The sequence below is a fragment of the Lolium rigidum genome, chromosome 7, assembly GCF_022539505.1.
Source record: "Lolium rigidum isolate FL_2022 chromosome 7, APGP_CSIRO_Lrig_0.1, whole genome shotgun sequence".
Taxonomy (NCBI): Eukaryota; Viridiplantae; Streptophyta; class Magnoliopsida; order Poales; family Poaceae; genus Lolium; species Lolium rigidum.
This window is the reverse complement of record NC_061514.1, coordinates 349760999-349832936: the sequence shown is the minus strand read 5'-3', so window position 1 is coordinate 349832936 and position 71938 is coordinate 349760999. Positions and strand designations below refer to the sequence as shown.

The 71938-nt window shown below is 48.2% G+C and overlaps 2 protein-coding genes across 2 annotated transcripts; both read left to right on the top strand.

The window, feature by feature from the left end:
* Positions 1 to 52943: 52943 nt before the first annotated feature.
* LOC124677781 (putative methylesterase 11, chloroplastic) lies at positions 52944 to 56820 on the top strand. The gene is made up of 5 exons (XM_047213740.1): positions 52944 to 53267; positions 54822 to 55058; positions 55761 to 55901; positions 56029 to 56160; positions 56251 to 56820. Exons 1-5 carry the CDS (start codon positions 52944 to 52946, stop codon positions 56536 to 56538), a joined length of 1122 nt encoding a protein of 373 aa, XP_047069696.1. The 3' UTR covers positions 56539 to 56820.
* Positions 56821 to 62073: 5253 nt separating this feature from the next.
* On the top strand, positions 62074 to 65553 carry LOC124674089 (protein SPIRAL1-like 1). The gene is made up of 3 exons (XM_047210123.1): positions 62074 to 62201; positions 64292 to 64524; positions 65245 to 65553. The coding sequence occupies exons 2-3, from the start codon at positions 64297 to 64299 to the stop codon at positions 65317 to 65319; spliced, it is 303 nt and encodes a 100-aa protein (XP_047066079.1). The 5' UTR covers positions 62074 to 62201; positions 64292 to 64296; the 3' UTR covers positions 65320 to 65553.
* Positions 65554 to 71938: the final 6385 nt, after the last annotated feature.

The window sequence follows — 71938 nt, the reverse complement described above, 5'->3', positions numbered from 1 at the left end:
GGCGCGACGGCAATGCCCAGGGAGGAGGACGAGGACGTGGTGGCAACAAGTCGACGTGCCAGATTTGTGGCGACTACGGCCACGATGCTCTGAGGTGCTACTCGCGCTTCAACCATGCCATCCAACCCGAGACCTCCAACCGCGCCGCCAACTACACCAACATCAGTGACGGCTACTCCAGCGACGCGAAATGGTACTTGGACTCCGGCGCCACCGACCACATGACGAACGACATGGAATGCCTGCACGTCCATGAAAACTACAGAGACAACGAGCAGATCCAAGTTACCAATGGTATGCACATACCCATCTTACATATTGGTGAATCTTGTTTATCCGGTTCAACTCGTAATCTTCGTTTATCCAATGTCTTGCACTCTCCTCATATTAGCAAGAACCTGCTTTCTACCCCTAGGCTTTCCAATGATAATGCTTGTTTGTTGAAATTCACCCTGAATCCTTTTTTGTTAAGGACCTCAAAACGAAGGCAACCCTGCTCCGCGGTAGAGCTCACGGCGGTCTGTACCCAGTTCCTCCATGCCATCCTCATCACCATCCACGTCTTCCGCAAGCTCATTCCATCGCCTCATCCAAGGAACTGTGGCACCGCCAGCTTGGACATCCTGCGCCACCCATTGTCCAAGCCATTCTTCAGTCGAATAAGTTAGGTCCTGTAGAGAATAAAGGAGTGCCGCATGTATGTGACGCATGCCAGGAAGCAAAGCTCCATCAGCTGCCGTATGCAGCCTCTAGTCGAATTTCTACTTCCCCATTAGAACTTGTCCATACGGATGTATGGGGTCCGGCAATTAAATCTGCTGGCGGGTTTCGCTATTATGTTAGTTTTTTGGATGATTTTAATAAATTCACATGGGTGTACTTGCTGAAACATAGATCTGATGTTGAGCATGTGTTCTACCAATTCCAAAAATGTGTTGAATTGTCCCTTGGCACCAAAATTCTTTCTGTACAATCAGATTGGGGAGGGGAGTATCAGAAACTTCGCCATTACTTCCAAACCACGGGCATCACTCATCGAATCTCGTGTCCTCAAACCCACCAGCAAAATGGAGCAATCGAACGAAAGCACCGTCATTTGGTCGAGACTGCCTTGGCCCTTCTAGCTCAATCATCCGCACCTCTTCGGTTTTGGGATGATGCAATCCTTACGGCATGCTACTTGATCAACCGCATGCCTAGTCGTGTTATACACAACTCAACCCCAGTAACCAAACTTTTTCGGAAGGATGTTGATTATCACTTTCTTCGCGTTTTCGGATGTGCCTGTTGGCCTAATTTGCGACCATACAACAATCGCAAACTTAGCTTTCGCTCACGCATGTGTGTGTTTTTGGGTTACAGCTCCGATCATCATGGATTTCGGTCCTTAGATCGCTCTACTGGCCGCATATATGTCTCACGTGATGTTGTCTTTGACGAACACGTGTTCCCTTTTGCCAATGACACCAACAAACCCTCCCCACCCACCGAGTCATCCATTCTTCTCCCTGAACCGGAAAAAGATGAACCTGCTTGTACTGATGCGACCAGTGCTACTGATGGTATTGCTATGCCCTCTGTTTCAGGTCCACAACACGACGATCACGCCGCGCCCCTCGACGCTCTCGCCATGCATGCACCACCGGCGGGTGCTCACGTCGATCATGCGGGGGCAGCAGATGGGGGCCATGCTGGGCCGGAAGACGCAGCCCGTGACTCTCCCCCGCACACACCGCTGGTCACGGCTACGGGGTCGGCCCACCAGCCAAGCTCGCCATCCTCCTCGTCTGATGCTCGTCCTGCCTCTGCATCTCCCTCGCCACCGAGTTCAGCGGACGATGCTCCTCTGGTCGACCCTCCATTACCTGCACGGCGTCCTGTCCGATTGTTCGATGGCATTGTTCGGTATGACTTCACCAAGCGTGCATTTGCTGCTGAACCTACTTCGCATATGGATGCTCTCGGTGATCCCAAATGGAATTCTGCTATGGACGATGAATTTCGTGCACTACAGACCAACAACACTTGGCGCCTCGTTGATCCTCCCCCTGGTCGACACATCGTGGGCTGCAAATGGGTGTTTAAGGTGAAGCAAAAGGCTGACGGCTTAGTGGATCGATACAAGGATAGAGTCGTTGCCAAAGGCTTCACTCAGCGCCAAGGCATCGACTACACCGACACGTTCTCCCCTGTTGTCAAATCCACCACTGTGAGACTGATTTTGTCTATCGCCGTGTCCCGTGGCTGGGCTCTCCGACAAGTCGATGTCCAGAATGCTTTTCTCCACGGCGATATTCAGGAGGAGGTGTATATGTGTCAGCCTCCAGGGTATGTTGACAGTAATCACCCACAACGAGTGTGTCGTTTGCAAAAATCACTGTATGGTTTGAAGCAGTCACCACGAGCTTGGTACTCCAAGTTGAGTTTGAAACTTCAGTCTATGGGCTTTGTTCCATCCAAGGCAGACACGTCTTTGTTTGTGTTTACAGATAAGAGAGTGATAATCTATATGCTGATATATGTAGATGACATAATCATCACTGGCTCGTCCAAGCAGGCAGTTGACGTTTTGATGAGCAAACTGCGAGACTCGTTTGCACTCTTGGCAAGCTGTCATATTTTGTGGGTGTAGAAGTGACAGATATAGATGGAGGCATTGCACTGACTCAGGCAAAATATGCAGTAGATCTCCTTCGTCGGGTTAATATGCATAGGTGCAAGGAGATAGCAACTCCAATGTCTGCAACGGAAAAATTCAGCAAAACTACTGGAGTGCTGCTTGATGATAAGTCAGCTTTCAGCTATAGGAGCACAATAGGGCTACTCTGACAGATGTTCATTGGTCAGCAGTAAAGCGGATATTGAGATATGTTAAGGGAACAATTAACTTTGGACTGCATTTTCAGAAATCCTCCTCCACTGAGCTGAGCGTTTACACAGACGCCGACTGGGCAGGTTGTCCAGATGATCGACGTTCAACGTGTGGCTATGCAGTATTTTATGGACTCAATCTGGTGTCATGGAGCTCAAGGAAGCAACCGGCAGTAAGTCGTTCGAGTACGGAGGCAGAATATAAGGCCATTGCAAATGGAACGGCTGAAGTCACTTGGTTGCAATCAGTTCTCAGAGAACTGGGAGTGTTTCTAATGCAAGCACCAACCTTGTGGTGTGATAATCTCGGAGCTACGTTCTTGACAGCAAATCCGATGTTCCATGCTTGAACGAAGCATATAGAAATCGATTTTCACTTTGTGCGAGAAAAGGTGCCAGCAGGGGCACTAAAGGTTCGGTTCATTTCCTCTCGTGATCAGCTAGCAGACATTTTCACAAAGGCTTTAAGTCGAGATGCTTTTGATCGTCTGAAGTATGAGCTGTGCCTGGCTAGCACTCGTTTGGATTGAGAGGGACTGTTAAACGATGAGGTTAGTTCAGGATATGGTGCGATCCTAACGAAAGCTAACCAGCCTTGTGTTACACGAAATAGATGGATAGATAACCATTGAAGGTTGTTGTATACCGTGTAATATTAACCATTGTAACCCTAACCTCACGAGGTACTATAAATATACATTGACAGGCCGATGCAATAGTCACGGCACAAACCAATCTCTCCTCTCTGTATTGTTGTTTTATAGTGATTGTGCTTGGTAACCTTACGAAAAACAGGAGAAGTGGTTACTGTAGCGCCTGCTGTGTTAAGTGGTAACAACTACTCCGTGGACTGCAAACCTTAAAACCAAAACGGTCACAACAGATTTATCCTAAGGACTAGAAAAAAGCTTATTAAACTACCAAACAAAATCCACAACATGGTATAAATCGTGTTTGCAACGGGGCATCCCAAGCCAGCCCCCGGAGCCTGAACATTTCTAAAGCCTGCCAAACATGCTGGAAACATATGATTTGAACATGTATCATGTCAAGACGAGACGTGAAAGTTGAAGCCAAAACATGCACGCTCGATGCTCCTGCCATGCTACACCATCTACCCAGCTCCCTATATAGCTTTTCTTTCTAGGCAGGGCCCTTTCCGATAGACGAGAGAGTGAGTTGAAGGTGGCCCGGCCCCGGCCGCACGCCATGAGTAGGCAGGGTGACCCTGTACGGTACAAATCAGTGGCCTAAACCAGCAAGATCGAATAGCTTACCTAGCACAGCTGGAAAACCATGCATTGAGCTGCTTTCCCTCGAGCCCAACCACAGTACTCATGAGTTCACGATAATGTTCTCCTTTGGTAATTGCGCACCCGCTCGACAATCTACTTCTACATCGTACATCCTACACAAATGCGTATTTTATTGACACTTTTTCTTAATAACACTAGTCACAGTGGAGAGTACTACCTCCATTCTAAAGATTAAGGGTTATACTCCCTCTCTCATAGTTTATTAGACGTGCATGTACCCCTAGTAGTATGTTATAAAAATTATATCATTAGAAAGTTTAGATGTTCTATTTTCTAATGATATAATTTTTGCATTATATAATTTAAATTATATAGGTTAAATTGGTGACCTAGGATACAGGGAAGACTAGTAAACTGAGACGGATGGAGTATTATTTTTAGAAAGTCAAACTATATCAAGTTTGATGGTGGATAATAATTAAATACATGTAAATGTTACTGCTTTCATGGTATATAATACTCAAATAATATGGTGTCATGTAGAGTCATATTTATTAGGTTGTAGATTTATCTTATCTTGAAAAGTGTGATGTTATGATAAGCATCTCTCTCCTATTTAATGACATGCTATGTCACCTAGATGCATATGTGGCATTGCATGAGGTTGTACTACCTATGTTATTTCCACTATAAGAATATATATCATGCATGCTATCTTAACAAAAATCTGATGTGGAACAACAATTAATGAGTAGAGGGGTGGGAGTGGTATCATTAATATGATATTGTATCATACTCCCTCCGTTCTCAAATAAGTTTTTTCGATAAAGGAAATATATTAATATCAACAAGATACCAATTACACCCAGCCTCTGCAACAACGCACCACCCTAATGGCACTACGGATTCACACAGCCAAAAAAAGGAAAGAAAACTAAGAAACAAAAGCCCCGCTACAGTATCTCGGGCCTAACAACAACAATACATCCACCGCCAAGACAACACCTGAAATACAGACTCTCCAAAAACGACGCCTTCAAGAAGGGAACAGTGCTCTAACACCGTCGTCGCCCGATCAACGATCTTAGGTTTTCACCCTGAAGATAGTCCCCGCTCTCAAAACAATGCCTCCAATAAGGTCATTGCCGGGCACAACCAGTTAAGGTCGGACCTTGGGTTTTCACCCCGAAAGGTAGGACTCGAACTTCACCGTGTTATCGCCCCCACTTTCATACCGCTGCTGTGAAGCCCGGAACACCAAGCAAGTCCCTTAACAGTGCAGAGACTTGAACCTCCCTTAGCTAGTCCTCCCCTCCGGCCTTCATGAACTTCTCTTCTTCCGACTTTCATCATGGATCCATAGTCACTTGATGTCAACACAGAAAAAGAGCTTCACGCTGCTCCCTCCAGAACCAATCGGTCAGAATAAAAGCATGGGTGTGCACGACCGAATACCATTGATCCAGCAAACTCCAGGCAAAAAGCATTGTTACATTCGCCGGCGGAGCCTTCCGGAACTCAACACTCCGGCTAGATCACGAGTCCAGGCCTCCGGTAGGTCTTACTCTTCACGCAAGAGAGACCCTAGGACCACCGCCTTTATTCAGGTTGGACCCCCACGTCGGCGACCATCCCGAGCTGGCCACTCCAACCCTCCACCGGCGACTCCGTCGCCGGCTTCCATGCATCTCCATCTCGCCGCCGGAACACGGTAATAGATCGATAGATCCACCACCACCAACTGCAGGTCGACCCTCTCCGACGAAGAAGAGGGCCACCTCCACCGTCGTACCGAAGGCTGCTGCCCCGGGCGACCTCGTGTCGCGGGTGAAGCCCAAGATCGCCTCCACTCACCGGCGAGAGGCGGGGGGGGGGAGGGAATTGGCGCAGGCCATGGGCCTGGCCGCCGCCCACCACCAGCCCCTGCCGCAGTGCTGCGGAGAGCCGACGGGAGGAGGGAGACCGCAGCGCAGGTCGCCGCCGCCCATCCCATCCGCGCCGGCCGATCCACCAGGGGAGAGCTGACGGGAGAAGGGGACGCAGGTGCAGGCCGCCGCCGCCCATCCCATCCGCGCGTCCGCCATGCGTCGAGGAGGATAGATCCGGCCGCCGTCCACCATGCGTCGACGAGGAAGGGCCCCCACCTGCCGCCACGCCCCGTGGGTCTTTGCCCCGGCGGCGCTACCGGCGGTGGTGGCGGCGGCGGTTAGGGCTGGGAGGCTGGGGTGCGGGAGGGTTCTCAAATAAGTGAACATTTATCTTCAAACTTTGTCCACGAAAGAGTGTACTTCTACATTTTCAATCCATTTTAAATTAGCCAGCACATGCTATCTTTATTTTGTACATGCTCTTAGCTTAGTGGAGGTGAAAAAATTAAAGAGGAGAGAGACGCTGGTTTGCATCTTCCCAATGCAATTTTTCTTCACTTGATAACTTTGCTTGAAAAATCGGCACGTCCACTTATTTGTGGATGGAGGAAGTAGCATGTAAAACTATAAAATTTATGAAAATATATTATGTACACAAATTTGCATTTAGATTCAACGAAATATAAAATCGGATGGAACTATGATACTATACATTCTAGGGGTGATACCATAAACTAATATCTTATGCATAGTGCTACTGTATGACTACTTCCCATGGTGACCAATCTTACTTATGGTTTTTTTTTTTCATTGTGATCATTACTAGATTAGACGACCCGGGGTTACCTAAGGATACATCATTTTCGAAAAAAATAGCGAAAATCCTCTGAATTTATTGATAATCATCAACATCACTACAAAAAGTTCCTAAAAGTAACAAATTATGAATATGCCATTGTACCACCTAGCGACAACTACAAGCACCTGAGCGAGCCGAAGGCGTGCCGCTATCCTCACCCCTCCATCACTGGAGACAGGCAAAGCTTGTCATTATAAAGTTATCGTGCTAATCACCAAAGGTCCAATGTACGAGAGCACCATCCATCATCAATGATGAAAACTGTAGATTGGAAGAGACATATCTGCAACCATACCAACGAAAACAAAACAAAAAAAAGGTCGGAAGCTAGGAGATTCGGACACACACGCCCCACCACACAACCTTTGCCGGTTCTAGGCACACCATCAGAGCGAGGATATGGCAGGTAGGACATTATTATGAATTCAGGAAGTCGCCGCCGCTTCACCATCCCAAAGAAGAAACTAAAACTTCCTAAATGAAGGACGGAAATCCTCTCGTCGGCGAGGGGCCATGGGTCTGCCGCACCTTCAAGGTCCTAAGGGCCGCCTGAGGCAGAACGAACCAGCATCATCGCCAGCGAGGAAACGGAAACCCTAGAGAGGTTGTTTATCGCTTTGTTAATTAACATTCTAAAAAGACCAATCTAGTCGGACAAATGCCAATGTAGTTTTTGTTTGCATCAATCTCCAAATTCCATTTAAATCACACTAGCTAGAAATATTGGCAATAGTCGAAGTCAAGCAATGTTAGCTATAGCACTTTTCCATGTTACTACCCTAGTCTCTTTTTTCACGTGGAGTATGAGGTATAGGAAGCTTGCTTCGGTTGGGGATTCGGAGATATGTGTACGACGCGCTAGGGAATTGGGATAAGCAACCGACTTCAAAGTCAAGATCCACATGATTCTTCACATCTACGTGTCCGTACATCGGAAAGGTTCCAACGTTTAAATACACAGAGAACATGCACGGCCTACAAGTTGTTAAATTTTGAACGTGCCGCTCACATGCGAATTAACGATGCAATGTAGTCAGCAGTCTAACGAACACAAGAACCCGCCGGCCATGACCAAATCACAGGTTGACCTTGTTGTGATTTGCACGGTTAATTCACATTTTGAAAGCTAATAATTCACCATATCGACAACACAAGAACCCATTTTCTATCAGTCACTTCGAATCCCTAAAGAAATATAATGAGATTCCCGCGTTGCAAACACGGCATTTAGGGTCCACGAAGCCGTTGAAGTAGTGGAGCTAGACTACGGATGAGTAGATCTCACTAGATTGAGGTTGAAATACTCGTTAGCTAACGAAACTAACTAACAAATCCCCCTTGTGTCCACTGATTGTATTGACCAGCTAGAACACCTACCTGTATTCAGCAGCTCAAGGGATCACATGCCTGTCATGTGTGGTACAGGTACTCTTGAGAAGGCCAGCCCTGCATTGCATGTGTAGGCTAGCTAGAGTACATGGCCCCAAATTGACAAAGCTTAATTGCGTGCTAAGCTGGAAACATTTAATTTGCTTGGAGATTAACTAAGCAACGACTTAACTGGGTCTGAACGCTGAATATTAACAACATGTTGAAGGGGCACGTGGCTTTCCGTTTAGGCAGAGCAAAGCAAAGAAGGAAAGGATCAACGACTCTAGCTATCAGCAAGTTGGTTTCAGTAACTGGGTATGAACTCTGAATATTCCAGGACGAGTCTACTAACCAGACTCTGCAAGAATGGAGCAGAGAAATTCAGAAAGATAAGTGCCATTTGTGAGTATGTTCTTCTGCGCCTGTTTATTAGATTTTTTTTACAGAAGTGAGTGATGTTTTGGCACCCGGGAGCATATGCTCCCGGTTTTTAAACTTCGTTTTAAATACACTTTTAAAATGTCAAAAAAATTGAACACAAAGTTTAGTGTGTACATCTCAAAATTCTACACGTTCACAAAGTGGTTCCATAGAAAACCGATATTTTGAGTGTCATCTGCAAAAAAGATAAATTTTGATGTAGAAAAAGTCTGTTCACGAGACGTTTTATTTGTCTTTTTCATACAAGTCACAAAAAATATCATTTTTTTGCAAAACTTGATGTGCGCACATAAAATGTCGATACCTAAGTGAGAAATTTTTTGTTCGATTTTTTTGACATTCTAAAATGTTTTTTTCGATGGCAGGAGCATATGCTCCCATGTGCCAAATTGAATTTCTGGGGTGAATTGCATTTTTTTCCTTAAAGAATTAGCGGAGAACGCTTTTCGTCTGTCTTCTTTTGTCTTGAAATCGGCGTTCCCCTGTCAGCTTAGTCGAGCCTGCAGCTCCGAGGGCATCTCCGTTTTCGTCCGCCGTGACTGGAAATGCGTCTGGGGCCTGTTCCAGCGGGGCAACGCAAAGTGACCGGGCCGTCCGCGTGCGCCAGGTTTGCGTCTCCGCGGACGCTCGGCGGTCACGGAAAATGTCCACGTTGGGTACATCCGGGCCCGGTCGGCAGTGACTAGATAAGCAAAATATGTTGTCATTACTATTGATTGGCCAAAAGGACCATCTTTACAGAGATGGTTAGTCGAGTTAACTTAAAACTATAACGGCCGTACCTACTCGCCGTCGCTGTCGTGGTATCGTCACGGCATATGCCATAGGGTGGCTAATCGAAGGTGGTTCCTAGTGGTCTCACGGCGGTATCCGGATGCGGGTATGGGCACGAGCGACACGGCGACGTACCCAGGTTCGAGGCCCTCCGATGGAGGTAACACCTCTACTCTGCGTGGGTGTATATGGTAATCACACAGTACAATGGTGCTCCTTGAGCTGTATCCGGCTGCTCGGGGAGGCTAAGGTAGACGAAGGTCTCTCTCCACGAGCAGCGCTAAGACTAGAATGAAGTGAGAATGATCCATCCCCTACACGAGAGGGGGTAGTGCGGCTTATATAGGCACCGGCACTTTACATATAAGACCCTATAGTTTACTGGCCGGCTTGGCCGGCTCCGGCTTCCGCTCCTTCCCGAGGCAGTGACGTCGAGAGCCGTTGAGGCCTCATGGCCTATCCCATCCGGCTGCCGAGGTCAGCGGTATGGAGAGGAGGTGTCCCTGTCGCCATCAGCCACTGTAGCCAGTACGGATCGTCGTAGGCCATGATGGCCTGCCCGGCGCATGGCACTATTGCTCCACAGTGCCCCGCGCTTTACGGAAGATGAAGTCAGCGTGGACTTTGGGAATCCGGATCACCAACCCGGTTCCTTCCAGTGCAAGACTCGCCAGCCTCGAGTCGGTCTGAGGTACAAACCCCTAGTCGGATATGGCTTGTAGAAGCCGGCCCGGCTACGACATTGGCGGCCGTAGCCGGGCCGGCTAGGACCTAGAGCCGGCCGGCTTCCGGACCAGCCCGGCCACGGCGCCGCCCGGCTGCTCCTCGGCCCGGCCTTGCCGCGAGCCGGCCGATGGCCAGCCGGCTGCTCTGCGTCCATTGCCCTACCCGGGTCTTCCCCCGACATTAGCCCCCGAAGCTGGCAAGGTTCTGCGTTTAGAAAGACCTAGGCAGGTTTTCCTGGCTTCTCGAATATACTTGGCGGCACTTGGAGGGGCCGACTGAGAATTTCCATTCAGCCGGCTGCGCCCTCATCCGGCTTGTTCTGGCCGGCTACTTCTAGCCAGCCGCTATTTACACTTACGCAGATTTTGCTCTCTCGCAAGTCTTGATGGCGTCTCCGCCTTGCTGATGACTTTTGGTCCGAGTTGAACTTATTGTCCGGCTCCGGCTTGCGGCGCGCCGGATTCTCCGCCGCCTCGGGTCCTGCACCCGACTTGACTGGTCTGACGCCTGGGCTCTGCCGCCGGTTCGTCTGGTCACATCAATGTCCCCTCCGGATTCGATGCGGTCGTGGGAGACGTGGTGTGACGGTTTCCGATAACGGCGGCGGTCGTGGGGGAAGTTAATGCGCGAGAGGATCCGGGCGACGTGGCCACGATCGCCACTTGGAGGCTAACCGCCCGCCGCGGTCGGCTATAAATGCCGCGGGGAGGGTACCGAGGCGGCCACTTGCTTCACTTCGTCTTCCTCGCGCTCCTGCTCTTCTCGCTCTCTTCTTCGCGCTCGAGCCCGTTGCTCGCTCCGGCGAACGCCTCCCGGCCGGCGAACTCCGGCGAGCGAATCTCCGCCGATCCGCCGCCGCTACTCCGTCGAGCCGGCGCCACGGGGCCCCGCGTTTCAACGGAGCGTCCTCAGCCACCGTCGTCGCCGCCGCCGTCGCAAGGCTCTTCTTCGCCCTTTCGCCTCTCGTGGTCATCATCTTCTTCTTCCTCGACGATGGCCTCCGCCAGCGGATCGTGGAGGGGCTCGTACATGCGGGAGGACGACATCGAGCGGCTGGTGCGCCTCCGCCGGATCCCGTCGTCGGTGGTCACGCGGGCGCCCGGCGAGGAGATGGAGCCCGTGCCGCAGCCCGGCGAGCGCGTCGTCTTCGGCGCGCACCTCGATCGCGGGCTGGGCCTCGCCGGCTTCCACCTTCTTCCGCCGGTTCCTTGACAACTTCGGCCTGCAGCCGCACCATCCGCCGGCCAACGCCCGCATCCTCCTCGCCTGCTATGTGGCATTCATGGAGGCCTACGCCGGCTTGTGGCCGGACATCGACTTCCGGAGCCGGCTGTTCTACCCGAAGGCGCAAACTACCGAGGGCCGCTCGTGGGCCCGCGGCGCCGCCTCGATCTACACTCGGCCCGGTACGCCTTTCCCCAAGATTCCAACCGTTGACTCGGTGAAGAATTGGCGGATGTCGTTCTTCTACGTGCGCAACGAGGGCCGGCTCGTCGACCGGATCAACCTTCCGGAGTTCAACCCGGTTCCTCCGGTCGGTCGGATCAACCGGAGCTACAACGCCCGCACGACGGATCCGGATGCCGAGGTGAATCAGCTCGGGACTTCCCGGGGGCGGCCGTCGCGAACGGGCTGACCGCCGAGGACCTCCTCTGCACCATCGCCGAGCGCCGGGTGCTGCCGCTCCAGATGCGCACCCACAAAATCGGGCACATGTCCGGCCGGTTCGATCCGAACCGGACGTCCAAGGCGCTGCTCTCTAAGGCCCAGGTCGCCGACCGGGTGAACAACGTCACCAAGGCGAACATGCCTGAGGAGTGGAACTACGGGCTGGCGCCCCATGACAGGGACCACCCACCCGAGCTGGTAAGTTTTGTGTCTCCGCCGACTTCCGGCTTGCGGCTGCGAGGCCGACTTCCTTTTCTTCCGCCGACTTCCGGCTTGCTCGTTTGCTCATGTTCCGTTTTTTCTAGCTCTTCGACCGCCAAAACGCCGAGGATGGCGACCCGGCGACGAGGAGATGGGCGTCGGATCACGCCGATCCGGCTGACCAAGCCGGCGACCGGGGCCGGCGACGACGACTCGCTGCAGGCGCCTGACCTAGGCGGCCAGGGGGAGCACAATCCGCCCCCTTCACCGGAGCAGCAGGAGGACGAGGAGCCGGCGACGTCCGCCACGGGGCCACTCCCCGCCGTGCCCCTGCGCGCGAGGCCGCCAAGCACCACGGCGACTTCGGCGCCCAAGGGGAAGAAGCGAGCCGGCGACCTCCGCTCTAATCGCCGCCCTGCGAGGCGAAGGCGAAGAAGCTCCGCCGGCCGCGGCCGAAGAAGGTTCCGGAGCAGGCCGGGTGAGTTCTCTTTTCTCTTTTGTTTGATTCCTTTTCTTTCCTTACTTTTTATGCTTATCTTTTCCTTATCTGTTCGGCTAGGGCTCCCATCAAGTTTGCCCAGGGCGGCGGCTCCCGGCAAACTCCGCGCGTCGTGTCGCCACTTCCTCGACAAAGGAGGGAGTCGGCGCCGCAGCCTCCATCGCGCGCACCTACGCCGCCGCCGCCTGCGGGTACTCCGCCTCCCGCAGGGGCGCCTTCCTTCGCCGTGCCGCTGGCCTCAGCGCCTGATCGCGGCACGCGGGTCGAGCCGACGCGCCAACCGACGCTGGACGACATGTTCCCGCGCCGGACTCGTCCTCTGGACCCAGCCGCTGGGGCCGGCTGGGGCATGCCGCCTTCGACCGGAGCCGGAGCCGGCAGTGCCGCACCGCCCGCGACCGGAGCCGGAGCCGGCAGGGCTGCGCCGCCCACGACCGGAGCCGGAGCCAGGCCGAGCGTGGTGGGGTTGGATGAAAGCCCGGAGGGGGCACCTCAGGCGCCGGAGATGGCTGCGCCGGCCGGGCCATCCGCTCGCCCGCAGCGCCACCACCACCGGAGCCGACGACGGGGAGCCGGCCGGGCGAGAGCCGGCAAGGGATGAGCCGGCGCGCACGGAGGGCGCCGACTCGCGCGCGCCGGTGAGGACGGGAGCCCCATCGGCGCCGCAGCAGGGCTCGCATGTGGCCAAGGGCGCTCTGCTCCCGCATGTGCCGTCCGCCTCCGACTCCGGCCTTGGCTCGGCCGGCACTATGGAGCGGGCGTGGCTCCGCGCCGACTCCTATGACGTGACCGAGCCGGTAGGGGAACCCCGGCCAAGCATCGGTGGAGATGTTCTTCTCCAGCCCGCAGGCCAACCTCCGAGGCTAGGGCTGCCGAGGCCGCGGCCAACCTCGCCAAGGTGGAGGAAGCCGACAAGGTAAGCTTCATCTCGTTTTTTGATTTGGTTGTCATCCTGGTAGCCCTCCGAGGCATGGGTCGGCTGCTTGGAGCCGGTCCGGGTTTCGCCTAGCATACCGATTTTTCTTTTTTCCTTAGGCTGTGGCGGATCGGCGCACCAATCTGTACAACCGCGCCGTGACCCACTACCACAAGGCCAAGCTGGACCGGGCCGGCTTGGCTCGTGAGCTGGAGGCCGTCAAGGGTAAGATCTTGCTTCTTCCGACTCGATGTCTTCTTTCTTTTTAGTCTTCGTTGGTCGACGTTTCTTTCCGGCTGCCTCGCGATTGAGGCCCCCAAGGTCCCGCGGCCGGAGGCGGATCTCCCGGGCTGCTCGCGCCCGGTGCGCCGAGAGCGAGGAGGCGGGCCGATCTGCGGCCGCCAAGCTCAAGGTGGCTGAGGGGGAGCTGACGCGGCTGCGCTCGCTCGGAGAAGAACCATCTCACCGAGCTCGCCTCCCTTAGGACGGCGGAGAAGGAGAAGGTGGAGGATCCGAGCCGGCGGCCGACCGAGGTGGAGAAGCAGCGGCTTGCGCTTCAGGAGGAGGTCACCACTAAGTCCACGGAGCTGACGGCTACTGCCAAGCGCTGGACGGACGAGATTGGCGCGCTTGATCGTGGCTTGTCGGGTGAGTGCCTCTATGTTCCCTTCCCTTTGCCGGCTTTCGGCTGTCGGCTGCCGGCCTAGGTTGGTAGCCGGCGGCAGAAACTTTTTATCTTTTTCGCTATCTCCATCTTCGGGTCGAGGGCGATCGGTTCTTGCCGGCTGCCGCCGAGCTTTTTCTTTATCCTTCGAAATCTCCATCTTCGGGCTGAGGGCGGTCGGCTCGAGCCGGCTCGCCGCCGGTCTTACTTTAGAGCTTCGGAATCTCCATCTTCGGGCTGGGGGCGATCTGTTCTTGCCGGCTGCCGCCGAGCTTTTTCTTTATCCTTCGAAATCTCCATCTTCGGGTCGGGGGCGATCGGCTCGTGCCGGCTGCTGCCGATCTTACTTTAAAGCTTCGGAATCTCCATCTTCGGGCTGGGGCGGTCGGCTCGTGCCGGCTGCCGCCGAGCTTACTTTAGGACTTCGAAAATTTGCATTTTTCAGCTTATTTCGGCTTTGATGGCTTCGACATGCTTTTTCTTGCAGCGGCCTTCCCGGAAACGCGAGGACGCGGCCTTGGCAGCCGTTGGCGTTGCGCGCGAGTCCGAGGAGGCGGGCGACCGGCGAGGGCAGCTCGGAGTACTTCACCATGGAGGACTACATGGCGTCCATGTCTGCCCGCGTCGAGCCCATCACCAAGCTTGGCTGGGAGCTCCGGAAGGCGGCTAAGGAGCTGGTCCCGATGCTGTGGCCCGCGGAGGCGGTGCCGCAAGATATCTCCAACCTCACCTCTTTGATGGAGCGGTCACCGTATCGCTTCCTCGACTGGAAGGAGTCTGCCACGCGCGCTGGTGCCGACATGGCGCTGTCCTTTGTCCTCTCCTGGTACAACGAGGTGGACCTGGAGCAGCTCGATTATCGGTGAGCCGGCGTGGAGGACAAGCTCCCGGCCGAACACAAGACCGCCCGGCTTGCCCGAGCCAGCGCCATCGCCGACTTTGTCGACAAAAGCCTCTTCGTCGCGGACCCGAACCCTCAGTCTGATGAGGAGTACGAGATGAAAGATGAGGAGGCGGAAGATGCGCCCGAAGACGATCCGGCAGCCGGCCCCTCTGATGCTCCTCCAGCTGGCCCTTGATTTACCTGTCTTTCAGTTGTTGCTTTTGCCAAGACAATTTATTAAATCCCCGTGATGCCGGGTGCATATGTATGGATATTATCATCTCTTTTATTAGGGCACACTTTAATGTGTTTGTTTAATCATTGGTGTGCCGGCTTGCTTTCTTCCGACCTGTCCGCTTTTTCCCATCCGCCCCACTCTTTGGCTGTGCCCTTGCCGATCGCACGTCCGACTTGCGGTCCGTCGCCGGATCAAGAGCGTGCCGCTGGGTGAGGCCGATAGTATTTCAGTCGAACGAGCTGAATTCGGCAATCCGACACTTTTATGAAAAGTTGCAAGTCAACTCGCTTTTACTCTTTCCCTTAGTCGTTTTTCGCGTGCCGGCTCCCTAGGCCTTACTCCCGCCAGCCGGACAGCCGGGTTGCGGTCTGTAGCTGGATCGGAAGCGCGGCTGTCGGAAACCGGATCACGTTATCGAGCCGGCCGCGTGAAAGGGTTCAAGCCAATTGGCGAAACGAAGTAGAGTACGCGAAAAACTTGTCGGAAACGGCGCTCTCGGCGCGTGCTTTTTCATAGCTTACAAAAGGGATACAAGGGATACATACGTTCCTGCTCTCATGTGTAAAATGGGCGGAGTAAGTTGACATTCCAGGGACGTTTAGTCTCCTCGTCAGCGTTGTCCGGCTTGTTTTTCTTAGCCTCTTGGGCATCTATGAGATAGTAGGAATCATTGCCTCTCGCCTTGCTCACGATGAAGGGACCCTCCCATGGGGATGACGAGTTTATGTCTGTCCGGCTGTCCGTTGGATCAGCCGGAGCACTAGGTCTCCTTCTCGGAATGCTAAGGGTTGGACCTTCCGGCTGTGATAGCGTCGGAGGCTCTGCCGGTAGATAGTAGATCCGGACGCGGCCCGGCAGCCGGGCCTCTTCGACCGGGTCAACTCCATCTTCGCGAGCTTCTTTGGCTTCGGCTTCGTGTAGAGCTTGATCCTTGGCGCGTCGTGCTCGATATCGGTCGGCAAGACGGCTTCGGCCCCGTATACGAAGAAAAATGGTGTGAAGCCGGCGAGCGGTTTGTCGTTGTGCGCAAGCTCCATAGCACATTGGGCAATTCTTCAATCCAGCAGCCGGCTGCTCGCTCAAGCGGCTCCACTAGCCGGGGCCGGATGCCGGCTAGGACTAAGCCGTTAGCCTTTTCCACTTGTCCGTTGGACTCTGGGTGCGCCACAGAAGATAGGGCCATCCGGATCCCCATTTCCCCGCAATAGCGAGAGAAGATGCCTTGGGAGAAGTTGCTGCCGTTGTCGGTGATGATGCTGTGGGGGTAGCCGAATCTCACAATGATTTCCTTGAGGAATGTGACGGCTGTGGAGCCATCCAGCTTCTTGATTGGCTTGGCTTCGATCCACTTGGTGATTTTGTAAATCATCACCAAGAGGTGTGTGATGTCTACGTTCCCCCTCCTTTCCTGTAGACAGTGTTGGGCCTCCAAGAGCAGAGGTTTGTAGAACAGCAGCAAGTTTTCCCTTAAGTGGATCACCCAAGGTTTATCGAACTCAGGGAGGAAGAGGTCAAAGATATCCCTCTCATGCAACCCTGCAACCACAAAGCAAGAAGTCTCTTGTGTCCCCAACACACCTAATAGGTGCACTAGTTCGGCGAAGAGATAGTGAAATACAGGTGGTATGAATATATATGAGCAGTAGCAACGGTGCCAGAAAATAGCTTGCGGGCGTGTAGTTGATGGTGGTGGTATTGCAGCAGTAGTAACACAGTAAAACAGTAAACAAGCAGCGATAGCAGTATTTAGGAGCAAAGCCTAGGGATTACACTTTCACTAGTGGACACTCTCAACATTGATCACATAACAGAATAGATAAATGCATACTCTACACTTTTGTTGGATGATGAACACATTGCGTAGGATTACACGAACCCTCAATGCCGGAGTTAACAAGCTCCACAATAATGCTCATGTTTAAGTAACCTTATAGTGTAAGATAGATCAATAGACTAAACCAAGTACTAACATAGCATGCACACCTGTCACCTTCATGCATATGTAGGAGGAATAGATCACATCAATATATCATAGCAATAGTTAACTTCGCAATCTACAAGAGATCATGATCATAGCATAAACCAAGTACTAACACGGTGCACACACTCGTCACCTTTACACACGTGCGGGGAGGAATAGAACTACTTTAATAACTTTGCTAGAGTAGCACATAGATAGTAGTGATACAAAATCATATGAATCTCAATCATGTAAAGCAGCTCATGAGATCATTGTATTGAGGTACATGGGAGAGAGATGAACCACATAGCTACAGCGAAGCCCTCAGCCTCAGGGGTGAATTACTCCCTCCTCATCATGGGGGCAGCGATGGCGGTGAAGATGGCGGTGAAGACGGCGGTGGAGATGGCTCCGGGGGCAATTCCCCGTCCGGCGGAGTGCCGGAACAGAGAGTTCTGTCCCCCGAATTGGAGTTTCGCGATGGCGGCGGCGCCCCGGAGTCTTTCTCGGAGTTTCGTCAATTCGTGTCGAGGTTTTAGGTCACGACGACTTAAATAGGCGAAGAGTCGGAGTCGGAGGGGCCCGGGCTGCCCGGACCATAGGGGGCGCGCCCCCCTGGGCCGCGCCACCCTAGGGTGTGGGGCCCCCCGGCACTCCTCCGAGCTCTCCTTCGGTGTTCGGAGCCTTCCGGGAAAAATAGGAGGTTTGGCGTTGATTTCGTCCAATTCGAGAATATTGCCCGAACAGCCTTTACGGAACCAAAAACAGCAGAACAACGACAGCGGCCTCTCGGCATCTCGTCAATAGGTTAGTTCCGGAAAACGCATAAAAATGATATAAAGTGTGAACAAAACATGTTGGTATTGTCATAAAACAAGCATGGAACATCGGAAATTATAGATACGTTGGAGACGTATCAGTGTGTCATGCCGCCTCGCGCCGTTCTGAATGGGCCTACCATATCCAAGCCCCATACGGCGAATGGCCATGTGATGGGGATGGTTTTCAAGGCGGAAGCCGGCTGGTGTCTCTTCTTTGCGAAGCGGCGACGGCCGTTGCACTTCTTCACCAACTCTTCGCGTCTCCGAGCGCGGTCGGCCGATAGAAACCGTGCCGGAAGGCTTTGGCCACTATGGCTCTGGATGAGGCGTGATGTCCGCACTCTCCTTGATGGATTTCCCGTAGGAGTTCAATCCCTTCAGCCGGCTCGACGCACCGCTGGAACACCCCACTTACGCTGCGTTTGTACGGCCTGGTGGTTGATGATTGTGTAGGCCTTGGCCCTTCTCTCAATCCGCCCGGCCCGGACTCTATCATCGGGCAGCACACCGTCGGTGAGGTAGGAGAGGAATTCTTGTGCCCATGAAGGTACGCATCTTATCTCGAATACGGCCGACCAACGGGGCCTCCTGCGTGGGAGCTTCCGGCTTCGATCGCATGGTCGCCGGGTTCGGCTTGCCAGCCGGCGGGTTCGGCTTGCTAGCCCCGAGTTTGGCGATGAAGCCCCCGGGTTGGACTGAGAAGTCCCCGGGTTCGGCATGGTAGCCGGCGGGTTCGGCTTGCTAGCCCCCGACTTGGGCGATGAAGCCCCCGGGTTCGGCTGAGCAGCCCCGGGTCAGCCGGCACGAATATTGAATCCGAATCCGTTGACGGTATGATGGACGGCTTCTTGATAACCGCCAAGGCGATGCCCGGCGGAATGGCTTGCCGGGTTGAGCCAATCTTGGACAAGGCGTCAGCCCGCCTCGTTGTTTGCTCGTGGCACATGGTGGAATTCGCAGCCGTCGAAGAAGCCGGATAGGCTGCTGGACATGGAAGCGGTATGAGGCCATGTTGGCGTCCTTCGCGTCCCAGTCGCCAGATGCTTGTTGTATGACCAAGTCGGAGTCGCCGAAGCATAGTATGCGACGCACGCCAATCTCCTTGGCCAGCTTCAGCCCATGAATGAGCGCTTCATACTCCGCCACATTATTGGATGCGGCGAAGTGGATCTGCAGGACGTAGTCCAGTCGGTCTCCCTTGGGAGAGGTGACGACGATGCCGGCTCCCAAGCCGTTGCGCATATTCGAGCCGTCAAAGTGCATCTTCCAATGTGTGGAATCCGGCACAGGCGGCAGATATTGCATCTCAGCCTGGCCGACGAAGAAGTCCGCGAGGATCCGCGACTTGATGGCCGTGCGTGGCTCGTAGAGGATGGTGTGGGCGGCTAGCTCCAGGGCCCACTTGGCAACCCGGCCGTTGGCATCCTTGCTGCCGATGATTTCCGCCAAGGGCGCTGTGGCAACCACCTTGATGGGGTGCCCTTGGAAGTAGTGCTTGAGCTTCTTGGCCGCCATGTAGACGCCGTAGGTGACCTTCTGGTAGTGGGGGTAGTTTTGCTTCGACTGGGAGAGCACTTCGCTAAGGTAATAGACTGGGCGCTGAACCAGCTGCTCCCTGTCGGCTTCTTTGCGCTCCACCACCAGGACAACGCTAACCACTCGGTTGGTGGCTGCGATGTACAACAGCATCGGCTCCATTGAAGCCGGCGTTGCAAGGATTGGCGCGGTTGAGAGCATGCGCTTTAAGTCACGGAAGGCTTCATCCGCTGCGGTGACCAGGACGAACTTGTCCGCCTTCTTCATCAATTGATACGAGGGCGGTGCCTTCTCCCCGGCCGGGCGACGAAGCGGCTCAAGGAAGCCGGGCAGCCGGCCGAACTTACGGACGTCTTTGAGGCACTGCGGCAGTTCCATCTTCTCCAGGGCACTGATCTTCTCCGGGTTGGCTTCGATCCCTCGCTGAGAGACGAGGTAGCCAAGGAGCTGGCCAGACGGCACGCCGAATGTGCACTTGGCCGGGTTGAGCTTCATCCGGAATCTTCGCAGATTGGTGAAGGTTTCTCTCAGGTCATCAAGGAGGGTAGGCATCTCCTTGGTCTTTACAACGACATCATCCACATATGCGTGAACGGTTCTGCCGATTTGATCCTGCAAGTATTTTTGCATGCACCTTTGGTAGGTGGCGCCTGCATTTTTCAAGCCGAACAGCATAGTCGTGTAGCAGTAAGCCCCGTACGGGGTAATGAACGAAGTCTTTATTTGATCAGCCGGATTCAAAGGAATCTGGTGGTAGCCTGAATAGGCATCTAGGAAAGACAACGAGTTCACAGCCGGCGATCGAGTCTATAACTTGATCTATGCGCGGCAGGGGAAGGGGTCCTTCGGGCACGCCTTGTTGAGGCTGGTGTAGTCGATACACATGCGCCGGGAGCCGTTCTTCTTCAAAACCAGGACCGGGTTTGCCAACCGGTCCGGGTGCAGCACTTCCATGATAAAGCCGGCTGCCGGCAGCCGGGCGATTTCTTCACCGATGGCCTTCCTTCGTTCTTCGGCGAAGCGCCGAGAGGCTGCTTCACCGGCTTGGCTTCGAGCCGGACGTGGAGGTGGTGCTCGGCCAACTCCCTCGGCACACCCGGCATGTCTCTTGGAGTCCATGCGAAGATGTCCCGATTCTCACGGAGGAAGCTGGTGAGCTCGCTTTCCTATTTCCTGCTCAAGCCGGCACCGATGGTGACGTACTTGTCCGGCTGCGCCGGGTCCAGCGGATCTTCTTGGTGTTGTCGGCCGGTCCGGAAGTGAGTCGTCCCAGCCGGGTTGCTCGCAGCCGGCATGTCCGTCTGCGCGGCCTTGGCGAGGGCGATGGCGTCGTGGATGAGTCGCTTCTCGGTGGCGATGACCGGCGTGCGGGCCATCTTGGAGCTCTGCGTGGCGCAGTCCATGGAGCGGCGATAGTCGCCGGCTACGGTGATGACCCCTCTAGGGCCAGGCAGCTTCATCTTCAGGTACCCGTAGTGGGGCACCGCCATGAACTTGGTCAGGGCTGGCCTGCCCAGGAGCGCGTGGTAGGGACTTACGAGGTCCACAACCTCGAACTCGATCCTTTCGGTGCGGAAGTGATCCGGCTTCCCGAACATCACCTCCCGGCGTGATCCGGCCGATCGGTCGGCGGCGGTGGCTCGGCACGATGCCATGGAAGACGGTGGGGGTGGGAAGCGGCTCGGCTTCTTGGATGCCTAGCTTGCGGGCGGTGTCGCGGTAGAGGATGTTGATGCTTGCTGCCCCGTCGATGAGGACGCGCGAGAAGCGCACGCTGCGCCGAGTCGTGCCGATGGTGGGGTCGAGGACCATGGCGTAGCTGCCGGCTTCGGCGGGACAGCCGGGGTGTCGCGGCGATCGAATGTGATGGCCTGCTCGACCGGTTTAGGTACCGGGGGACCGGTGGGATGATCGCGTTGACCTCGAGGGAACGGCTCTGCTGGCTCGTCTTGTCCTCGGGCTCGGAGGTGAAGATGATGTAGGTGGCATCCTCGGCCAGGTAGCGGCCATGTTGCACTTGGTTATCCTCGTGGTGCTCGAGGTTGGCATTCTCTGCGCCGCCTTGGCCACCCGGCCCGCCGGCTGGAGGAGGCGGGGGTGGGGGCGGGAGGGGTTCACCGCTTGTCAGCCGCTTCATGAAGTGGCAGTCGCGGGTGGTGTGGTTGGAGGGGTTCTTGCCGCTGTGATACTTGCACGGCGAGTCGAGCATCCGCTCGAAGGTGTACTTCGGCTTCCATTGCCGGTCTTGCTTCGGCGCCGGCTGCCGCCTGGCGCCGCATGGTCCGACACGGCTGCCACATGGGCGGAACCGTACCGGCGGTCCGGCTGGTCGCTGTGCCGCTTGCCGCGGTAATTATCCCGCCGGCTGCCATGTGAGCCGCCCTCAGCCGGCTTGTGCTCGGCCGGTTTGTTGTTGTCCCGTCTTGCTGGGGCCGGTGAAATGTCAGCCGGCGCCTTGCCGGCTTCCTCGGCCAGCGCGTACTTGTCGGCGATGACCATCAAGGCGGCCATCGACTTGGGCTCGCTGCGGCGCAGCTTGTGCCACAGCATGGTGTTGGGTCGGCAGCCTCCCATGAAGAAGCTGATGGCTTGCATCTCATGCACACCCTCGCAGGAGTTGCGCATTTCGCACCAGCGCGTCAGGTATGCGCGGTCCGTCTCGTCCGGGCCCTGCTTGCACATTTCCAGCTGTTGGGGCCGACCCGGCCGGCGGTAGGTGCCGGTGAAGTTGCTGATGAAGGCGGCTTCGAAGTCCAGCCAGCCGTTTATGCTGCCGGGCCGGCAGGTTGTTGAGCCACGTGCGAGCGGAGCCGAGCGAGCATGAGGGGAGTAGCGCACGGCCCGAGCGCTTGTTGCCTTTGGCGATGCCGATCGCCAGTGGAGTAGTCCAGCAGCCAGTCCTCCGGCTTGGCGGTGCCGTCATACTTGGGGGTATCGCGCGGGAGCTGGAAGCCGTCGACCATGGGCTCGTTGAGGATCCGCGGCCCGAAGCAGTTTGGGCCGGCTGGCCCTTCTTCTTCCGCGATGCGGGATTGAACCAGCCGGTCGAGGCGGTCCCGGGCGTCGGTTGGCTCGATGCGCGGGCCCAGCCGGGAGTGGGCCGGCTGGCGTGCGCCGCTGGCTTCTGGAGCCGGGCGGTGCGGGCGTCGAGGCTCGGAGTCTTGCTCCTGGTTCCGGCTTGTGGGGGCCCGGCTGCGGCTGCTGCCGTCGCCTGGCGGGCGGCTCGGCCGGCTTGAGCTCGCGTGTGTGGCGCGGGAGTCGTTGCGCCGGCTTGGCGCCGGAGATATGGACTCGGCCGTGTCCCTGGCATTGTCTGCGGCACCACGAGCGTGAGAAGCTCTAGGATCCTGGGCGTACCTGGGGTCCTTCGACTGCCGGTTGGCAGCCTTCACCAGCTCGGTCACCCGCTCAGTCTGGCGGCGTAACTCGTCACCTTCGAGGCGGTGCAGCTCTTCTGCGGCGGCTTCGGCCGCGAGCATGTTCTTATCGGGGGTGTTGTAGAGGGGCAGCTCTATTGACGGAGCCGGCGCGTCCGCGCCGTCGCGGTCGATTTCGGCGCCTAGGTCGCGGCCTCTGCGGCGGATCTGGCCGGCTCGGCTGGGGTTGTCGCCGCCTGGGGTGAGGCCGTGGGCGCGGTTGTACTCGCGCTGGGTGATATCCCACTGGCGCTTAGCAGCAGCCAGCTCCTCGGTCTGCTTGAGGAGGAGCACGCGGTGTGCCTCCAGGTCCGCCTCGACGGTGGCGGCGTCGGCGCCTGCGCCTGTTGTGAGCGGAGTGCTCAACTTTGCCCGGACTTCCTCCAGCCGGGATGGTGGTGGTGGCGGCTTTGCGCGTGATGCGGATGCATGCCCGCCGACGTTGCGCTCGAGGTCGGGGCCGCGGATGCGCGTGGACTTGGTGGGCTGCTCGTCGCCAGCTGCCATGACCTCATGCATGATGCAGGGGCTGGCGGTGGTGACGCTGGCGCCGGCTCCAGGGGAGGGCTTGCGCAGCGCAGGATCTGGCGCGAATAGCGCGGTGGTGCAACGGTGGCGACGTAGACGTCGAAGCCACCGAAGCTGATGACGTTGCCGCCGGCAGGAAATGGCCGGTCGGCGAAGCAACCAGCGTTGTCGCTGATGCAGTCGATGGAGCCGAATCTCCAGATCAAGCCTGAAGCGACCCGCTCGCCGGTGGTGATGGTGAGGCCCGTCCGGATGAAGACACCGGCCGCGGACGCTGAAGGCCCCACGGTGGGCGCCAAATGTCGTGGTATCGTCACGGCATATGCCATAGGGTGGCTAATCGAAGGTGGTTCCTAGTGGTCTCACGGCGGTATCCGGATGCGGGTATGGGCACGAGCGACACGGCGACGTACCCAGGTTCGAGGCCCTCCGATGGAGGTAACACCTCTACTCCTGCGTGGGTGTATATGGTAATCACACAGTACAATGGTGCTCTTTGAGCTGTATCCGGCTGCTCGGGGAGGCTAAGGTAGACGAAGGTCTCTCTCCACGAGCAGCGCTAAGACTAGAATGAAGTGAGAATGATCCATCCCCTACACGAGAGGGGGTAGTGCGGCTTATATAGGCACCGGCACTTTACATATAAGACCCTATAGTTTGCGGCCGGCTTGGCCGGCTCCGGCTTCCGCTCCTTCCCGAGGCGGTGACGTCGGGAGCCGTTGAGGCCTCATGGCTCTGTCCCATCCGACCGCCGAGGTCGGCGGTATGGAGAGGAGGTGTCCCTGTCGCCATCGGCCACGCGTAGCCGGTACGGATCGTCGTAGGCCATGATGGCCTGTCCGGCGCGTGGCACTATTTCTCCACAGTGCCCTGCGCTTTACGGAAGATGAAGTCAGCGTGGACTTTGGGAATCCGGATCACCAACCCGGTTCCTTCCAGTGCAAGACTCGCCAGCCTCGAGTCGGTCTGAGGTACAAACCCCTAGTCGGATATGGCTTGTAGAAGCCGGCCCGGCCTACGGCATTGGCGACCGTAGCCAGGCCGGCTAGGACCTAGAGCCAGCCGGCTTCCGGACCAGCCGGCCACGGCGCCAGCCGGCTGCTCCTCAGCCGGCCTTGCCGCGAGCCGGCCAGTGGCCAGCCGGCTGCTCTGCGTCCATTGCCCTACCCGGGGTCTTCCCCCCGACAGTCGTGCGGCCTACACCGGCCTCGGTTACTCGCAGTCGCGCGCCCTACTACTGGCCGCCGGATGGGCCGGCGCCATCGTCGAAGCGGGAGCGCTTCGCGCACTCCGCGCGCCGCGCACGGCGGCGAACGGACATCTCGTCCTGCCGCCTGCGGCGTTCGAGGGCCTCGGCCAGGGAGCTGTCCCACAGGGCCGTCACCGTCGCAAAGGCCACCTTGGTAGCCGCCGCCTCCGCCGTCGCCGGGCCTCCTCCTCCTCCGCCGCCGCCTGGACCGCCGCCGCCGCCCGGGCCTCCTCCTCCGCCGCCTGGACCGCCGCCGTCGCCCGGGCCTCCTCCTCCTCTGCCGCCGCCGCCGCGTCCTCCTCCGCCTGGACCGCCGCCTTGATCGCCGCCACGTCGGCGATGAAGCGGGCCATGTTCCTAGCCGCCGCCACAGCTTCGTCCCTGGCGGCGATGGCGACCTCCAGCTCCCGGTTCTCCTCCTCGACCCGCGCGGGAGAAGGGCCCCTACGCTGGAGCAAGTCCAGGTCGGAGCACATTAACCCCCTAGCCATGGCCGTCGCATAGGCGGCGGCTTCCTCCTCCGCCACCCAAGCACTGGCGGCGCCGGGCGTCCCCGCCGGGGACTCGAAGGACGCGAGCGAGACCCGCTGGTCACCGCCGAACTCGAAGCGCCTGGGCACGGGGGGGTCGTCGTCCGCGATGTCGTGGATGACGGCGTCGGCCGGAGGGGCCGCAATGGCCGCCCGCCCCTCCGCGAGCTCGGCCCTGGCATCGACGAGCTCGGCCATGGCGTTGGCGATCTCCGCCCTGGTCGCCGCGAGGCGCCCTTCCGCACGCTCTGCCGCCTCCGCCGCCGCCTCCGCGACCTCCGCCTCCGCCTCCGCGACCTCCAGGTCCAGCTGCTGGGCCTCAACGCCGGCGGCGGCTACCTCGTCCTCCTCCTCCTCCGGGTGGAGCTGGCGGCACATGTGAACAACGTGCTCCCAACTCATGTGGTCCGCCATGGATGGATGGTAGGGTTAGCTTGAGGTGTGCCCGTCGCACCCGGCGGTGTCCACCATATATAGCCACGGTGGGGCGGGAAACGGCGTTGGCGCGCAGGGCGTTTCCCGCGCGCGCGAAACGCCGGCGAAACTTGCCAATGTATTGGACGAGCGCGGAAACGATCGTCGTCGCGCGGCAACAGTTAATCGCCGGCGGCAGTCCTCGACGGGACGTAAAACGCCATTAGCGACCTTGACGCTATCCCCAGATAAAATATGCGTCCGCACCGCTGGAGCTACCCCGACGCAAACGGTCGCCCTGGGCCACAACGCGTCCACGGGCCGACGCAAACGGACATTTCGGACGTCCGAAATGCGTCGGCCCGCTGGAGATGCCCTGAACTGAATTCACCAGAACTTAGGAGAGGGGCCCTTATTTGAGCAGCCCAAGACTAAAGCCCATTGATGTGCTCTAGTGCTGTGTGTTCCGTGTCATTTGAGCGTATTGAGCCAGATTTCAGGCCAATTCATACACCGATCAGGTCGGTGCTTACCAAGCACCGCACACCCCTGGTCCGGTATCGGGCCTGGCCCTATTTTCTTTTGTTTCATTTTTCCATTTTTTATTTTTTCTTTTCTTTTTTGTTTGTTTCTTCGTTTTTTCTTTTCTGATTATTTTTCATTCATGTTTAAATTCGAAATGGTCGAAATTTGAAAATTGTTTAAATTCTAAAATCGTTGGAGTTTAGAAATAGTTTAAATTCAAAATAATGTCAAATTTTAAAAAATTGAAAAATTGTTCAAAATTCGTAGAATGTTCATATATAAAAAACAATATTTTTTGGATTATTTTTCTAAATTATGGAAAATATTTAAAGTTAAAATATGTTCAAGTTTGAAAAATGTTGACTTTTAAAAACAATGGATTTTGAAGAAAAAAAAAACAGTTTTCCGAAGAAATTCAGATTAATTTTGTTCTGGAATTTTTCAAAACAAAAAGAAACACCGGGAAAAAAATGAAAAAAAAATATTAAAAAAAAGAAAAAATAGAGACAGAGAATATACCTGGTCTTGTTGATCCGCGGCCCAACTAACCGACGTGGGTGGCGCGGGTGTGCGGTGCCGATCGGTCTGCCGACCAGGTCGGCATAGAGGAGCTCCCCACATTTCAGGTATATTACTAGTTTCCTCATAAAACATTTTTTTCATAGGAACAGTTGGAATGGGCCACACTTCACCCTGAAAGAGTGTTCTCATTAGGCTTACGCCCAGCAGCCCAGGCCACAAAATGTACCTAACCACACAGGGCGTAGCTCAGTTCTCCATTGTCTCAAAAAAAAAAAAAAACTCAGCTCAACAACCTCAAAAGAAAAAAAACTATGCTCTACTCGCCAGCCTGTTAAGAAATTGGGCCTGTCCGCTTTAAAACAAACGTGTGCTCTCAATTTTTAAATTTTTTATTTATTTGTTCATTAACATATTGTTCCTAAATATTATAAATATATGTTCCCACACATATATCTGTTTCGTTAGTTCTCAAAATTGCGATTTTATAAGGGAGTTTTTTTATAACATCATATTAATGGCAGAACAAAAGAAAACACACAAAATAGGAAAACAAATTAATAAAAAGTGGCCAAGATCTTTAAAATATTTTTTGCAATAAAACATTATAGGTGAATACAAAAAATTCAATCGGAAACGAAAGAACATTTTAGCAAGAACAAAAACTGGTTGGACGAACAAAAAAGTACATATTCTATTTAGGATATAAATATATATTTAGAAATTAGTGATGTCAATTTATCTTGTAGCTAGGTTACAAATATTGAAATTAGGAACGCAAAAAGGTTGTTAGGGTGTGCATTAGATTTACATGTCCTCCTCTCCATCCCACTCTTAATTATTTCAGCGGTCACCACCCTAGCAATTCTCACAAGTATCTCTTTTCAATTCTACGTCCATTTTCGTTGCATCGATTGCTACTCCCTAAAACAATACACCATCAAATGTGATCTCCATGTCCATACTGTGTCTCTAATGCAGTCCCAAAATCAGAGCCGGTAAAAGAAATGTAAGGGTTGGCTCGTACTTCTTGGCCTGAAATGATGCACAAACTTCAACATTACCCCTATTTATGAGTCCCTATGGCCCTTTATGCACTCCGTGACATGTGGGACTCATTGGTCATTGGGACAGATCTTGCAGGGCGGTACAAGGCTTTGACGTTGACAAAGGCCGGAGCAGTGACGGTGGGGATGCAGTAGGGGAGTATGAGGTAGGGCGAGAGCCCATCGTACCTGCGGGCTCTAAGGAGCTTTTTAGGGGCCTTCCTTCCTATAGTAGGAGTTGTAGTAGGGTCCTGCTACAATTGATCAATTTGTTGGTCGTAGCTCGAATAATCAAACTAGGGGGCTTGTTGGAGATGCTCTATAACCCATCCTAGTCCGTACCCATAGATGATGGTTACTCTCTGCCTCGCACTCCACCGTGGATATCATCTCCACCAATGCCCTGGTCTAGTCCTTCTAGTCCCTACGCCTAAAACCTCCGACAATACCTCGATTTTTGGGCCTGTCGTGTCTTCATAACCATTTTTGCCATTTTGCTTTCCACTCCTCATGATCCTAACCACTCCGACAAAATCCTCCTCCGACTCTATTGTTGTTCCTCCTAACTAATTAAGCATTAGCGAGGTTGAAATTGTAAATCACCATGATTGTACTCCCTCCTTTCCTAAGAGGAACATGCACACGTCTTTCGAGATTTAACTTCACCGAGCATTGGATCAATAAAATGTGTGTTGACCGCCACGAAATTTGTCCCATTCGAAACTCTTTTTTCCGGATATGAACCTAACTATATCCGTTTTTCAACATAAACGACGTATTGTTCGACTCATTCTGGTTAATGTCAAATTTCAAAAAACATGCTTGCAAGTTATCATCACGTCGAGCAATGATTTTCACAATCCGAAAGGTGCTTCAAACGGGATCGCTCCCTCAGCGCCTTTGTGGGCGTGCATATGACGCAGTTTTAATTCAGTACGCACTTATCATCAACTCAGTGCCGATCAGATGCAGTTCGATCCCTGATTAACCTGAGCTTCCGCTCGGCGCGCCTTTCTGCGCACATGCAGCTCATACGCACAGGCGTCGCACCTACGCATTGGCCATGGACCACCCCTCGCGCCGTGCCGTCCTTCCAGGTGGTTGTGGCACGGCGGCGTGCGGACGGAAGTCGCTACGCTTCAACCACCGATTGCGTGCATGATCACCGGTTGCTTTCGATTTGCGGCGCCAGATTGGCTTGCTGCTCGAACTTCAACGACTGGCGTTTTCAGTTTCAGGCTTTCAGGTCAGTGTGACTGTCCCAGTTTCAGCTCATCCCTGATATAACTCAGCGCTTCTCGATCTGTAGCCGTTGCTCCTGGTAAGGGCGGACGATGAATTCTTCAAACAGCTCGCTTTGTACTGGTTACTACGTACATCTTAGTGTTAATCATCTCCACAGGGGCATTTTAATGTATAACTCGTATTCTTGCAGAACAGAATCTCTGAAACCTTTAGCGATCCAGAGTACCCATTATAGGATCGAACTCATGACAAGATGATCATCTGCTCCCTTTGCCGCGATCAGACTTCAGATGCTGACATGTTGTTTGATAATTAATCATCACTGTCATATCATATCACTATTATAAGGCATGGAGGAGAGTTAAAGGAGGATATGAGGGTACAGAAGGTGTCATGGGACTCATGATATTGCGGCCCAGGTGCCATGGGGGAAATGATGCTCTTCATCCCCCTTCTCTTCTGCCCTTTTTTCGGGTATAGTTATTAGTTAAAGGACGAATCTGAAGAAACTTCCCAGATCAGCTTTCTGGTGGGGAACATGCGAGCTACCTGTTTGGGGAGAGTTGAACTTTGATCTGTTGTGGGGATCAAATCAAATCCACTTTTGAATTTATGATACTTCTGTACTTCCTGCTTGTCAGCAAAGTTCAGAAAAGGAGAGCAGGGAAGAGTTGGAAGTTGAAAACCGCAAAATGAAGGTGGCTTTTGTCATTCTGACTGTGAAGCAAGTGAGCTACAATCATCAGAAAGTACAAAAGATATGCATTGAGTGAATAGCATTTGAGAAGAACTTTATAAATAAATGGGAGTGGTGTTTCGGAACATGGGAGCATATGCTCTCTCTATTTCGAAATGCATGTTACACATATTTTGAATTTTTTTAAAACCGAAACGAAAAATTTGTGTGTACATCTTCATGTGCTATGCGTTCACAAAGTGTGGCATGTGTAAAAATGATAAATTCAATGCTAAAAGAAGATAAATTTTCTCTTTTATACATAGACCACATAGTGGAGATATACATGTAGAATTTTATAGTTTTTTATTTATTTTGAATATATTTTTTGGTAGAAGGAGCATATGCATCTGGGAGCCCAATTAAATTTCTGGGAAATTTGCTGCTGTTCGTCTGGCAGAACTTGTAAAGCTAACGTGGCTCTTCAGCAAGTTGCAAATCTTATTTCAAGCTGCGATGAACCTTTTGCTCGTAGGTGGTAATCACATGTAGCATGACGGGCTAATCTTAGGACCACCCGAGTTCGTTGGTGCCCTCTCCTTTACATGCGACGCAATCACACATGTTGTGCATTTTCAATTAGCAGGCCTAACAACCATGATTTGGTGAAGAAAAGGAAAACACACAGGGCATCAATCAGGTCGTCTCGTCAGTTAGCTCATCACAAAGGCGTCTCCGCATCTTTCATCTGAAATCTCCACCCCAACCTCAGAAAACTGCCGCCACGACCGTAATTTCCCACGGTGGTTCATCCGAAATGCGCACTGATACAAGAGCTTTGCAGCGGGGACACCTGAATTTTTAGAGGAGATGTGATCGATGTTCTTGCCCAGATGTCACCGAGAGAACGAATGGTGTGGACTGTGCTGTAAAGGAAGAGACAAAATTTCAACAAGGTGGACCAACAAATGACCGGGACAACTGTGCGGGATCGTCCGCGTATTGTCCGGCCTGGCCAGCCCGCCAAGAGAGCTGTCGGTGTCACCCTCGGCGGAGGCAATGCTACGCCGACGGCTATCCTCGGTGTACTCCGGACCACCAGTGGCGGAGGAGCCATTCTGGCAAGCTATGGCGTCTGCCATAGCTTAATTTGGCCACATATCCTTGATTGGGTCAAGAATTATAGTTTGTAACTCAAAGTTTGCCATTTTTTGATCTATGGTGCCTCAATTTGCCATACCAAAATTTTGTTTGTCCTCCGCCACTGCGGACCACCGGCGTATGCCTGGACACGGGTCCCTCCAAAGCCAGACCGTGACGGCGTTGTCACAGCGTTAGAGCTACGGCCCCGGCTGCCCTCGGTATAGCCTCCTCTTTTTTTTAATCTACGCCGACGGCTACCCTCGGCATAACCTTGAACTTTTTTTCCCTCAACGCACCCCGTGGATCGTCTTTTTAAGTTTCAACCGAATGGTAGAAAATGATAAAAAAAATTAAAAAAATAAAATCGTTTGAGATTCCTGTATGTTACGCAACATACTATTAGGAAAAATTAACAAATTTGAATTTCGAATTTTGTTGCAAAAAAAGTTTATTTTTCGGTAAAAGGACACGGACTTTTGCATACGAAGTCGGGAAAATGTATAACCTATCAAAATGACCGACTCGAAAAGTTACATCCAATTTCACCCGGGTTTACCCGGTTGGCATTTTTTTAGATTCTCAAAATTTCAAATGAAAATATGAAAGGAAGATTTTAATATTTTCCCGAAATTTAGAACTTTTTATTTTTTTAATAAATTAATAATTGCATCCTACATAAAGATTATTATTACTTAACCATTGATGTTTATTTAAATAATTGTTTAAAATTTAAAATAATAAAGAGTTGTGATATCACGGTCTAAGGGTTAATAAGATTGATATGGTAGTATTATTAGCAATGTTTCATTTCTTTCGTGGAAGCTTAACCGGAATGAACGAAGATGTTAAATGTGCTAGGGTTGGAGTAGTGCGAGGATGGGTGACCAAATTGGGAAATTTGACCATTAGTGTAATTTGACCTAAGATTAAATGTAGTTAAAGTTAAAATGATTCATGTGAGAGATTTTAAAAAAAGATTAAAAACCAAATTGAAAAAATACATATTTTGAAGTTATCAGACGACATGGCCTCGGAGGGTCTAGACGCTGACGGCCACCATCGGCGTATACGGACTACGACGAGGGCCGGGTCTACGCGGACGGCCACATGGCTGTGGCGAAGAGGACGTCGCCGAGTTACGCCGAAGGCTGGCCATCAACGGCCCAATGTGGCTACGCCGAGGGTTTCCGGCTGTTAGCGCCTTGCGTCATTCCTGTAGTGATTTGAGCAAGTCTTTGACATCTATTTGTAGACAGATGGCCATGATCATGGCGGGACGTTTGCACTTGCCCACTCACGGTCACGGGTCACCGCAACAAAACATAGCCGCTAGCTTTGACAGTTTGCTAGACATTTTTCAACCAAACAAGTGGGATGTGACATCCAGCCACTTTTGCAAAGGAAGAAATAAGTAACAAACAAAAATCTGCACTGGCTGAAACACGAACCGCGGTATGCCGGCCTAGCTAACACGGAGGCGGGTAGGTAAGTGCATGATTAGATCCGTGTCGCTCGTCGTGCACCATGGTCTTTCTTTTCCCTCGAACAAACTCGCACCATGTTCTCGTGCATCAATGGCCTGATTTGATTTGCCATTTCTGATAGCACTACACAACTCCGGACAAGCATACTCTCCAAAACAAAACCTAAAGCATAGCCCGCATCGCCACGTTTTATCCACGAAGTACCGGCCTCGTTGAGTCGTTGGTCCACACGGTTCCATCCGTCTCTACATTCCTAAAATAGAATAAAATGCCACTATTGTGCCCGTCTACTTCATCACCATTTTTAAAATTTTGGTGGAGGTTCTTCTCAAGATCGTTAGTATCAGATGTGCGTATCTTTGGCCGGCTTGTGGAAAAGTTCCGGGAGGCAAGTGTGAAGTGAATTGTGACTCGGAGCCAAAAGACAGGAGAGGCCTCCACATTCTCAACCTCAACAAATTTGTCGCGCACTTCAGCTAATAAATACAATGGCTTTTGGAGTCCTCTTGGCTCGATTGGTGCTACCCCAAGGACATCACACCCCTCATTTTCAAGTTCTCGAGTAAGAGAAAATGCAACGTCGGAAAGGCCATGGAGAATAACTCGTGGGTTTCTCAAATCAACATCCAAAATGGTGTTAGCACCAATAACATTGCTCAATTTGTCAAGTATTGAGCAATGTTTGTCTCGCATTCAACTCCCGACAGTTTTGTTTGGTTGGTTCTCCAAAATAGAATTTGGATGGCGGGTAGATTAGAGCGGCGAGGTTGGTAAAATTGTGGTCTTTGCAAGCTTTGCGACCAAGTTTGATCGTGCCTAAGAGAGTGGACCGACCTTGAAGATGCCAACCGAAGTGATTGGGATGCCACGCAAACCATCATAGATTGGTGGAGAATCATCGTGCCAAAACGAGGGCCGTCAAGGAAAGCTATGGAATGTCTTATCATGCTTGTTTCATGGCAGATATGGAAAGAACTCGTGTATTCCCAACCGTTCGACCACCGTGATTATGGCGATTCCAAGAACTAAAGACCAAGTGAAAATGTGGTCCTTGGTCGGAGCTAAAGCATCGAGTAATGTAATGATCAGAGACTAGTTTTTATTTCAGGTGTGCCTTGCCTTTTGCCTTGACACGGGCTTTATTAGACTCTAAAAACCTTCTTGTTCACCAATGAGAATGGTAAACCTAAGATGCTGCGACGTCCGAGAGAATTAGCCAAAGCAAAACCAACTGAATCTAAAGGTATGATTGTTGCACCCCCATGGGGCTCTCACAGCGATTTAAGATTCTTGACCGTCGGATCTTCTTATCTGGTGTATCTGGTCCGTTGGATGTTGGCCCTCCTCTCACTAGCTATCCCCATACAATGGCCAGTTGTTACCCGCCTCCGGCTGCATTTGGACCCCGCCTTTGCCGGCCCCACAAGTCAGCCACTGCGGCTGGGATCTCCGTCGGTGCGCGGTGGCATCCGGCGGTGGATCTCAACCCGCAGGGGTATTTTAGGTATTTCAGTGCGGGCTGGTATAAAAGCGAGCCCCAGGGCAAAAAAAACCCTAGCCGCCGCCCCCGCCCCTGCCCCGCCCCTACCCCCGCCTCGCGCCCCCGCCCTGCTCCGCCCCCTCCTCGCGCCCCCGCCCCTTCCCGTTCTCGTCGCCGGCCGTCGCCGCGGCGGCGAGCGTGCGCCTGGGCGACGACGGCGACTGCAGCGGCGAAGGCACTCCTGGCGACGGCAACGGCGAGCGCGCGCCTGGCGACGGGGGCGGCGAGCGTGTGCCTGGGCGACGACAGCGACTGCGGCAGCGAAGGCGAGCCTTGGCGATGGCGAGCGCGCGACTGGAGACGGCGGCGGCAAGCGCGCGCCTGGGTGATGCGGCAACGACGGCGGCGGCAAGCGCGCTCCTGGGTGATGCGGCAACGACGGCGGCGGCGAGCACACCTCTGGGCGATGTTGGAGGGTTTCCTCTCCCACCTCCTCCCCGTGTTGAGCAGCGCGCGGGAGCGCCACCGGTGGAGCGACGACATCGAGGGAGCTGCGCAGCCCAGCAAGGAGTTGTGCACGAAGGGGTGGAGCAGGTGGTCCCCTTCCCCATCCCTCGGTCGCCGCCCTTCGCGCCGCCGGCCGGCTAGAGCGTCGTTGCGGGCCGGCTTGCGCGTGCGTGCGCGCAGGGAAACGGCAAAGATTTCAGCTCTGCATCGATGGGATCCGGTCAAATCTTGGTTCGTGGGATCGATGCAGGAAGTCAGCGGGCTAGGGTGGAGCGCTGTGGCGATGCACAGCTCCCGCGGGTGGCAGATCGATTCGGAGGTGACTGGTTGGAGAGGGCCTGCTACTTCTTGGGGGTGGAGGCGTGAGGATCTGGTACATGTGGCGAGCATGGTGTTGCAGCGACGGGACAAGTTCACGGCTCAAACTTCATCTCAGGTCTGTCTCTCTCTCTCTCTCTCAGTACTGGCTCAGAATGAATCAAGACTACTATGGCTTGTCTGTAGAACGGCCGGCCTCCAGTTTCTAAAATTAGTTTTGTAGTTTATTTATCCGACTTTGTTTTGGTGTGAGGGATTGATTAGAAGTTTCGGTTAATGCTATGAATATTAGTTTCAGGTTTGGAACTTTCTTGTCAGCCTCCATTGACCATCCTGGATTTTCTTAGTGTCGTGTGGAGAAGGAGTAGTGAACAGAGGCTTGACGGAGGACGAACATAGAACGTCGACGGCGAGCTGCATCTCCCATCGGTTTCCATTCTCCATCCCTGGCTTTTCTTAGTGTCGTATTGTGGCTGGCCAGGCTCTGCCGGTCGCTCGAGCTCGGCCATGACTGCTGCTGCCGAGATGGAGACGAGGATGGTATGTCAAGTTACCACAGGTGAGCCAAGATTCATAGAAATTGTTCCATGCCTCAAGTTTTGTTTACAAGAAGAAATGGCTCATTTTGTTAAATACCTGAATATTTATTCCTTAATTTGTCTTGCGTTATTTAGCAGAAAGAAAAGAAGCAATTGTTACAGTGATTCATATGTGCAGAAAGCTCTCTCTGAAATATTTATCTGGAAATGAATACTTCGGATACAAATGATTGATGCTTGAATTGGCATGTGGTCTTCTTTCATCCTCCAAATTATATAGGACTAGTGGTTGGGGCGCCCCATGGGGCGCCTCCTGGCTAGAGCTATGCGTTCCAATTCTGAACATGTTCCTTGATATTTAGCACCATGACAAAAAATCAATGGATACAGCTGCATGTTTTTTCTTTATTTATTATACTTAGCTCTGCTTCCACAGTAACTGTCCAGAGTTGTGTTCTGGGTCAAAGCAGCAGACAATGTTTACTGAACACCACAAACTTAACATTCAATTTTGCAAGGCAATACCATGAAGAATGCTTCCAAACTCATGGTGATTTGAAGCAGTACCTAGGCAAAACATGTTTGCATGAAATAAATTCAAAAGGATAGCTCGACTGAGTTTTGAACTAATCTTGTCTTGCATATATATCTTTCTGTTGTAATCCTAATCAAATAGGCCTTTCGTAGCAGTGGTCGATAAAGCACATCACCAGGGAAACCAAAATGTACGAGTGTCTTGCACATGGATAGCAGCACTTCTGATTTAACATACATCAAATATCTCAATAGAATTGTATAGCTCTCGATACAACCTTCTCAAGCAGAAAAAAATGCTATAAATTCCAGAGAATAACACAGCAGGTTTTACAATTAAAATTGGCAATTAGCAAACTTACTTCTCTCTGAAATATAAGAAAGTTACCTATTGAAGTTATTAAGATTTAGTTATATGCACTTCCATAAAAGGGATTCACTGAAGAAGAAGCGATCCTAGTTAATGGAAGCAGGTTCTATGTTAAGTTCCATAATGAAATCTCATAAAATGCAAGAAACTGCAAGGCGCTTACACAACAGATTCACAAGGAAACTTTACATAATCCTAATAACTACAATTGTAGCACCCAGGGTGGTGTATGTATCAAGCAACCTGTGAAAACACTAAAAACCTAAAGTTAGTGGTAAACAGAAAAAAGTAGCAAAACTGCAATTGTCTTTATCATCCATGAATCATTCCTTTGTTACTGAATGATTATTTTATCCTGAGCCCCACATGGTTCAGCGTAATCACTCCAAATAGAACATCCAGGCATAGATGATAATTATAACAGCAATCTAAATTGGGCTAGAAGCAACATTTTTTTTTCCTGTAACACACTATTAAAAGTGCCCTATAATTTGACATTGACAAAGGACTTGGAAACGCTATGTTTGTACATGAAGGTACAAACTAAACACAAACAAATATTTCATTTCGGAAAAGAAAAATAGCACAACAGAGCCTCTTGACATATCCTGATATCATGCCATGGTAGAGTAGATATCACTATGTAGAACAAGTACTCTGAGGAGGAAAAGTTTCAGTGGGATGATAGCACAGGGTAGGAAAATTGAGTTCACCACGCTTTAGCCTCCAACAGAACACAAGTCTGAACCCGAAAGCACATGACATCCTCCCTACTGAAAAATAAAATCTTAAACATTATGCTGCTAGCTTCGCTTATTCTCGATTTATATCATCATTGCATAACCTCCTCATCAAGACCTCTAACGCCAATGGTGTGAGCAAAATATATGAACATTTACATAAGAAAATATAGCTCATACCTTCTTACTTATGAGTTTGCCTCTGAAAATTGAACTTAGAATTGTATGATCGCAGACAATCAATGCAGCCTTGCTAGACTGCACAAAGACACAACTGGTTACAAAGTTACATTAGCCTCCTAGCTGCAGTAAATAATGCCAATGACAACATCAAAAATTTAAACAAATGGCAGCAAGAACCAACAAACGGCAGCAGTAACATGGACAACCAAAGTGTTACAAGCACCATCATGTGAATAGAAACTAAACGAGTTACATAAGTAATTCTTTCAAACCATTTGCTTTGAAGGAACTGACAAACCAACGAACTAACAAAATATATACATATTCAAAGAAAGCTCTACACAGTTTGTGATGCAAACCTAAGCATATCCAACTACCGAGCATAAGCGCAAGAATTGTTATTCAATCACGTGTGAATACCTAAAGGGATGAGATAAATTCCTTTATCTACATAACTGTGGTACACATACAAGTCACATTGCCGAATAAATAAGAGGTAGAGCTGAACAATTAATAAACACAGAGGAATCACACAATGTCCCAAACAGAATAAAAAGAACCTACGCAGATGGACTAATAACAGGCCTAAAAATTAACAACCATGTAGAAATTTAATCTATCACATGCAAATGCAGGACAGGGAACCCAGTGGGAACGAAGACTGAATATAAAACCCGGGCATCCTTTTGATTATGTTCTCATGTAGCAGGAGAAACTTCATATTATCCCGTGGCACTGAATGGAACAGATAATAAGATATGTACATTATGCATAAGGTGGCATGTCATAGAAACACAAATATCTGAAAAGGAGTAGCGCTAAACACCAAAAAAAAAATAGAGATTAATACAGTATATTCATTTTCTAGTGAATCAGAGTAAACTGAACATGATCTCATACATGAAGATAAAACTGAAGAGATTTGAGTAAAATCTAATCCTCTCCAGGAACAACTGGACTGCACATATCAATTATGAATGTATTTTGATAATATCATCGATATGTGCAACCAATTGATTAACCATCACCTCCATTCATTGAGCATACAACGCAATTTTGTTCTTTGCGAGAAAATAACAGCTATAACCTACATGTTCCATATTTTGTTTTGGCTTACCCACAATAAAGGCTCGGATCACTGGAATAGGTTGTTTTCTCAACTTGATATTATTCACTGATAAAACAATGAAAATAAGATAGTGCTACATTAGCCTTGTCCAGAGCACAACATGCACAATGAATGATGTTTACATACCGTTTATAGGTAATATTCATGGAAACTACGTTAGCGATAGAGATACTTATGGTACCAACAATAGCCATGAGAGCAGCTAAATCACAAAGCGTAAGAAATATATTTACTACAACTTTCATTAGATGGTTGAAATTCATGACACGTCATATAGATGTATGCACCAATAGCATGGCAAGTGACAAAACAAATCATGAAAGCGTCTATCTGAGTAGAAACCACATCCGGAGTCATAGTTTCAGGAGAAATAATCTCGCCTGCCACTCAAAAGAGTGCAGAGGTGCGGTAGGAGAAATTCCACAAGTGATACAAACTGTTCAGTAGGTGTGTGCCTCATGGTCTATACCAGCAATTTTATTTGTGCTAGAAGGTATTTCTACAAATATCAGGTTTGCTAACAGATTAATAAATTTGTCGCAGTCAGGGAAACCATAACAGAAAATCCTGATTTGCCTTGCTCTTCTCCTTTTATAGGCATTTAGTCAAAAGATTGATAATAATTAAATCGGAAACAAACTTTCACTGATTAGGAATTATAGCTACCTGCAAATAAAAGACCCACTTTATCATCATTTACAAACGGAAATAAAAAAATGGACAATCAGAGAAGCAGGAAAGCTGACCTTCTTGAGTTATGGATTTCAAGGTAGGATACCTGAACTCCAATATGGCCGAGCCAGTCCTTTAGCCTGTAGAAAGGGCTTTAATTGTTATAATATGCCGATGTAGACTGTAAGAACTGTGGCAATACGCGAAATAAGTACCTTGTGATGCATTAGTTCTAAGCGTGAAGCCTCATCAACATTGGCTCAAGCCACTTCATGGCGTTAGCATCCTCTCTATCAGTCGCAGGAGTTCTTGTTCTCCCTGTCCCACATCAGCCTCTTCACTTCATGCAACCATCGGCAACAAGCCAATCCTTGATCATTCGAGGTACATTGACCAATCCTAGATACATCACCATAGCCTATTTAGATTAGTATAGTAGTACCTTGTTGTCGACCAGCAAAGAGACCACCGTACACCTCATTTGTCGCGAGAACTATTGTATAGTATCTTTTCTTGTCCTCCTACAACAAAATATTTTACAAATAATTATAAAGGCGACAAGAAACCTCCAACTTAACCTATGATTTACCAACAAGTAAGAAAAATGTTTACCCAAAGAGAGATTTGTACCACCATGCTGTAACGGTAGGTTGCTGCTGGGATTCGTCTTGGTCTCCAGCTCAGTCCTCTGTCACAATTATGTGCTCCTTCAGAGATGGAGAGGGGTCAGAATCAACTGCAGCAGAGAGATTGCAAATGAATATTTCACTTAAGAAGAAAACTATAAGAAGTACAGGAGACATCACACCCCTGCCATCATGGCTTGACATTCTCATGCCTCAGTGCTCTCGGTTATAGATCCAATTTGGCTAACCCACAAAATGTAAACCGGATAAAGATTCTTTAGCAGACAAAGGATTTAGCTACAATAAAAAAAATCAAGGATCTAAAACCATACACACCTTGAGGAGAAGAGCAGTAGCCATCGACTGCCCAATATTGCGAAATCCCATGAGTCGGGGTTTGCTGCAACCGCCCCGATTTGTCCTGTACTGAGAGAAACAAGCGAATGGACAAGGTCATAACCACAATAGACGAGCAACACGGCGCACACATGAGAGCGAGAGAGACCAGGAGCAGAAGGGGAGAAAGGATCGGAAGAAGCATCACCTTGGCGGCATCTGCATCGGCTGCGGTCGTCGCTGGTCGGCGGCGAGGGCCGACATGGCGACATCGCCCAAGCCTCCAGGGCCGCGCTGGCCGCCGTCGCTCTGGCCGTCGATCCTCCGAGGTTGAGGTGCTTCCGCCTGCTTCCACCACGGGCTGATGCCTTAGATGAAGGCGTGGTGGTGGAGGAGGTCAGGAACCATCCGGATCGGGTGAGGAAGAAGATGAGGGCGTGAGGGGGAGCCGCTGCCGCTGGGGAGGTTGTGTGCGGGGAGAGGAAGCGTGCCTCTCTGGCTCTCTTGAGTAATCCAACTGACCTTTATTTCCCTCACTCGTCCAGCCTTTTTTTTTTTTGCCTCTCTGATCGCCAGCCCTCGCGCCACAGGTGGTATCGTGGATAGCCCCAGAGGGCTCCCTAGTACCACGCACTTGCTTGTTCTCAATTCGTACGTTAAGATCTGCAGCTACTGGTTTCCAGAAGAAAAAAATATGCTCTATTTGTTTTCTGCATTTCATATTTAGTTGGATCTATATCACTATTCATATGCTGATGTTTTACGTTCATCTCTATCTGTTCATCTATTAACAGGTTGAAGTTATAGGGTGGTCAGCCACATAATTCATACCCCCATCACTACCATCACCTGCTGCCCAGCGGTCATGAGACTGAATACATGTATCAGTCGATTGGGTTGCTCACCTCACTTTGTCATCTTATAATTTGGCATACATTATTTAGTCGTGTCTTCCCTGATCATCCTTTTCATTGCTTGCGCAGGTCGATCGGGTCTTATTGGTAAGAAGCGGTCTGCCTCGCTGCGTATGGACCAATAACTTCGGAAACCCAACTTCCAACCTTGAATCTAATGATTTGACGACAACTTCTCTGTTGTAGAACACCCCGGTACCGCGTTCTCGCTTTGCACCACCGTTTCGGCCAAAGGTAATAGACTCAATCTTCTATTTGTTATATGGGATGCATTTATGAGTTAGGATTTCACATACATGCTAATATATGGGATGCATTTATGGGTTAGGTATGCAAAAGAAATATCAACGCTAATTGTTGTTTTCACCGGAAAAAAACAATTTACATAGTAGCCACCTAGGACTTCCATAGCTTTGTGCATATGCCTGGTAGTAAGCTGAGATTGGCCACTCATGTATTTTCTGCTTACTGAATAATGGATTAAATAAAATCTTTGCCAACAGAGACAACCAAATATCAAAGCGCAACATAATACGTACTAGACAATGCAAAGGTGTGAAGTTCCTGTGTGCTCAAAGGCAACACAGAGCTTCTAGGTCTGACTTGTCATTCTTCATGCAGCATGGTTGAGGTTTGTCTCTGAGCGTTTATCTTCTCTGAGCTTTCCCTTTTGTCATTGTATTATCTTTTTGTGGAAATTACGAGGACCATACCCAGTATGTAATCATAGACTTTTCAGCATGTCCACTAAATGTTTTTCCAACTAACATTTTTATTTACATCAGGTTCAGATCTTCGATTCACGTAATATACTCCTAAATTAAGCGTACTGATGGCAGTTTGGATCGTGCTTTCTATTATTTGTTAAAGTGAGGTATTAATGTTGGTGGAAGATTCAATGCTCATAGAAAGCACTGGCTACTGAATGGTGAATGACACTACTTTACATTGTAGGTAACGGTGAAAAAAATTTCTTTGGTAAGGCTGTTCACTGGCTCATGTAAGTTTCTACTTGAAAACCACTTTTTCTAATGTTTGAAAACCTCAGCTTGGACTCTCAAGTACGTGTACCAAAGACTCTTATTAATTTTTCATGTACAAACACATATATTTTTGCATCTCCATTTTTTTTAAAAAAATGATGCATACTATACTCTCTTATGCCTTACCATTATCGAATATATTGTTTGCTTTGTTGCTATTACTATTTAATTGTTAGGATATATTAATTATGTCAGTTGTTCCTCCCTCACATATAACTGTCTGTTTTATTTCCAAGCTACGTGTGCAGTATTATGTCTTGAACTCTTGATCACTGAAGACTAGCCTTTAAATGCAGCTTCTAGATAGAAATTTTTAACAGCATTGACATGCAAGGTTTCAGTTTCGTGCTATTGGTGGAAATCCACTTCATTTTGCACTGCAATGTCAGGAAATTCTAGCAAATATTCACTATATAGAAAACATTCTACTTTTGATATGACATTAACCTTTTTCTGTCTCTTAACAGACTCAACAGAAACAGTAGCTGTTAGGCAATCCGGAGCATGTTATTTTCTGTGAAGTTTGTCTATGCGCAGGTTAAAGGTCTCAAATTTCTTTCGAACTTAGGTTCTACCTAAGCATTTATAGGTTTATTTTCTTTGCTGCAACAGGTTTTGATCTTAAGAAACTGCTATAGAACTCACTGCAGAATTTGACTTTAGATCCCACTGCAAATATTTATTCTCACCTACACCAATGTGTTTCTGCCAAACTTGGAATTATTTCATTATTGGAGGCTTTCATGTGCATATTTCGAATTAAGGAGGAAGAAGAAGCAGATTGTTGGCTTTTATTGGATTTCTATATGACCCTTTCCTTTATTTGATGGCAGACCAGTGTATAGGCAGAAGCATGTAATGTTTATTTTAACCTTTGTCTGGGCTATAGTGGTTTTGGGCATGCTCCAAGATTATTCGTGTAAATATTGAGGTAATACTTTTGTTTTTGTTTTGTACATGCTGATAGGTATTCCAGCCATCGGTCAGATTGGTACAAAAGATGAGGTATGGCAATACTTTTCTTGCATCTTAATTCATCCTACTATCGATTACATAGGATAAAATTGAGCCAGGAAGGTCTTTCTCCCACTCATTTCTCATGTTGATATTCAAGGAAGGTCTTGCTCCCACTTATTTCTCATGTTGATATTCAGTCAGAACATTGCGACATATCAGGGTAAGTAAATCAGTGTTGGCTTTATTTTTCATTATAGAAATATTACATCTTAATGTTTGCCAGCATCCGTGGATCAAAGTAGGACGGTGCCGCATCGACGGGCATGGGATGTACAATGCTAGCCTTCTAGGTAGGCTCTTAATTAGGAAGTTGGTCAATGCAGATAAGCACCCATGCCTGGTAGCTGTATTTCGTACCTATTTTCCTTGCGCCAGCTGCTTAGTTTTGCATCGATGGCATAACGGTCAGGAACTAGGCAAAATTATTTTCCTAGCATCTGCGTTAGACATGCCTTAAATGGTAAAAATTGAAGGCCCAAACACACTGCATATGTATGTCTGTTGTATGTGTTTTTTCCCCACCTTAAAAGGTTTTTCCCCTTATGTAGGTCCCAAAATGTTCGCAAGGCTTCTTGTTGTTCGTCTATGCCATGGGAAAATCATCGCTGCTCAACAGGTGAATAACCGAGTTTTTCCTTCTCGTCCATCTTCACGTTTTCTATGTCGTTGTTGTTTGTATGTATGCGCCTAACGATGTCTTCTGCCAGGAAAGAGACTTGGATGATTCTCTATATTTTGGCTGCTGGCTATTCTTACTTGGCTCCGTAGTGTCAGGTAGCAATCTTCTTTTTGTACTATCCATCCCTTAATTTTTATATACATGATATGAAATTCTTGCGCTTGCCATTGGTCGAGTGCATGGCGCTCCTGATATTTTCTCCACCTTTACGTGTAACCTGAAGTGGGCTGAGATTACCGAGCCATTGATGCTTGATCCTGGCCAAACCGTACCCCCGTATGATAGAGCTGATATCATTGTTAGGGTGTATAACATCAAGCTTGCCGAATACATAGCTAATATTAGAGCTGGTAGTGTCTTTGGACCTGGATGGTACTATTTTTTTCTTTGTATTGCATTCCAGCATAGAGATATGTTGTTTTCGTCTGCTTATTTAGTATTTACATGTTTTGTTTTGTTTGGTGCAGTGTTGTATATTGTTGATTTTCAGAAGAGAGGGCATGCTCATATCTTTATTTGGCATGACCTAGACAAGGATCGTCAGGTTAGTGCAGCGTTGATTGATTCTTTTGTTTCTACTACAATTCCAGAGCCTCTTGAAGATCCTTTAGGCTACTGTTTGGTCTCTGAATTTACGATGCATGGGCCATGTGGTGAACTAAATGATACGTGTGTTTGCATGTAGAATGATGAGTGTTGAAAACAGTTTCCAAAACTGTTTCAGCCTGAAACAATTATTGATGAGAATGGCTTTGCCCTCTATAGACGACGTGATAATGGTTGCTTTATTTATAAAATGGGAAAAACATGACAATAGATGGGTTTGTCCCTATAACATGTACCTACTCAAGAAATATCAGGCTCACATTAATGTTGAATACTGCAATAACACACACGTCATTAAGTATCTTTTAAATACGTCTTGGAGATACCTTGTGGCTGGCACCTCACCCTCAAATCGTTTGGCCGATTCTCAGCAGAACTTGGTGCTCAGAGTTCCTACCATGACCGACAACAAAGTGAAGCAGAAGGCCATTGAAGCTGTCGCCGACATCTATGTAACGCTTTGCGCCTCCTAGCTCTGTTGCTTGGGTAGCTCTCAGGACTTCAAAATTATGATTTGGTTTATATATGATCGTTAGCATGAAACTGGCTTAGCAATCCTTGCATCATTTGCTTACCCTTCAATCTGCAGTTCATGTATCTGAATGCATTGGCACATATTTTAGGTGGAAGCTTAAGAGCAGAAATCTGTTAAATAAAATTATTCCGTCACATGTGTTAGCAGGAACAAATGGGTGTGATGGGCAGAACACCAGCTCTGGTTGTGGTGAGCGTCTAATAAATTCAGTTTATCAGTTACCCAAGCAATGGACATCTGTAACTAATAAGCTGAATTGAAGATAAACCCATTCATTCCTTAGCAAAATTGTTGTCCTGAAATGGTCATACTCCTTTATGCATAATATCATATTCCTATAGATTCACAAGCTATATTTATGCTATTTTAAAACTTGTGTGTGCAATCTCATTATATAGATTAGAGCTTTCATGTTCACGTGTGATTCATTTATCTTGCAAGCATCAACCGTTTCGTGGAATGAATCAGTATATACTATGATTGCCCTGTGGCGTCAAGTGTTTTCACTGAATTTTTTTTGTCTCGCTACCGTCTAGATTCGTCTTTAAAAAAAAAAGTTATAATGGATTTTGTACATATTTCGCTGCAAACTCATGCAAATTCTTTTTTCATTGAAATAACTCAAAACCTCAGAATATTTTTTTATCTCGCTGCGAATAGTGATTCTCAGATTTAATAGGCACTTTTATTCAGTCAATTTTGTGTAGATTTAGCCTTTGTATACAAATATCTCAGGTTGCGACTACAGTGTTGCTCAAATAGTTTTTAGAATTTCTTATCGGTGTTGTGAATTTTGTACAGGTTTGTCGGAGAAAATGGACAAGGTCGGACTAATCGGACGCTTGCTGCTAGGGAAGGCAGGACATGGTGCAGGAAGCGTTTGGTGTTGCAGCCATGGGTATTGTGTTGATCGATGTCAAGGCATCATCACATCCAGATAACTACCTTGAGCCACGAGTAAGCTCATTCCATTTGGCTCCAATCTGTGTACTTGGTTTCTTCTACTACTAGCATGATACCTACCATCTTATTGCTATAAAATCAAGTTATTCATGTAATTGCTTCCATGTATCTTGGAATAATTATAATTGAAGAAATGATCTTATTCAGCATGACCATTCAGAACTTATTGAAGATTGTGTGCTTCCCCTTTTATGTATTATGATACAAGGTTCATGGTATTAATTATAAGTGAAGAATGGGCTTATTCAATGTGAACATAAATGGAGGGGAGGGTGTTAAAACTGCTTATATATGTTGTTCCTATTTCCTCTGGTTTTTCTCATGTAAGCAGTGCTTTACACCTCCAAAAAAAAGAAACATATTTAGTCTTTGAATTTTAATTGACTGCAACCCCTTTGCTCTAGGCTTGCAGTGCATATGTAATGTGCAGTTCTTATGGTTATAACTAGCTTTTTTCGCCAAAAATGGAGAATTGTCTATACTTCTGATAAACTGTCCTTATTTTGCTGGTTCTAGGCCATACTACTTTGTTCGCTACAATCTGTTCCATCTATGTTAGCTCTGGTTTGGTAGCATAATTGTCATTCACTGTTTCATGGTACATGAGAAATATTGTTGCGATAATGGTTTTCATTTTCCCGGTGTGTAGTCTGTAGTGGTACACAGCAGTACGCTGACTTTAAGATTTGTTATTATATTTCTTTAGGATGGAAGAATTAACTCCTTTCTAGGCCCCTTTATACATAACATGAAAATATGTGTGGGCCTGAGATATGTGTTATCGAATGAGTATCAAATTCCAGCATCATAGTTTCATTGACCTGCCATAAAACTATTTCTTAGAAAATGTGTTCCTAATTGTCAAGTAGCAAGGTCTGTATCTCGGTTTGTATCTCGAGTATGCATTAAAGCATGGCCCTCTACCTTTGTTTGTGAGCTTTTGTTTTGTAGCCAAGTGGTTTATTTAGAAATATATATAGTGGGCTTTGTAGTTTCCATATTACAATCTAATAATTATGTGAAGATTTTACATTAACACAGTTTGTATCATTGTTCTTTGTGATATGTAGTGCCATGGTCTCCGGTTCAGATGATGAGAGCATGGATTGAATGACTGGCATCCTTCATCAATATGTGCAGCAAGATGATAAATACTCAGTTATATTTTGGGTTGCCTCATTCATCTGTTACATAGATTAGTTGGTTTGAGTCTATTCTTCTTACATTTGTTTTTTTGCAAACTGCCTAAGGTTTTAGTTGTTGTAACTAAAAGGGAGTTGATAGTTGTGTTTGATGTTTTCTTCGGATTATAATTAAGTGCATAGCTTAAGATAGAATGTTGCCTACCTTTCATTGAGTTGCTTTATAAGGTGTTTCGTCTTTCGTTCTAAATAGTATATGGCTGGTAAACTGTTCATGTGCAAAAAGGGTTTTCTAAGCTAAGCTTATTGATTAGTTTCTGACTGTTTTTGCATAATTGCTACATTTTTTGGAAAGTTTAATTTCATGGTTAATATTTTGACCTACCAACGATCTGTGTCAGCAGCCAATAACCTATGAAGTAGAAAGTAGGAACTCATATGCCCTCCATCAAACATATTCTCATGATTGTGTTAGATGATCTAATTTCAGAATGTTGTTACATGTACAATTACATCCTCATTAACATTCAGGACATTGTCACTAATCTTAATCATGTACAATGGATTTTATCGTCTTTGCACAGAATTTCCAGTGACACGAGTACCACGGGGTCGTGCGCCAAGGCGCACATCTAAATCTAGTGATGGTAATGAGTGTCGCCGATGCGCCATGTCTTCCAAATTGCATAGCCCACCGTGTAGAGTGTAAATTATCAACGACCTGGTTCGTGTTTGACTGGGGCGCACGCAGGGCTTGAATTCCTACGAGTTGATTCTCAACGACCGGCTGCTCGATGTCTCGACGTGCCCTTTCTTGTGCTGGAGAAAGTCGTTGCCATGATGACTGGAGCGTGACCCAAAGAGGAATAAACCAAGATACTCCACCATGTGCAGCTAGCTGGTGCTGTTTCTGGAGAGTACGTAGTACAGTCTGCAGACGTGCGTACGTGTAGCATGTGGTGAACACGTCTTGCGTGTATATATACTACCTCCGTCCCAAGGAATAAGGCGCACACCGTATTACAAGGCGAACTTTGACCATAAAAATTGAGCAACTAAGGCTCCGCCGGCGAATGTAACAGTGCTTTGTACCTGGAGTTTGCTGCATCGGTGGTATTCGGTCGTGCGCACCCATGCTTTTATTCCGACCGTTTGGTCTGGAGGGAGCGGCGCGAAGCTCTTTTCCGTGTTGACATCAAGTGACTATGGATCCATGATGAAAGTCGGAAGAAGAGAAGTACATGAAGGCCGGAGGGAGGACTAGCTAAAGGAGGTTCAAGTCTTCGCGCTGTTGAGGGACTTGCTTGGTGTTCCGGGCCTCACAACAGCGGTATGATAGTGGGGGCGACAACATATGTGAAGTTCGGAGTCCTACCTTTCGGGGTGAAATCCCAAGGTCCGGCCTTAGCTGGTTGTGCTCGGCAATGACCTTGTTGGAGGCATTGTTTTGAGAGTGGGGACTATCTTCGGAGTGAAAACCTAAGATCGTTGATCGGGCGACGACGGTGTTAGAGACACTGTTCCCTTCTTGGAGGCGTCGTTTTTGGAGAGTCTGTACTTCAGGTGTTGTCTTGGCGGTGGATGTATTGTTGTTGTTAGGCCCGAGATACTGTAGCGGGACTTTTATTTCTTAGTTTTTTTTTTCCTTTTTTTTGGCTGTGTGCATCCGTAGTGCCATTAGGGTGGTGCGTTGTTGCAGAGGCTGGGTGTAATTGATATCTTTTTGATATTAATATATTCCCTTTATCGAAAAAAAACTAAATCTTGGTTATATTATATGTAATTAGTATCGTTGGATTCGTATTGAAAAACACTTTCTAGTGATGTTAATTTCATAGAAACAATCTTTATATATTTGAAGTAATTCTTAGTCAAACGAAAAGCACGTAAAACGAGGACGCCTTATTCCTTGAATCGAAGGTTATAAACTAACCTGTACATATGTGGCGACGTGGCGTCGCCCTGAACGTTACTTTACAAGTCAGATCACCTGGGTCAATTCCTTGAGCGCGCGTCACACAGCAGTTAGTATTCCTCCCGACCCGTTCAGCCGTCCGCGCCGCCGCCGTCGGTCTGCTCCGTGGGCGCGCCGCCGCCGCCGCCGGTCAAACCACGGAACGGTCGTCCCAGCAAGCTGCAAGTAGAAGGGAATTAAAGCAGAGAGATCGTTCAGAAAAGACGGGGAAAATCCATGGAAAGAAGAAGAGTCGGTTCAATAGAGGAAAAGAAAATACGGACCACCAGTAGAATATATTCTTGCACGTCGCACGTTTGCTGATCCGACCTCGCGTTGCTAGCTGCCGAGTGCTGCCGTCGCTTCGGTTTTTTTAAACATAAGGCACAAAGTGCCCAGCTTTAAATTAATAAAGCCCAAACGGCTGATGATACAAGAATGCTGAGAACAGCTTACAACATCTAAAACTACAGCAAACACAAACACAAGAAACCCAGCTGAAGTTCTCGATGTCCTCAAGCGAGAACGAAGCACCCGTGAGCGACGGAGGTGAAGCGAGGAGAAGCATCGAAAGCGAAGCGACGGCGACCCGCTTGCCCCCGATCTATCCGTCGTCCGTCGGTACTCCTCCATTGCCGGAGAGGGTCCCTACCCCTCGTCCCGGCTCGAAAGGACGCCGAACCGCCGGCAATGGAGACACTCCCCTTGAGCGAGCACAAAGCGGGAACCAAGCCTAAACCTAGGGCAAGAACAGAGCCCCAATACTCGCGGCCCGAGCTGACCTAGCGAAGCCATGCCGCCCGCCAAGGGTTCACCCACGCGAGCCGAAGCCGCGGACTTGGTCGTTGATGTAGAAGAGCGAGTGTCGCCGAGCAGCACCGCCACCACCCAACGCACGAAGGCGGCAACCGCACACCCCGAAGGTCCCAAAAGCGAGCGCCTCCAAGGAGGACACGACGCTCATGGCGCCGCCGCCGCCCAACAAAGTTAGGGTTTTCACCCGGGAGCGCAACGGGGGTGGGGTGAAGGGAAGGGAGTACCTCGACGACGCCACCAAGGAGGAAAGCGGCGCCACTCGGGCGTCGCCGCCGTCGCAGCCGAGACCGGCACGGGGATTTCTCCCGGACTCTACTTCCGACCACCGGCACCACCTCCGGCCATGGAACCGGCGAGCACAAGGCCCACGAGTTCCGGATCCAGCGTGGTGGGAAGCGCCTAAGAGCAGTTGAGAGGATACTTCAGATCTGGCGCCCAGCCACCGGAGCAGCCCCGCGCCACGACCGCCGTCCGCCAGAACCTCGCCGCCCACGCGGCCGAGATACCGGACTGCATCCGCGCCCACCGCTCGCCGTCGAAGCCGGTGGCGCCTCACCGAGCAAGGCCGCCGCCTTGCAGCCCCGAGCCCCCACCGAGGGAGCCGGCCGGACCCGGCTCGCCGCGCCATCCGCCGAGCCGGAGGCCGGCCGTTGGAGAGGAGAGCCCGTCGCGCCGCCTCCAAGGTCATGGCGAGCCCGCCGCGGAGATCCTCCACCTAGCCACCGCGGGGGAGCCGAGAGCTCAGATCCCCACCGCCCCCTTCACCGGCGTTGCGGGCTTAGCCCGGCAGCGCCTGCGGGAGCGGCGGAGACGGGAGAGAGGAGGGGAGGGGGGCGGCGGCGGCGCGCTTTAGGGTTTCGCCTCCCCGGTCGCCAGGAGGGGGCGACGCGAGGAGGAGAACCGGTTCTGCTTCGAGGTAGTTCTCAATCGAGCTTTACCCCGTCGCTTCGGTTGGCCGCCGGCCGGCCGTCGTTTTCTTTACATGAACGAACGCATGACCGGCCGGCCGGTGCCGATCCACTCCGTCGCTACCTGCCATATATGGCCACGTTGCTTTCTGTTTCAGCATCTCAGCAGAAAGTACGAGGTACGCACTACGCGCCACCACTCTTGCAATTTATTTTTCTTCTTTTTTTACCGAGGAATGTAACATGCAGTACCCATTTTACTGCACTCACGATAGCCATGCTCCCTGCCACCCTCGGTGGAGCAGAACTTGAGCTGATTGGATGCCCGAGTTCTCTCTTTGTTGCGCCCCACACGGTTTTTAAGATATCCTTGGTCATGGCCTCTAAAAACGGCTGAATCCGAATAGAGCAATGTGAACAGTTCTGGAGGCCGCGGTCCTTCCCGCAAAGCCACCCTTGTGTCGTACTTCGTCGATGCAAAAGGAAATCTTCCCCTGCGTGTGCTCAATCGACTGTGGAAATGGTGCAAGCTGCAGCGAAAAGGGTGCAGTAAGGATTCCGACACCTCCCGTTGAAGCCACTCACCTATTTCTACCCTCCACCCACCTCCCTGTTTGAAACACTCCACCCTTTCCTTCATACTCCATTGCTAGGTCCTAGAGAAGGTAAGCGGCGCACTCTTCTCCGATTCCTCGAGTTCTCCTTCGCCTCCACCGATGACTATAAGTAACCACACCTCTAGCTTGGTACCCTAGGGTTACATCTTGGTATGGTACGGTAAATATGGATATGTTTTGCATGCGAAGTGTTAGTTCATATGTGATCTAGGTATGATAGGGTTGGAATCTAGCATTGGCATATGAAGTGCTTGTTCAAAATGTGCTTCATATGTGACCTTGTTGGCTCTGACAAGACTACTGACGCCCCTGACAAGGCCATTGCAGATTTGCAGGTAAGAGGAAGAGTGGCGCCCTTGATGACGAGATCATGGCCTTCACCAACATGACGAACGTCGTCAAGGATGCCACACGGGCCAACAGGTACAACAAACCCGCTGACATGCACCATGACCTATACAAGGGAGTCATGAACATTGCTGCCTTCATGGGGGAATCTCTCATGGCGGCTCTCGGCCACCTCGTAGACTACAAGTCCCGGAGTACCAACTTTGCCAACCTGGCTGAGGCACGTAGGACCCTCTAGCTCAGGATCTATGTGGCTAGGTACTACTACACTCTATAGGCATGTGGTGGCCTTGGGGCCATGGGGGTGGGGAGGCATGCATGGAGGTGATGACATGTAAATTTTTGTTGTAATTAGGGCTTAAAATCTTCTGATGCCATGTATATTTTGATGAGGTGGCATATACTAACCTCTCATGTGATGATGTCATTGCGGTGTTAGGATGAGACCCACTTTTTTGGGGGTGGTAGGTTGACAACGTAGCTGGAGGATGAACTTGTGATCCCGCTTTAAGTAATGATCATAAATGCTCCTCTTAGTTTATGGTCTTGTGTGAAATTTTGTGATGCTTTGTTCTGATTTCATTAATGCTTGTGATGGTGTACATTACTTGTTCCTCTTCTGCTATATTAGTGGTATGTGGTGTATAGAGGGAGGCATCTAGGAGTCTACAATTCATGCAAGGTATGCCAAGATCGAGTTAATGGTTTCTGTAACAATAACTATAGAGGGTATAAAACTTCGACGGATGCACGGGAGGAGTACTAGAGCTTCTTGCTTGATCAGGTTATGGCTGGTTAACCAATGGTTGTTGTACCTATGCCTATAGGTGAAGGAGCCTCTCAGGTCCAGATGAGTAGGCTGAAAGATTTCATCATCATCGGCCTAATCATGGTGATCATCACGATCTTGTTTTTCCGATTCCCCTCCAATCGGATGTAATTGTCCAATGACACGTTAAACTCACCATATTTGACCATGGTAACAATATGCAACCTCAAGTGCGCAACCAAACGATATGGAACCTATGATTTGCATCAGCCGAGGAAAAAGGGTTGTGTGCAGCCTACCAAACAAAGAACGAGAGTTGACCGTCTGATGTAGAAAAAAACTTCTCAATCTACCAAACAAAGTATAGAACATGACCAAGTACTGTTTCGAACCGGGCCTACCCTTCAATAGCCCTAGGTGCACCCTACCAGACACAGCTTCAATGATCCGAGTTTGCTCCATAAAAATCACGCATGGAAACGAAACGAGTCATGATTTTCTTATGCATTCTTGCCAGACAAATAAAAATATCTGCCCTGTGGTGTTTTTCAGCACTACTGCCTGACCAAAATAGTGCATTTCCTGTGGCGTCATGTCAAATGAAGGCACTTTCTCAAAAAAAAAAAAATGTCAAATGAAGGCACCTCCGACCCCTCAACAGTCAACAACCAACTACCCCGAAACGGAATCCGTGGGAACGGAGGTCCCTATCTGCAAAAACGGCAAGTACTGCCACAAGTATAAATTTTCGTATGCTTTTCCTGCCGTTTCTGCCGCGCCCTTCCATTCCAGCTCTGCCCCTTTCTTTCCCCTTCCTTCTCCATCCAGCAACGACTCCTCCGGATCCCCTGCCGGAGCCGGAGCAAGCGCCATGGGCGCCATAGTCTCCTGCATGTCCGGCCGCAACGGCCGGTCCCCCTCGGCCTCCCCGCCGCCCGCCGCCAAGCGGCGCTCCTCCGTCTCATCCCGCCGCAGCGGCGGCGCCAAGGCCGCGGAGATCGACGAGCAGGCGCTGGCCGCCGCCGCGGCGCTCGTGCTGGGGCAGCGCGGCGCCGGAGGCGCGTTCGACCGGTCGGCGTCCGTAAGGTACGCCGCCAAGCGGCAGCAGCAGGGCCCGCCGCTGCCGAGGAGCTCCAGCACGCGCCCGCGCTCGCTCGCCGACCCCGAGCTCCAGCCGCAGCAACTCCTCGCCAAGGTATCCAGGCCTCCTCCTCCTCCTCGTCGTTCCTTCGCCGCTTGCTTCTTCCGGTCGCATTGCTTCGTTGGTCCGCGTGCCGCCGCGTGGAAGTTGAACGCTGCTCCTTGTTGACTTTTCTGGTGGGGATCGGTTGGTTTTCGCGTCGCCCGTGGGGAACCTCCGTCATTTTCTACTACAGTAGTAAACGTTTCTTGGATCCATCGCGTCCTTCGATTTGTTACCATGGCGACTGGCGAGGACGATTAGCTCGTGTGAGAACCAGCGGTGCTTCCATTTTGCAGAGGATCTCTGAGCCATTTGCGCCACCGGCTAGTGGGGCTATAACATGGAGAGCCTGCAGCTCCAGGTGTCTGTCCATCCGTTACTCCATGGCTGCACAATGTAATCCATACGACGAGCTGTGGAGCATTGATTTGGGACAACGTGTTGGAAACTACGGTTGTGTGGGTGATAGCCTGATAGGTGGTGGTTGTTGCTGGTACATATCGGCATGATTCAGAATTCAGATGCCATTCCATTCATTGCTTCTCGTAGCCTCCTAGGACAATGATGTTGGCGCATGTGTTCATTTATTCTAGAGGACACTCGGATATCTTTTTCTCGAAAAAATGGGGGATGGAATGTTTAGCTTTTGTAAATAACTCTGTAAATACTTGCTTTATATAATATAAAAAATCCAGTGTCATGCCCTCCCACTGTTCAGCCTCAAAAGAAAAGAGAGGGGTTATCACCCAACTTGTGCAACGGTGAGGCCGTGAGGGATCCTCATTCCTGAAATTACTTAGTTCAAATTGTTTCAGTCACGGTGAATCTGTGTTATCTTTGTTTAGTCAAGAAAAAGAAGTTTCGTTGTTACCTAGCCTCTCTTGACCGTTACTAGAAATGGCTGTCGGCAGCCAGCAAGCTTGACTTATATACAGCCATAATTGACCGCTGAGCAATCATAATTGATGATTCCTGTTGACTGTTCACTACTAAGAAGATTTTGGTTTAAGAACGGCCCCGGGCGTGTTTTGGTGGAAAAGGGAGATTTGGTTTACTGGTAAATTCGTGTTTGCTATTTTCAATGTCACTGCTAAATTGTTAGATGTTGTTTTTCGAAAAGGAGGTTTGAGACCCCCGACCTCTGCGTTGAAGAGAGGCATATGGCCTTAAAATTGTTGGATGTGTATATACGGTAAGCTGAATTAGCATGCATTTTTTTGCTGTTGATTGGGGTTTTATTTTCTAATAACGTGCAAACAACTATATCTACAGTTGCAACTAGTAAAACACCAGTACCATTATGACACTTTGTCTGCTACTTCTGCTCCTGAATTCCTGGTGAAACTTCAAAATATTTATTACAGATTGTTGCTTAAGTAATGCAGATGTTTGACGTTGCTTTAAGCTTGTCGCTAGTGTTGGCTATGTCCATTTGTGTGCAGACTGGAAGCAAATGGAGCTCTTCCATTAAATGGAAGATGTTACAATATTATTTGTATATCTAACCACGGTCATTGCATCCATATATCTATTATCAGATTAACCAATGATTTACTTCTTCAACAGGATTTGAATACTAAAGATTTGGAAACCAACATCATTGTTCTTGTTCACGGAGGCGGGTTTGGTGCTTGGTGCTGGTACAAGACCATGTCACTTCTTGAAGATAGTGGGTTCAAAGTCAATGCTATCGACTTAACAGGCTCCGGGATTCATTGCTCTGATACAAACAAGATTAGCAGTATTTCAGAGTATGCTGAGCCACTTACATCTTACCTTAAGGGCCTAGGTGATGCTGAAAAGGTATGATCTCTTTTCAAATACTAATCATAATATGTTTCACATATACACCAGAGTCGACCTCAATTAGTAATGTTTATTAAGCTATAGTTGAGTATTGTAGTTGATAAGATAATAAGAAGTTAAGATAGACACTACGTTTTCTTTTGCGGGTAAGATTGACAATATTAGCCTAAGATTACACCCAACCATTCGATGCAGCATACATATAAGATAAGTGGAAATACTGTATGTTTCAGTGTTCGGAATTAATTTATAAGGGATATATTCTGTAAATGTATTTTGGCGATCATAATAATAGGAATCATTCAAATTGATACTAAATTGTTAGTCTGTGAATGCCAGCTAAGTTTTTATGATGGTTATGGTTTGAAGTAGGAGAGTTAGTATTTGCTTCAATAGCTGCATCACATGCCATTAATGTGTGTGTAATTTATCTATGAAGTGGATGTCATTTTTGGTTAGTAAAGTAAATTCTGTGCGCTCTGATGCATCGGCTTCAACTTCGTATTTTCTTAGTATTATTGGAATTTCATTTGTTGTGCTGGTTTTCATATTTTCAACCACCACATAATTCCTTTAAATAGATTTTTACCGTTAAGTTCAAGTGTACATCATGCCCCCTGTTCTCTAATATTCTTGCTATGCACATCATCTTTGCTACCCAACCAATTATACTCTTTTGATATTTTTGTTATTGCACAGGTGATTTTGGTTGCACATGATTTCGGTGGTGCTTGCATATCCCATGCAATGGAGATGTTTCCCTCGAAAATTGCCAAAGCTGTTTTCCTTTGTGCAACAATGCTGACAAATGGACATAGTGCTCTTGATATGTTCCAACAGGTTGATCTCTATGACAGTGTAATTGTAATTAAAAATATGATGAAAGAACTTACTTTTATATCGTCTTCAAGTTAGTACTTTCGAGGATTCTGCTTGATGCCAGACAATTCTTTTCCATATGCTGCAGATGGATACAACTGGCATGCTCCAAAAGGCACAGGAATTTGTATACTCCAATGGCAAGGACCGGCCTCCCACTGCTATCAACATCGACAAGGCTTCGATAAGAGATCTATTATTCAACCAAAGTCCTGCCAAGGTATTATACTTTCCATGGTCACCTCCAACTATATCGCTCAGTCCTAGTTTGAAAATTGAACTCTGACACCCACTCATTGTGTTCATGAAGGATGTAACCTTGGCTTCGGTGTCCATCAGACCTGTCCCATTTGCCCCCATTATGGAGAAACTCACCCTAACAGAAGAAAACTACGGGTCTGTGCGGAGATTCTTCGTTGAGACTACGGACGACAACGCGATACCTCTGTCCTATCAGCAGAGCATGTGCGCGGCCAACCCACCAGAGAAGGTTCTGCGGCTGAAAGGGTCGGACCATGCCCCTTTCTTCTCGAGGCCGCAAGCGCTGCACAAAGCCCTTGTAGAGATAGCAACCTTGCCACCAGCTAAGGCATCATGAGAGCTTGTTCTATATCAGATATTTTTTTCCCAGCCAGCGAGATCGCCATGATTGTTCCCATGGCTGCTGCTGCTGGTGCTGTATATGTTGAGGTTGACAGTATGCTTTGAGGCAGAATGCCATGGTTCAGAAGTCATTATGCAGAATGCTGGTTCTGTCACGGTGCAGCAGCAGAGTAGGAGCTCTGAAATCCACCCTTATCTTGACGACCTCATCTTGCAGTGTCCACTGACATGCCATTGCTAATTAATTGTTGAGACATATGTAATTCTATTACAGCCAAGTGAGGAAAATGAAAGGAAGCTGATGCTAGCTGTTTCTTCTATCGGTGTGAATTATGGTTTTACAAAACCGCATTTGCGTGAAATCATATGTAATCCTGACTCAGGTGTCAGGTCCTATGCTTGTGATAGTCTTTTGATCGGATTTCACCCTTGACCGCCGACGTAGCAAAGGAGGTACTCTTGGAGGCTGCAGCGGCGGGGAAGGGTATGACCTTACCTGGTTCTGAGGTCAAATGGTTGTTTCCTTCCATCCTCCATTTCGAGGACATACTCAAATGGCGGGTCAATCGTCCTGAAACCCAGGTTTCCAGCTTGATGACGTCTCTGACTCTCTGTTCGTCCTGTGCTTTGGGCTCGTGTGGTAACTGAAGTTAGGACGATGCCCCAGCTGCAACATGTTGTGGGAGTCCATATTTGCCGCTCTCAGCGTCGCCTCCTGGGAGGACGCGTGAAGTGGCCGCCCGGTGGGCCGGCCCAGTTGATCGATTGCTACTTAATTTAATGGTTTCCTGTTCATTCTTTTCAGTTCGTTTTTTTTATTTAGTATCAAATATTTGGTGAAAAAAACGATCAGATCAGAAAACTTTTCAGATATTCAAAAAACAGTTCAATTTTTTCAGATTTGGAATAAGTCCAATTTTAAAAAAAATATTTGGTACTCCGTCTGATTCATATGTCAAGTAATATCTAGATACATCTATATTTGTGTCAAGTAATATATTCAGATTTAAGAAGTGTGTAGATTTAAAATAATTTTCAGATTTCATAATTTTCAATTAAAAATTGTTCAAATTTAAAAATTATTTATATTTTATAAAAGAAATGAAAAACAGAAAACCTAAAACAAAAGCGAAAGTGAAAAAGGAAAACCAGTAAAACTAGACAAGTAGAACATTCCCAAAGCCAAAATAAACACCATCAGAGCTCAAAAAAAAACACCATCACGCCGAACGCCAGCCCACAGCCCACATAAGAAACAAGCGCTATCAGGAGATACACGTCGACCTGTAGCAGACACAACAGTCGTCCTACATCAGTCTAGTACTCTAGTCATAGTACATCACTCTAGTCATAGTGCCAGTGTCTTAGCTTGCATGCACACTAGACCCACAAAATGTTGATGTGGTACTTAATTAAGGAGGAAAGAGGAGATTAAAAGAACATATGTGAATACCGTATCATAGCACACATCACTTGAAAAGTAAATATCAAACAAATCATGTACATAATTTTACATTAAGATTTTACAAATCAATAAATATAACAAAACTATGATACCACCAAATGATCCTACCCACTATCCCCAGCCTAATGTTGCCCGAAAATATCACCCTCCTCTTTGATGATTTTTCCGATGAGTCGTTGATGTCTAAGTTATTGAATTGATGCACCAGCCTAAATTTTCCAAAAGTCCGAACAACTGGTAAGGGCTAGGTTTTGTATTATAACACTCCCCTTATGTCTAGGTTGGACAAACGAAAAAAACCATAAACATGGGATAAATGAGAGATGCTATTTTTATAGTAAATAGTACGTTAGCCGGGGTTTAAACTTGAGACATCCTAACAAAAAGGCTAGGTTTTGTATTATAACATGGGTGACATGTCCAGCGAGCTAACCCTCTCCATGAGTCCACCTCTCATTGACAGGCTTGGATGTGGATCTCAGAGCTGCGCCATAAGCCCAAAAGGAAAGAGGCGCAATAAATTCACATCATTCTACCTGTGTGGTTGAGGGCATAATATATAAAAGAAATGGCAGACTTTATGAAAAACCAGTTATGAGGAAGCTCCTGGCTGAATAAATAAATCAAATAATAGCAAATGAATTCAAAATAATCTGAATTTTTTGAACAATGAACATAAAAAAAGTGTCCTAAGTGCACACTAAAAATCTCCAAGAAAAGACATATGCAGTGGTGTATGCAAAAAAGACAAAATGTGGTGGTGTTTGGTATATCTAGATTTGTTTCTTGCATCACTTCGATTTATCTTTTTTTGCACAGACCACTATATATGTCTTTTCTGGAGATTTTTGGTGTGCAATTAGAAAACTTATTCATATTCATTGTACACCTTTTATATTTTTTGAATTTATTTGCTATTTTTATTTTTTTTATTTAACCAGGAGAATCTACATCCGGGTTCATAAATTCCTTGTCAGTGAAGGGAAAGTCGCACCCTTGTACCGCCCCAAGTGTCGTTCTCTCTTTTTAAGATGTGTTCTCTCCCCGCTAAGGTATCTCTAGCGACTCGACGTAAACGGACTAAAAGTGTCCATTTTGGTCTAGCCGGTAATATGTTGGGTGAATCCTCAACCTAGATGTCCGATGCAAACTAACCGTGGTGTCTGTGATGTCGCATTCACGACCTAAATTTGGGATTAAAATGTGTCAGCGCGAGCATCAAACGAGTTCGCGCGCGCTAGTTTCTTGCCCGCATTGTATAAGAACATGGCCTATCCGCCAGTGGCACAGAAAGCCACTCCCTCTCCTTCCACCCAAAAACTCGTATTTCGCTGGCGCCAAACCCTTGTGTGCGATGGACGCCGCCGCCATGGATGTTCACGAATCCACGCCCCAAGTGGAGCCCTCGCCGTCCCAGAGGCCTTCCCAAATCCTACCCCGAAGCAGGCCACCACCACCAGCCGTGGGGAAGGCCAAGGTGCCGAAGAAAGAGCAGATGCTGGAGGAGAGGGCGATATAGGCCAACAAACGCAAGGACTGACGCGCCGTCGTGTGGGCGAAGACATCCCATCAAGTTGTCGAAGCCATCGACAGGGTTGCCACCGAGATGGCCTTGGAGATGCAGGAATATGCCAACGTCCAGCTTAGGATATCGCCGTCTATGGCTAAGGCCATCCTCATGTTGAAGCGGGAGGCTCTCATCGGCCATGCCTAGGCCTCGTTAACGAGTTCCGTAAGTTCCTAGGCTGCACAAGAAATGAAAATTAGGCCGGGTGGACAAAAAATGCGTTATGCCGCTGGGCTACCCTCGACCCAAACGGACATTTGAGGCAATGAGACAAATTTTGTGTCTATGAACCAGCCCAAATGGACCCAAACAGATATTTTTGGTGTCCAAAATGCGTCGAGCTACTGAAGATGTCTAAGTATCAATTTCTCCTTTCGCAAGGGACCGTGTGGGGTGTCTGCATGTTCAACAAGTGTCAGAGCGAGAGGGTTTTGATGCGGGCGTTGTACACGCATTTATTTTTAGATTCAAGTTTTCAAAACAAAATATCTTAAGAACCATTTATCTAAATTACGAACCGTTTTTATATTTCATACCCTCGCGTCAATACCTATATCTCATGTTGATATATTCTGAGATAACGTTTTGTACTTTTAAAACTACTACAGATATACTCGGGATTTGTACTCACATTTTTACTAAGATGTACTTTTTTTAGTGTATTTTATGTGTTAGGATAGGAAGGAGACACCGGAGGGTGGGAGGTGCAGTTTTTCCACTTTATTTTTTATCCGAATTTTAAAAACAAAATATCTCGAAAACAGTTTATCCAAACTACAAATCGTTTTCGTGTGATTAAGACCAAACTTAAGAGAGTGAGAGCGGTCATCTGGCGTATGATTGGGTACGGCCATCGGCAGAGGAAAGCGACGACCCATCTATATCTTGGCGTAGTTATTCTGTAGCTGTCGTGGCCCGTGGGGCCCACTGGTCACATGCACACACACGGATAGCCGGATAGGCCGCCCGCACAGACGCGAGACCCGCACCGACGAATTCCCCCTGCACGCGATCTCCACCGTCAACATTTGGAGATGAACGGCTCATGACACTCCACGCAGCCGAGGAGCCTTTTTTCCTCTGCCGTTCTCGCAGCACCGCCCGTTGCCATGTGCTTTCTACTCCGTAGCTGACTTTGGTCAACAGGGTATGGAAACTGTTTTGTTTGCTCTTCTTGCATGAATGTCCCACCACAAACGTGAAATTTCTTAACGCAGAGCATCAACTTTGAAGGATTCTGCCACTGCCAATTGGTAGCTTTGTATGTTGTCAGTCTCTTAGAACATGTTAGGTCATGCCATATGCCACAAGCTTATTGTATTGGTTAGGTATAGTAAAGGCAAAGTATGATGATTAGATATCCCTAGATGCTCAAAATACCATTTTCTGGTAGTATGTTCATGCATGTCGGCAGGGAGTAGTCACACTCGCACATCTAGCTTTTAAAAATATTTTAAAGTCTGATGTGATATCTATCTAAATTACATAGTGATGCTTTTTTAGTATGAAATACATGTAATTACTTAATCAAGTATCTATTTTATTTGCATTCCACGGAGCAGTCATTTGATAGGGTTATTGATCGTACATTGAGTAGCAAGCACATATCAAACACATCACTGGTTCATCTTCTGCATTGCATTCCCCTCACATCGCATTTCTACAAATTGTTTGTCATCAACCTCTGTCATAGACTCATCCTACCCCGCCATAGACTCTCATGTCACGGTCAAGGCCATATGCACTTAGTTTTTCTTAGTTCATAATTTTTTACTCGTCAAATAATGCCAACCTCCTCTGGATAATTCGCGTCCCTCAAGATCGGAAAGGTGACGTGGACGTCTGGCTCTGCCTCCGTTCCCTTTCCTTGCTTGCTTCATTGTCGCTTCGTTTCTTTCTTTCAGCTGCTTCCGCTCCCCCATTTGTATATTTGAGCTCCTTCCTGTTGTAATAAAAATTGTCAGACTGCCGGTGTGTGGCAGTTCCTTCCCTCTAGTGCTAGTCTATCCCACATAAAGTGAAAAATAAATAAAATGCCAACCTCAAGTCACGACTCTTCTAGATGGCTTGATTACGCCAAATGCATACCCTATGTTGAAAACTCAGTTTAATTTCATGTAGTTCCTATTTTTCGCATGGTTTAGAATCGCGCGCTACAATTAGTAGGTGGACATCCAACAAATAGCATTCAACAATTCTTTCTACCATATCCATGGCATATGAATGCATTTATGGATGACTATTTTTAACTTCAAATGCTAAATAACACATTACCTAAAACATCCAGATTTGGCTAGCTGTGTTTGCAAGGGACGCAGCTTTCTCCAGCTATTTGATTTAGACAATTCCTTGAACTGTTCAGCCCCACCATCCAATCATACAACAGCTTAAACAAATCACGTCTTACCAAAATCCTCTGCTGCTCTCACAAACAAGGCCACTATTTCCAGGATTACGAAACTTTACGAGGACCAACCTGCAAAAGAGCCACCCCCTACCTGCAGACGTTCCACTCTATAAAGGAAACCACCAACAGCAGAGCACTCCCCACCACCACTCCCACCACTCCGAGCGGCTCCTCCTGCCTCGTCCTCGCTCCCGTCCCCTCGCCGGCGCCCGATCTGAGGTATCGAATCGCCTGCCCTCCCCCATCAGATCCCTCTCGCTGTACCATTCCGTCGATCCGCGCGGTGATCTCACGCGCTGTAGATTTTTCGGCGGATGTTTAGCTCTGGATCTGGCCCTAGACTTCGAATTTAGATGGATCGCGTGCCTTAGGTTCCGCGGATCATGCATGTCTTCTTGCTCGGTTTAGGATCCGTGGATTTAGAATGCGTGGATGTCGGAATTGCGCCTACCTGCTTTTGTCGGTCCTTGATTTGGTGGGATGTCGGCCATTTTACCTTCGCTCAATGTAGATTTGTGGGGGTGCGGAAAGGTTGCGTGCCCATGGCAGTTTCTTTGTGAAGGGTACCAGATTCGAACATTCTAGGCCGTCTGGTTCGTAATCGTAGCAATGGTGCAGCAATTTCAGGCTCACAGGCCTGGGCGGAGTGACGACTAGACTTGTGATGGGCATCTGTTTTTTTGGAGAGAAAGTTGGATGATAACTTCTACTAAATCCCCGACACTTATTATGAGGGAGTAACATATATAGCAGAAACGCGCCAGTGTGTGCTGATATCAGCTACGATTTTTTTTGTCAATGATCTTGTTGTGATGGAAAAACTATAGAGTTTGAAACACGCTGTACATGACTTAGGAAGCAGTGTATATGCATATTCCTCTGCAAACAGATGCTGGATCAATTCAGGAGATGGTGTATGGAAGGGAACCTTGTATCTGGCCTGTTTCATGTATGGTGGTTGGTGCTAATGATTACTACCCGCCAACCTCTCTTGACATTGACTTAGTAGTTGTAAACATAAGGAGTGACTTGAGTTACTAAAATTGATATGTACTGAAAATCCTAATAATATCCAGCAATCTCTAAACATCCTTTGATCAACGACAAATATGCAATGGATATGATGGTACTGTTATATCTCTTCTTAGTTTAAACTAAAACCTTTGTCTGTATTTTTATTTTTACATTATGGGTGCTGGTTGTAGTGTTGGCCTCAACATATGCAGCAAAATGTGTTCTGTAAGTGCACTAGTTGCATGCCATCCAATGTGATCAAATGAAGTGAGGATTTATATGTGAATACCTTATCTTGTTTGAATGATTTTAAGTGGTGATTCTCCTATACTTGATAGTCTACATGGATGTGCAATTCACTTCACTGTCCTTTGCACTGAGGAGCCTGCTGTCCTGTTACTTTTGCACTATCAAGCCTCAGATGCTGAAACAATTTGTGGTCTCCAGGATTGTAGGTTAGATGATTGAAAAACTGGCTCTAGGCTTCTAGCTGTAACTATCTCCACTTCAAAATTTGGATAATTTTTGTGTGTACCAGCAGTCGTAAAAGTATTCTCTAAACTTTATTTTGTGGTTTTGTTGTTTGATGGTGATTAGTTACCTTGGATTGAGTTCTCTTATTTGGTCTGAATTGCCCCATTTTCCTGGTCACCATCGATTGACTAGTACCCACCTTGATCTACGGCAAGATCTCCAGCAAGCGTACTCCATTTTTTCCCTTACCAAAATGATGGTTGAGCCAATTTGATGCACTTAGGTATTGATGATGCCGAAAGCCCTTTATTCCAGGTTATCAGAAGCATCTTTTAGATCTTCTCTTGCGGTGTTCCTCAAACTATATTTCCTTATGTTCATGATTTTTTCCCCTGAATTTGATCTTACCTAACCTGTTCAGATTATATGCTTTAATTGACAACACACCTTTGTGGTAATATCTTACACCTTTTGACTTCCATTCAAGTCTAATCAGCAATGATTTCTTAATATTACCTAGTATTCTTGTTTGAAGACTTGTTTCAGCTTATATGCGTGTTCACGTCTTCTCTTCCTGCTATGGATTTCTGTCCTTAAATTACCTAGATGTGTTTTTATTTTATCATTTTGGAAATTGGCCAGAATAATCCAATCTGGATGTACGGTTGTCTAGTTTATCGTTGACATCTGAAAATTTCTGGATGCTTTTATCCCTTTTATCTCTGATGATTTCATTTGCTGTTTCGACCATGTACTTACCTAGTGTACTCTGGCAATCTGTAAACTTCACTCATGCTGCACTTTTCCATTTTTTCTGACAGTCAAGATGAGTCGTGGCGGGAGTGCTGGTGGTGGTCAAAGTTCTCTGGGTTACCTATTTGGAGATGGTGAGCCTGCAAAACCTGCTGCAGCAGCAGCTGCGAAGGCCCCACCTGCTGAGAAACCAGCACCAGCAGCTGGTGATGTAGCCAAGCAAATTCCAGCTGGTATTCCAGGCAGCAGGGCGAACAACTATCACCGGTCAGAAGGCCAGAACACTGGCAACTTCCTTACGGTATGCCTTTTTTTCCTTTGTAATGTAATGAACCCATATTAGTTGTAGCTATTTCTGTATTTGCAAGTGTATATCAGAAGCTTTTGTTGGCATCTGTTTACTTATCTGACCACTCCATTATTGTAGTTTTCGCTAGAACCATCTTGCCATCGACATTGTAATCACCAGCAATGCATTAACTCGCACAATCTAGACGTGCGTTCTTTTTTACTACTCCCTCCGTCTAAAAGTAGATGTCTCAACTTTATCCAGATACGGATGTATCTCTAACTAAAATGCATCTAGACAAAAGACAAAAGTGAGACACCTATTTTTAGATGGAGGTAGTACATTTGATAATATAACTAGAGTGCAACAGTTCACATGTTTTCACTGGAAAGCTATGCTAAGCAAATGAGTTGAAGCAACATGTTATTCGGCCTACTTAGACTTTTTGTGTTTTGAATATGAAGTATGGCATAATCTTGAAAAAATGGTATGAACTATGACATAATTTCGAAAAAAGTATGAATTATGACATGACAATTCAAAGATATTGAATGATCATTCTTGTCCCCTAATTTTTGTTTGAACTATGACATAATTTCGAAAAAAGTATGAATTATGACATGACAATTCAAAGATATTGAATGATCATTCTTGTCCCCTAATTTTTGTTTGACTTGCATGTTTATTTACCTTGTGTGCTCAGAAATACTTCCCTTCTGTCTCACCTTGCAGGACCGTCCTTCAACCAAGGTTCATGCTGCTCCTGGTGGTGGCTCGTCCCTGGGCTACTTGTTTGGCGGGAAGTGATGCTAATGATGCTGCTTAATGAACGATGAATGTTCTGTATCTCTGTTATCCATGTGGGAAAAAACTGAAGTGTTTGATTTCAGCAATTTACCACCTGTGTTGATGTACTGTGTTCTGTGTGGTTCATGTGTCCAAGCTGACCTCCTGCTTGGAAGCCAGCTTGTCTAAAACCTGTTGCTGTCAAGACTAATCGTGTTGATATCAAAATTGGCGTGCCTACTTACTTGTCTGCTCCCTCTACTGTGTCAACTGGTTTTATGCTTTTATCAGCATTCGTTATTGTGTTAATGTTTGAGAAGGCTGCCTTATACAGTAGCTGGCAGTGTATCTGAGTGGTTTGAAGCTGTTGTGGCTTAACATTTTTCTGCTGTGTGATAAGGTGCATATCTTTGCTGTGCTGAACTTATCGCAGGCTTCAGTTTGTGGTAGACATGGAGCGTAGTGGTGCCTGATTAGAACCCCCCATGGCCTTGAACTGCTGCTCGACTATTCCTTGTTAAGACCTTGAATTGCTTTTAAGAAAAACACAAACAAGGAAGAGGGAGGACCCTGATGTTTTGTTTGTGTCTGAGACAAAAATGGAGCAAGATAAGTTGGAGTGGTTCCGTTGGAAGCTTGAGATGCCACATATGATGGTTAAGAATTGTGAGGGGAGAAGTGGAGGTTTGGTGCTTTTTTGGAAGCGAGAGGTGAATCTGAAAGTGATAGGTTTCATGTCGAGATATCATATCGACACGGAGATCACTGAGCCGGATGGCTTTGTTTGGCGTTTCACTGGTATATACGGTGACCCACACACGGATGGAAAGGAGAATACATGGAGATTGATGCGCACTTTGAGGCACCAGAATAACAAACCATGGCTTTGCGGAGGGGATTTCAATGAGATCCTTCATCCGTGGGAGAAGGAGGGGGGAGTGCCAAGACCACAAGCATGTATGAACCGGTTCAAGGAGACTTTGGAGTTGTGTGAGTTGGATGATTTGGGATTTGTAGGTGATGCCTTTACATGGAGGAACAATAACCATGATGCAAATAAGTACATAAGGGAAAGGCTCGATCGTGCGGTGGCGACACAATCATGGCGTGACCGTTTCCCTGGGTATAAAGTTGTGAATGGTGATCCAAGACACTCTGACCACCGTCCCATCATTATAAATACACATGGTGTGGAGAAAGCACGACGGAGCCCAGCTAGGGGAATGGTGCCGAGGTTTGAAGCCAAGTGGTTAGAGGAGGAGGAATATGCTAGTATTGTTGAAAATGCATGGGATATGGAGGTGTATGGGCATCAGAAAGGTGTGATGGGAGCGGTGAAGGGGATCCTGGGAGAGCTTGTGGACTGGAACCGAAATAAGTTAGGGGACCTGGAGAAGAGAATAAGCAAAATAAAAAAGGAGCTAGAGGTTTGGAGAAAGAAGGGTATCGGGCCAGAACAAGTAAAAAGAGAAGAAATTCTTCGTTTTAAGTTGAGCAGGTTGGAAGAGCAAAAGGAGCTGTATTGGAAACAAAGGGCCCATGTTCAGTGGATGAAGAATGGAGACAGAAATACAAAGTATTTTCACTCGGCTGCTTCGGAGAGGAGGAAAATTAATAGGATAAAAAAACTGAGAGGGGAAGATGAAAGTGTGGTGGAGGATGAGGGGGCCATGAAAGATGTGGTGACTAATTATTTTGTAAATCTTTTTTCCTCCAATGCAGGTACACGAGTGGATGAACTCTTGGGTCACATTGATCCACGTGTGACACCGGCTATGAACGAGTTGCTATGCAAGGAGTTCAATGCACAGGAGGTCAAGGAGGCCTTGGATAGTATTGGTGATCTTAAGGCTCCGGGAATTGATGGTATGCCCTCAATTTTTTATAAGAAAAGTTGGGAACTAGTGGGAGAGAAAGTTACAGCCGAAGTACTTAATGTACTGAACGGTGGACCTATGCCAGAGGGATGGAATGATACATGTGTTGTGCTCATACCAAAGACGAAGAACCCAGAATGTATGAAGGATCTGAGACCTATCAGTCTATGCAACGTGGTGTACAAACTGGTTTCAAAGGTCCTCGCAAATAGGCTGAAAAAAATTCTACCTGAGATCATATCTCCAAACCAGAGTGCTTTTGTCCCGGGGAGATTAATTACAGATAATATCCTACTCGCCTATGAATGTACTCATTATATGAAGAACAAAAGAAATGGAAAGGAGGGTTTTGCTGCTGTCAAATTGGATATGAGTAAGGCGTACGACCGAGTGGAGTGGGCGTTCCTAGAAAACATGATGAGAAGACTTGGCTTTGACCAACGGTGGATCGACAAAATTATGCTTTGTGTTACCTCAGTTACATATCAGTTCAAGGTGAATGGAGAATGTACTGATCTGATCACTCCGCAGCGAGGGCTACGCCAGGGAGACCCTCTCTCCCCATACCTATTTCTGGTGTGTGCTGAGGGATTATCTGTACTACTGAACAAGGCAGAGGTGGATGGAGTACTCCCAGGAATTCGTATTTGTCATGCTGCCCCAAGTATCAACCATCTTTTGTTTGCAGACGACTTATTGGTGCTTATGAAAGCGTCACGCCAAAGTGCCAGATCTCTGCAACAGTTACTACAACTTTATGAATGTTGTTCGGGACAGACTGTCAACTACGATAAGTCTTCTGTCATGTTCAGTGCTAACACGAAAGAGTGGTGCAAGAAAGGTGTTCTTGATGAATTGCATATTAAAGCTGAAGCTAAAACGGAAAAATATCTAGGCCTTCCGGTGTATGTGAGTAGGTCCAGGACACAGACTTTTGAGTATTTGAAAGAGCGAATTTGGAATAAGATACAAGGTTGGAAGGAGAGGTTCCTTTCTAAGGCTGGGAAGGACATACTTATAAAAGCATGTGCACAGGCTATTCCCACTTTTGCAATGTCGTGCTTTGATCTCACAAAAACCTTGTGTGATGAGATGAGTGCCATGATCTGCAGATTTTGGTGGGCGCAAAATGATAAAGAGAATAAAGTGCATTGGCTGAGCTGGGAGAAAATGACTAGATCAAAGAGGGATGGTGGTTTGGGGTTTAGAGACCTTTATGGTTTCAATTTGGCTATGCTAGCAAAACAAGCATGGCAAATGCTGATTGCTCCTGATTCTTTGTGCGCACAAGTCCTGAAGGCCAAATATTACCCCAATTCCTCCATACTAGAAGCAGAAGCGATGAATGGGATGTCATATACCTTCAGGAGTATTTTGAAGGGAGTTGGCCTTTTAAAAGAGGGTTTAATTTGGCGCATTGGTGACGGGACAAGTGTTAACATTTGGTCTGATCCGTGGCTAGCTCGAGATGATGCACTAAAACCTATCACACCACGTGGACAGTGTGTATACACAACGGTAAATGAGCTGATTAATCCCCTCACAGGACAATGGGATGAACAGTTGGTCCGTGACAATTTCATGGAGATTGATGTTGATGCTATACTAGCCACTCCAATTCGAGATGATTTTGAGGACTTCTTTGCATGGCATTATGATTCCAGGGGGTTGTATTCAGTCAAATCGGCATATAAACTATACGTGCAAGGGAGAGATGGTTCACAACAATCTTCATCAAACCAAGGCGTTGAAACATTACAGTGGGAAAAGATCTGGAAGCTTGCATGCCCTCCAAAAATAAAGCAGTTCATGTGGAGATTTGCTCACAATAGCCTTCCTTTAAGGATGAACATTAAAAGGAGAGGAATGAAGTGTGACACAAAGTGCGTGTTGTGGGGACCCCGGACTAGCTGTCCGAAATTCCCTGTTATGTATACAGTTCACGATCCCATGATTAGTGTGTCGTGAACACATAACCGAACTGATATCAAATTACACCATCCATTACAAAACGGAATAAGAAAATTACAACATGGTCACCTGACCAATACTTACATAATAGCCTCGAAGGGCCTAACTAAACATCAGAGTAGCATCATCACTTCAGACAGCGCAGTACCCAAGTCATCTGCCATAACCCTACGAGCAAGCGAGCGGGAAGACGTTCCTAGCTCGCATAGACGTCGCCAACTCCTTCTTCATCTGTCGAACTCCTTCAAGTCTGGCCAAGTAAATAGCCAGGGACAAAGCCGTGAGTACATTTGAATTGTACTCGCAAACCATCAAGAATGTGATAACAATTCTAACTAAAGAAGACAAGAGAGGAAGAGTAGTTTCTCTTGTGGATATAGCATGTGAAAGAGAAGAGATGTTTTTGGTGGAGATAGCATCCCAACTTCTCAATCGAAGGGGACACTCCAAGAATTTATCTAAGACATCTCTATATCTCTATTGAAGAAGAGTTCCTCTACATGAAAACACTAGGAAGGGTCACCCCATTTTGTTTCATTTTCCTCAACCATCTCCACATGGTCGGCACAACATCTTTCCCGTACCCTTCCGGTACTTCCAACACACGCATTTCTTTTGGAAAATCATTTTCAAAACCAAAACTCGACACAGCTCGGTAACGGCCATCCCAACCGTCCATGACCGCGGACGCGGCTATTCGAATAGTTTTAACTCTGCAGAGTGTGCGCACTTTCCCCACAAGAACCGATAAATCCGTCGGGATCATCCCCGGTTCGACATACAAAAGTATGCGAGGCTCGGATAATCAGTCATAGTCCTTCGCCTGTCTCCCTTGACAAGAGTCCTTCCCTGCGGGCTTACCCCTTCCCGGCACCCCGGCAGCATACCTCCTTTTGAGCGTATCTCCGGCGCCATGACGAAGACCCTCGATAATCGTCCGGCTGCAAGTTAATGCGAGTGTATTGCCTCCTTCAGAGCGCAACCCGGTGTCAGAGGTCATCGTGACCCTCCTAGAGAGTTGTGAAGGTGTCTCAAGTCAATTTCAACAAACTACAGACTAAGCCCGTACCCACTTTGGATAATGTGGTTGCGCTGTGTAATTGTTCCGGGCGAATACAAAGAACCATGTGTCGTTTTTCTCAAAAACCCAAGTCACACCCATACTTTCCTCTTTCCAACCATCTTTGTCAAGATTCTTTTCTTTCATAAACCATACGCTTGGGTAAGGTTGCCTCACCCAAGGTTTTCATAAACAGTTACAACAAGGTAAACCTTGAGGGGTTCCCAACCTATAGTTTCATGAGTTGAACTAGTATTGCACTACGGCCGAGATGAGAGTCATCCCGCCATAGATAAGGTATAAAGGGGTAGTGGAGTGGATCATACTTGCTTAAGGTAAGCATGTATTATGACAACACAAGGAGGAATATACTCTCAGATTTGTGGTGCTAACTACACAACTTAGATAGTGGAGTGTCACTATCCAACATATTCTCCAAGATGGTACACGGCATACTCCTCTCAAGTTGAGAATACACCAAGATCATGACATTGGTACCTCTATACTACAAAGGGGGTGGGTGTGGTGTAAGTTACTATCTTGAGATGGAACATGCTCAAGTTGAGCATACAAGATAACCAAGTGGGATAGCACGGCCATGTTACCATGCATCCCATAACATAAGGACAAATAGTGGAGCATCACCACAGGGAGTACCCCACTTGCAATCACACATAGATGACATAAATAGAGATAATAACACACATAGAATGAAGGTGCTTTGAACATCAACAAATGACATCCAACTAGACACCGGATCGAGAGATCAAAAGATGGCTTGCCTTGGCTTATTTGTCCCTGTACTTTTTCAACTCTATCAATAAAAGAATCCCAACAATATAAATAAAATCCTTGTCCAATTCCACTTCTTCTTCTTCTCCGGAATTGCTCGCGTCTATCGCCGGAAAATATAAAAGGAACACAATCAATCACATTGCACCAACAAAACAAACATACAACAACCATAATTTAACCATTCAATAAAGAGCTACCATACAAAGGACTTATACATACCACAAACAACTTAAAGAAAACCCATGTTATTTACCTAGTAAAGGTATGAGAGTATCACAACTTAGCAATTGCCTCTCTCGGTTATCACCATGGTATAAACCAAACATCCCCTGGTAGATAACATCATAAAGAGGACAAGAGCATTAGTTTGACATCAAATACATTCACAAAACATTTTCAAGCATTTTTGGAAAAGTAGAAAACAGTTTTTCTAACTTAGTTTGGTCACATAACACCACACAAGAATAGGAAGCAAATGATATGCCCTACCATTTGAAAACTTAAGCAAAACAAAAGAGCTAATGTTAAATTGCAGAGGTTTTGTTTTGCAAGCATAAAACAGAGGTTGCACATTTCTAATAAAAAGAGTTGGTCAAGGGTTTTAAATAAACCGAAAAGTTTGGCTTCAACAATGCATGTCACAAACATACATTACTAACAGTAACAAATATACATGAACAGAGACTAACACTATTTTTCCTAGATAGCCAGTACTAATACAAGACTAACCCAATTGGAATCACCCCAAAATATTAAACCTACAATTTTAGGAATTTCTTTGAATCTGACTGTACAGAAAACAAGATCTGTAAGCCATAAATCGTAGAAAATCCTAAAAATATGAGACCACTGGCATTTGAAAGATATCTAAACAGAGATGCACACACAATTGGATTTGGGTTCAAATTGTTTCGGAAACTCTCACAAATGGATTGAC

Bases quoted from the DNA above. Each gene is read 5' to 3' on its own strand.
- LOC124677781 (XM_047213740.1), top strand. From the start codon at position 52,944: ATGGGCGCCATAGTCTCCTGCATGTCCGGCCGCAACGGCCGGTCCCCC. The intron at 53,268-54,821 runs GTATCCAGGCCT...CTTCTTCAACAG, and splicing joins CGCAGCAACTCCTCGCCAAG to GATTTGAATACTAAAGATTT. The intron at 55,059-55,760 runs GTATGATCTCTT...GTTATTGCACAG, and splicing joins GCCTAGGTGATGCTGAAAAG to GTGATTTTGGTTGCACATGA.
- LOC124674089 (XM_047210123.1), top strand. From the start codon at position 64,297: ATGAGTCGTGGCGGGAGTGCTGGTGGTGGTCAAAGTTCTCTGGGTTAC. The intron at 64,525-65,244 runs GTATGCCTTTTT...CTCACCTTGCAG, and splicing joins ACACTGGCAACTTCCTTACG to GACCGTCCTTCAACCAAGGT.